This window comes from Aristolochia californica, unplaced genomic scaffold, assembly GCF_029961685.1.
Source record: "Aristolochia californica isolate CCGP_79_NKW_82.1479 unplaced genomic scaffold, dmAriCali1.0.hap1 SCAF_4, whole genome shotgun sequence".
Taxonomy (NCBI): Eukaryota; Viridiplantae; Streptophyta; class Magnoliopsida; order Piperales; family Aristolochiaceae; genus Aristolochia; species Aristolochia californica.
Genome location: NW_027182103.1, coordinates 16677825 through 16749913, shown reverse-complemented (window position 1 = coordinate 16749913; position 72089 = coordinate 16677825).

Below are 72089 nucleotides of genomic sequence, written 5' to 3'. Positions count from 1 at the left end.
GAGCAATTAGGGTCCAACTAGTGGAATTTCCCAAACTTCCATAAAAAAAAATTTGTATTCATTTGTGGTGTGTGAATAAATTTTCTTTACCTACATTTGTTATTGCTTTAAATTCTTTCCATACATAAATTCTAAAATTTTCATTTTTTTGTGATCTATTTGCCTTTTATCTCATTTTTTGTTTACGAGATGAAGGGAAAGTGAAAACCCAAGTTTTGATTTAAGAAAAAATTATAAATCTAAAATGGAAATGCACAATGCACAAATGTAGAGAGAGATAATTCCAAAAAGTGTCTGTAATTTTTAGGGATCGTAAACTCTTTGTAGTTTTTATATATCAAGTTCTGCAATCGTCGGGAAAAGAGGGAGGCGGGGTATTTTTAACTGAGTGTTGACTCCCAATCCATAAGCCATTCTTTACAAAAATATAGCCCGTTATGCATGATAAATCACTTTATAATCATCTATGATCGTTAGGTCAGCTTTTTGTAAATAGGCAAAATAATGGCTTGTTTAACTCGGGTAAATATCCCAACGCACGTTCACTTGGGAATTTAATGTTATTTTCTTTAGCAGGTTTTGATCCATAGGTCTTTTGCATCTTTAACATGTTTCAAGCATGCATATCCATTTTTTAAATCATATGTAGAAAAATCTCTTTCTTCTAAAATTCGGAACAATTAGGGTTGAGCAAGTGGAATTTCCCAAACTTAGATAACAAAATTTTTCTGTTAATTTGTGGTGTGTGAATAAATTTGCTTTACTTACATTCGTTATTGCTTTAAATTCTTTTCATTCATCAACTCTAAAATTTTTATTTTGTTGTGATCTATTTGCCTTTTATCTCTTTTTTTGTTTACGAGATGAAGGGTGAGTGACAACTCTCGTTTTCATTTAAGAAAAAAGTACACATCTAATATGGAAATTTACAATGCACAAATTTAGAGAGAGATAATTCCAAAAATGTTTCTGTAATTTTCTGAGATTTTAAACTCTTTTTAGTTTTTATATATCAAGTTCTGCAATCGTTCGAAAAAGGGGGAGGCGGGGGATTTTTAACTGAGTATTGACTCCCAATTCATCACTCATTACTTAAAAAAATATAGCCCATAATGCATGATAAATTTCTTTACAATCATCTACGATCGTTTGGACAGCTTTTTGTAAAAGGGCAAAATAAACGCTTGTTTGACTCGGGTAAATATCCCACGACACCTTCACTTGGGAATTTAATGTTCTTCTCTTTAAAAGGTTTGGATCCATAGGTCATTTGCATATTTAACATGTTACATGCATGTATATCCATTTTTTACAACATGTGTAGAAAAATCTCTTTCTTATAAAATTCCGATCTATTAGGGTTTAACAAGTGGAATTTTCCAAAACTAGGATAACAAAACTTTATTGTTCATTTGGGGTGTGTAAATAAATTTTCTTTACTTACATTTGTTATTGCTTTAAATTCTTTCCATACATTAACTCTAAAATTTTCATTTTCTCGTGATCGATATGCCTTTTTTTCTCTTTTTTTTTTACGAGATGAAGGGAAACTGAAAACTCAAGTTTTGATTTGAGAAAAAAGTATACATCTAAAATAATGCACAATGCACAAATGTAGAGAGAGATAATTTCAAAAAGTATCTGTAATTTTTAGGGATTGTAAACTATTTTTTGTTTTTATATCACGTTCTGCAATCGTCGGGAAAAGGGGGAGGCGGGGGATTTTTAACTGAGTGTTTACGCCCAATCAATAAGTCATTCCTTAAAAAAATATAGCCCATTATGTATGATAAATCACTTTACAATCATCTATGATCGTTAGGTCAGCTTTTTTTAAATGGGCAAAATAATGGCTTGTCTGACTTGGGTAAATATCCCACCGCTCGTTCACATGGGAATTTAATGTTATTCTCTTCAAAAATTTTGGATCCATACCTCATTTGCATCTTTAACATGTTTCAAGAATGCATATCCATTTTTTAAAACATGTGATGAAATATCTCTTTCTTTTAAAATTCTGAGGTATTAGGGTTGAACTAGTGGAATTTTCCCAAACTTGGATAACAAAACTTTTGTGTTCATTTGTGGTGTGTGAATAAATTTTCTTTACTTTCATTTTTTATTGCTTTAAATTCTTTCCGTAAATAAATTCTAAAATTTTCATTTGGTTGTGATCTATTTGCCTTTTATCTCTTTTTTTGTTTACGAGATGAAGGCAAAGTGAAAACTCAAGTTTTGATTTAAGAAAAAAATATACATCTAAAATTTAAATGCACAATGGACAAATTTAGAGAGAGATAATTCCAAAAAGTGTCTATAATTTTTAGGGATTGTAAACTCTTTCTAGTTTTTATATATCAAGTTCTACAATCGTCTGGAAAAGTGGGAGGCGGGGTATTTTTAACTGAGTATTGACATCCGATCCATAAGTCATTGCTTATATATATCCCATTACGCAAGATAAATCACTTTACAATCATCTATGATCGTTAGGTCAGTTTTTGTAAATGGGCAAAATAATGGCTTGTTTGACTCGAGTAAATATTCCAACGCACATTCACTTGGGAATCTAATGTGATTATCTTTTCAAGGTTTGGATCCATAGGTCATTTGCAACTTTAACATGTTTCAAGCATGCATATCTATTTTTTAAAACATGTGTAGAAAAATCTCTTTCTTATAAAATTTTGAGCTATTAGGGTTGAACTAGTGGAATTTTCCAAACTTGCATAACAAAACTTTTGTGTTCATTTGTGGTGTGTGAATAAATGTTTTTCACTTACATTTGTTTTTTCTTTAAATTCTTTCCATTCATAAACTCTAAAATTTTCATTTTGTTGGGATCTATTTGCCTTTTATCTCTTTTTTTGTTTACGAGATAATGGGAAAGTGAAAACTCAAGTTTTGATCGAAGAAAAAAGTATACATCAAAAACGGAAATGTACAATGCGCAAATATAGAGAGAGAGAATTCCAAAAAGTGTCTCTAATTTTTAGGGATTGTAAAATCTTTTTGGTTTTTATATATCAAGTTCTACAATCGTCAGGAAAAGGGGGAGGCAGAGAATTTTTAACTGAGTGTTGACTCTCAATTCATGAGTCATTCCTTACAAAAATATTGCCCATTACGCATGATAAATGACTTTACAATCATCTATGATCGTTAGGTCAGGTTTTTATAAATGGGCAAAATAATAGCTTGTTTGATTCGGGTAAGTATCCCACTGAACATTCACTTGGGAATTTAATGTTATTATCTTTAAAAGGTTAGGATCCATAGGTCATTTGCATCTTTAACATGTTTCAAGAATGCATATCCATTTTTTAAAACATGTGTAAAAAAATCTCTTTATTATAAAATCCAGAGCTATTAGGGTTAAACTAGTGGAATTTCCCAAACTTGGATAACAAAACTTTTGTGTTTATTTGTAGTATGTAAATAAATTTTCTTTGCCTACATTTTTTATATCTTTAAATTCTTTCCACACATAAACGCTAAAATTTTCATTTGGTTGTGATCTATTTACCTTTGATATCCTTTTTTCTTTACGAGATGAAGTGAAAGTGAAAACTCAAGTTTTGATTTAAGAAAAAAGTATACATCTCAAATGGAAATGCACAATGCATAAATGTTGATAAAGATAATTCCAAAAAGTGTCTATAATTTTTTGGGATTGTAAACTCTTTTTAGTTTTTATATCTTAGGTTCTGCAATTGTCCAGATTAGGGGGTGGCTGGGGATTTTTAACTGAGTGTTGACTCCCAATCCATAAGTCATTCTTTAAAAAAATATAGCCCGTTATGCATTGATAAATCACTTTACAATCATCTATAATCGTTAAGTCAGGTTTTTGAAAATTGCCAATATAATGGCTTGCTTGACTCGGGTAAATATCCCATCAAACATTCACTTGGGAATTTAGTGTTATTATCTATTAAAGGTTTGGATCCGTAGGTCATTTGCATCTTTAACATGTTTCAAGCATGCACATCCATTTTTTAAAACATGTGTAGAAAAATCTCTTTCTTATAAAATTCTGAGCTATTAGGGTTCAACTAGTGGAATTTCTCAAACTTGGATATCAAAACTTTTGTGTTCATTTTTGGTGTGTGAAGAAATTTTATTTACTTACATTTTTTATTGTTTTAAATTCTTTCTATACATAAACTCTAAAATTTTCACTTTGTTGTGATCTATTTGCCTTTTGTCTCTTTTTTTGTTTACGAGATTAAGGTAAAGTGAAAACTTAAGTTTTGATTTAATAAAAAAGTATATATCTAAAATGGAAATGCACAATGCACAAATGTAGAGAGAGATAATTCCAGAAAGTGTCTCCAATTTTTAGGGATTGTAAACTCTTTGTAGTTTTTATATACCAACTTCTGCATTCGTTTGGAAAAGAGGGAGGTACGATATTTTTAACTGAGTGTTGACTCCCAATCCATAAGTTATTCCTTACAGAAATATAGCCCGTTACGCATGACAAATCACTTTAAAATCATCCATGATCGTTAGGTCTGCTTTATGTAAATGGGCAAAATAATGGCTTGTTTGACTCGAGTAAATATCCCACCGCACGTTCACTTGGGAATTTATTTTTATTATCTTTAAGAGGTATGGATCCATAGGTCATTTGCATCTTTAACATGTTTCAAGCATGCATATCCATTTCTTAAAACATGTTTAGTTAAATCTCTTTCTTACAAAATTCTGAGCTATTAGGGTTGAACTAGTGGAATTTCTCAAACTTGCATAACAAAACTTTTGTGTTCATTTGTGGTGTGTGAATAAATTGCCTTTACTTAAATTTGTTATTGCTTTAAATTCTTTCCATACATAAACTCTAAAATTTTCATTTTGTTGTGATCTATTTGCCTTTTATCTCTTTTTTTGTTTACAAGATGAAGGGAAATAGAAAACTCAAGTTTTGATTTAATAAAAAAGTATATATATAAAATGGAAATGCACAATGCACAAATGTAGAGAGGGATAATTGCAAAATGTGTCTGTAATATTTAGGGATTGTAAACTCATTTTAGGGTTTTATATATCAGGTTTTGGAATCGTCGGGAATAGGGGGAGGCATGGGATTTTCAATTGAATGTTGACTCCCAATCCATAAGTCATTCCATACAAAAATATAGCCCGTTACGTATGAAGGCTTTACAATCATCTATGATCGTTGGGTCAAATTTTTGTATAAGGGAAAAATAAAGGCTTGTTTGACTCGTGTAAATATCCCCCCACTCGTTCACATGGGAATTTAATGTTATTCTCTTTAAAAGTTTGGATCCATAGGTCATTTGCATCCTTAAAATGTTTCAAGCATGCATTTCGATTTTTTAAAACATGTGTAGAAAATCTCTTTCTTATAAAATTCCAAGCTATTATGGTTGAACTAGTGGAATTGCCCAAACTTGGATACCAAAAATTTTGTGCTCATTTGTGGTGTGTGAATAAATTTTCTATAATTCCATTTGTTATTGCTTTAAATTCTTTCCATACATAAAATCTAAAAGTTTCATTTTGTTGTGATCTTTTTGCCTTTTGTCTCTTTTTTTGTTTACAAGATGAAGGGAAAGTGAAAACTCAAGTTTTGATTTAAGAAAAAAGTATACGTCAAAAATGGAAATGAACAATTCACAAATGTAGAGAGAGATAATTCCAAAAAGTCTCTATAATTTTTAGTGATTGTAAATTTTTTTTGTTTTATATATATCAGGTTCTGCAATCGTAGGGAAAAGGGGGAGGCGAGGGATTTTTAATTGAGTGTTGACTTCCAATGCATAAGTCATTCCTTACAAAAATATAGCATGTGTTATGCATGATAAATCACTTTACAATCATCTATGATCGTTGGGTCAGCTTTTTGTAAATGGGCAAAATAATGGCTTGTTTGACTCAGGTAAATATCCCACCGCTTGTTCACTTTGGAATTTAATGTTATTCTCTTTAAAGGGTTTGGATCCATAGGTCATTTGCATCTTTAACGTGATTCAAGCATGCATATCCATTTTTTAAAACATGTGTTAGAAAAATATCTTTCTGATAAAATTTCAAACTATTAGGGTTGAACTAGAGGAATTTCCCAAACTTGGATAACAAAACTTTTGTGTTCATTTGTGGTGTGTGATTAATTTTTCTTTACTTACATATATTATTGCTTTAAATTCTTTCCATTCATAAACTCTAAAATTTTCACTTTGTTGTGATCTATTTGCCTTTTGTCTCTTTTTTTGTTTACGAGACTAAGGAAAAGTGAAAACTTAAGTTTTGATTTAAGAAAAAAGTATATATCTAAAATGGAAATGCACAATGCACAAATGTAGAGAGAGATAATTCCACAAAGTGTCTCCAATTTTTAGGGATTGTAAACTCTTTTTAGTTTTTATATACCAAGTTCTGCAATCGTCTGGAAAAGAGGGAGGTAGGGTATTTTTAACTGAGTGTTGACTCCCAATCCATAAGTCATTCCTGACAAAAATATATCCCGTTATGCATGACAAATCACTTTAAAATCATCTATGATCGTTAGGTCTGCTTTATGTAAATGGGCAAAATAATGGCTTGTTTAACTAGAGTAAATATCCCTACGCACGTTCACTTGGGAATTTAATGTTATTATCTTTACAAAGTTTGGATCCATTTGTCATTTGCATCTTTAACATATTTCAATTATGCATATCCATTTTTTAAAACATGTGCAAAAAAATCTATTTCTTATAAAATTCCGAGCTATTAGGGTTGAACAAGTGGAATTTTCGAAACTTGGATAACAAAACTTTTCTGTTTATTTGTGATGTGTGAATAAATTTTCTTTACTTAAATTTGTTATTGCTTTAAATTATTTCCATACATAAACTCTAAAATTTTCATTTTGTTGTGATCTATTTGCCTTTTATATATATTTTTTTTTACGAGATGAAGGGAAAGTGAAAACTCAAGTTTGATTTAAGAAAAAAGTATACAACTAAAATGGAAATGAACAATGCACAAATATATAGAGAGATAATTCTAAAAAGTGTTTGTAATTTTTAGGGATTGTAAACTCTTTTTAGTGTTATATATCAGGTTCTGCAATAGTCAGGAAAAGGGGGAGGTGGGGGATTTTTTACTGGGCATTGATTCCCGATCTATAAGTCCTTCCATTCAAAAATATAGCCCGTTACACATGAAAACGCTCTTTACAATCATGTAAGATCGATAGGTCAGCTTTTTGTAAATGAGCAAAATAATGGCTTGTTTGACTCGGGTAAATATCCCACCGCACGTTCACTTGGGAATTTATTGTTATTATCTTTAAGAGGTATGGATCCATAGGTCATTTGCATCATTAACATGTTTCAAGCATGCATATCCATTTCTTAAAACATGTTTAGTTAAATCTCTTTCTTACAAAATTCTGAGCTATTAGGGTTGAACTAGTGGAATTTCTCAAACTTGCATAACAAAACTTTTCTGTTCATTTGTGTTGTGTGAATAAATTGCCTTTACTTAAATTTTTTATTGCTTTAAATTCTTTCCATACATAAACTCTAAAATTTTCATTTTGTTGTGATCTATTTGCCTTTTATCTCTTTTTTTGTTTACGAGATGAAGGGAAATAGAAAACTCAAGTTTTGATTTAATAAAAAAGTATATATATAAAATAGAAATGCATAATGCACAAATGTAGAGAGGGATAATTCCAAAATGTGTCTGTAATTTTTAGGGGTTGTAAACTCATTTTAGTTTTTTATATATCAGGTTCTGGAATCGTCGGGAATAGGGGAAGGCATGGGATTTTTAATTGAATGTTGACTCCCAATCCATAAGTCATTTCATACAAAAATATAGCCCGTTACGTATGAAGGCTTTACAATCATCTATGATCGTTGGGTCAGATTTTTGTATAAGGGAAAAATAAAGGCTTGTTTGACTCGTGTAAATATCCCCCGCTCGTTCACTTGGGAATTTAATGTTATTCTATTTAAAAGTTTGGATCCATAGGTCATTTGCATCTTTAACATGTTTCAAGCATGCACTTCAATTTTTCAAAACATGTGTAGAAAATCTCTTTCTTATAAAATTCCAAGCTATTATGGTTGAACTAGTGGAATTTCCCAAACTTGGATAACAAAAATTTTGTGCTCATTTGTGGTGTGTGTGAATAAATTTTCTATACTTCCATTTGTTATTGCTTTAAATTCTTTCCATAAATAAAATCTAAAATTTTCATTTTATTGTGATCTATTTTGCCTTTTATCTCTTTTTTTGTTTACAAGACGATGGGAAAGTGAAAACTCAAGTTTTAATTTAAGAAAAATGTATACATCAAAAATGGAAATGAACAATGCACAAATGTAGAGAGAGATAATTCCAAAAAGTCTCTGTAATTTTTAGTGATTGTAAATTTTTTTTGTTTTTTATATATTAGGTTCAGTAATCATAGGGAAAAGGGGGAGGTAAGGAATTTTTAATTGAGTGTTGACTTCCAATGCATAAGTCATTCGTTACAAAAATATAGCCCGTTATGCATGATAAATCACTTTACAATCATCTATGATCGTTGGGTCAACTTTTTGTACATGGGCAAAATAATGGCTTGTTTGACTCCAGTAAATATCCCACCGCATGTTCACTTGGGAATTTAATGTTATTCTCTTTAAAAGGTTTGGATCCATAGCTCATTTGCATCTTTAACATGTTTCAAACATGCATATCCATTTTTTTAAATATGAGTAAAAAAATCATTTTCTTATAAAATTCTGAGCTAATAGGGTTGAACTAGTGGAATTTCACTAACTTGGATAACAAAACTTTTGGGTTCATTTGTGGTGTGTGAATAAATTTTCTTTACATACATTTGTTATTGCTTAAATTCATTCCACACATAAACTCTAAAATTTTCATTTTTTTTGTGATCTATTTACCTTTTTTCTCATTTTTTTGTTTACGAGATGAAGGGAAACTGAAAACTAAGTTTTGATTTAAGAAATAATTATAAATCTAAAATTGAAATGCACAGTGCACAAATGTAGAGTGAGATAATTCCAAAAACTGTCTACAATATTTAGGGATTGTAAACTCTTTTTAGTTTTTATATATCAGGTTCAACAAACATTGGGAAAAGGGGGAGGCGGGGGATTTTTAATTGAGTGTTGACTCCCAATCCATAAGTCATTTCTTACAAAAATATAGCCCGTTATGCATGATAAATCACTTTACAATCATCTATGATCGTTGGGTCAGCTTTTTGTAAATGGGAAAATAATGGCTTGTTTGACTTGGGTAAATATGCCACCGCTCGTTCACTTGGGAATTTAATGTTGTTTTCTTTAAAATATTTGGATCCATAGGTCATTTGCATCTTTAACATGTTTCAAGCATGGATATCCATTTATTAAAACAAGTGTAGAAAGATTTCTTTCTTATAAAATTCTGAGCTATTATGGTTGAACTAGTGGAATTTCCCAAACTTGGATAGCAAAACTTTTGTGTTCATTTGTGGTGTGTGAATAAATTTTGTTTACTTTACATCTATTATTGCTTTAAATTCTTTCAATACATAAACTCTAAAAGTTTCCTTTTGTTGTGATCAATTTGCCTTTTTTCTCTTGTTTTGTCTACGAGATGAAGGGAAAGTAAAACACAATTTTTGATTGAAGAAAAAAATATAAATATAAAATTTAAATTCACAATGAACAAAAGTAGAGAGAGATAATTCCAAAAATTTTCAGTAATTTTTAAGGATTTTAAAATCTTTTTAGTTTTTTATATATCAGGTTCTGCAATCGTCGCGAAAAGGGAGAGGCGGGGAATTTTTAATTGAGTGTTGACTCCTAATCCATAAGTTATTTCTTACAAAAATATAGCCCGTTACGCATGGTAAATCACATCACAATCATCTTTGATCGTTGGGTCAGCTTTTTGTAAATGGGTAAAATAATGGCTTGTTTGATTGGGGTAAATATGCCACCACTCGTTCACTTGGGAATTTAATGTTATTAAAAGATTTGGATCCATAGGTCATTTGCATCTTTAAAATGTTTCAAGCATGCATATCCATTTTTTAAAACATATGTAGAAACATTTCTTTCTTATAAAATTCCGAGCTATTATGGTTGAACTAGTGGAATTTCCCAAACTTGGATAACAAAACTTTTGTGTTCATTTGTGGTGTGTGAATAAATTTTGTTTACTTACATTTGTTATTGCTTTAAATTCTTTCAATACATAAAATCTAAAATTTTCATTTTGTTGTGATCTATTTGCCTTTTATCTCTTGTTTTGTTAACGAGATGAAGGAAAGCGAAAACACAAGGTTTGATTGAAGAAAAAAGTATACGTATAAAATTGAAATTCACAATAAAAAAACGTAGAGAGAGATAATTCCAAAAAGTGTCAGTAATTTTTAGGGATTTTAAAATCTTTTTAGTTTTTTATATATCAGGTTCTACAATCGTTGAGAAAAGGGGGAGGCGGGGGATTTTTAATTGAGTGTTGACTCCCAATCCATAAGTCATTTCTAACAAAAATATAGCCCGTTACACTTGATAAATCACTTTACAATCATCTATGATCGTTTGGTCAAGTTTTTGTAAATGGGCAAAATAATGGCTCGTTTGACTCGGGTAAATATCCCACCCACGTTCAGTTGGAAATTTAACATTATTCTCTTTGAAAGGTTTGGATCCATAGGACATTTACATCTTTAACTTGTTTCAACCATGCATATCCATTTTTTAAAATATGTGTACAAAAATTTCTTTCTTATAAAGTTCTAAACCATTATGGTTGAACTAGTGGAATTTCAAAAATTTTGATAACAAACTTTTGTGTTCATTTGTGGTGTGTGAATAAATGTTGATTACTTACATTTGTTATTGCTTTAAATTCTTTGCTTACATAAACTCTAAAAGTTTCAATTTGTTGTTATCTATTTGCCTTTTATCTCTTATTTTGTTTACGAGATGAAAGGAAAGTGAAAACACATGTTTTGATTGAAGAAAAAAGTGTACATATAAAATTGAAGTACACAATGCAAAAAAGTAGAGAGAGATAATTCCAAAAAGTGTCAGTAATTTTTAGGGATTTTTAAATCTTTTTAGTTTTTTATATATCAGGTTCTGCAATCGTCAGGAAAAGGGGGAGGCGGGGGATTTTTAATTGAGTGTTGACTCCTAATCCATAAGTCATTTCTTAAAAAAATATAGTGCGTAACACATGATAAATTACTTTACAATCATCAATGATCGTTGGGTCAACTTTTGTAAATGGGCAAAATAATGGCTTGTTTGACTTGGGTAAATATGCCACCGCTCGTTCACTTGGGAAATTAATGTTATTCTCTTTAAAATATTTGGATCCATAGGTCATTTGCATCTTTAATATGTTTCAAGCATGCATATCCATTTTTTAAAACATGTGTAGAAAAAAAAATTCTTATAAAATTCCGAGCTATTATGGTTGACTAGTGGAATTTCCCAAACTAGAACAACAAAACTTTTGTTGATTATTTGTGGTGTGTGAATAAATTTTGTTTACTTACATTTGTTATTGCTATAATTTCTTTCAATAAATAAACTCTAAAACTTTCATTTTGTTGTGATCTATTTGCCTTTTATCTCTTGTTTTGTTTATGAGATGAAGGGAAAGTGAAAACACAAGTTTTGATTGAAGAAAAAAGTATACATATAAAATTGAAATGCACAATGAACAAAAGTAGAGAGGGATAATTCGAAAAAGTGTCAATAATTTTTAGGGATTTTAAAATCTTTTTAGTTTTATATATATTAGGTTTTGGAATCGTTGGGAAAAGGGGGAGGCAGGGGATTTTTAATTGAGTGTTGACTCCCAATCCATAAGTCATTTCTAACAAAAATATAGCCCATCACACATGATAAATCACTTTACAATCGTCTAAGATCGTTTGGTCAGCTTTTTGTAAATGTGCAAAATAATGGCTTGTTTTACTCGGGTAAATATCCCACCCACGTTCAGTTGGGAATTTAATGTTACTCTCTTTAAAAGGTTTGGATCTATAGCATATTTTCATCTTTAACTTGTTTCAAGCATGCATATCCATTTTTAAAAATATGTGTAGAAACATTTCTTTCTTATAAAGTTCCGAGCTCTTATGGTTGAACTAGTGGAATTTCCCAAACTTGGATAACAAAACTTTTGTGTTCATTTGTGGTGTGTGAAAAAATTTTGTTTACTTACATTTGTTATTGCTTTAAATTCTTTCCATACATAAACTCTAAAACATTTATTTTGTTGAGATGTATTTGCCTTTTATCTCTTATTTTGTTTACGAGATGAAGGGAAAGTCCAAACACAAGTTTTGATAGAAGAAAATAGTATAATATAAAATTGAAATGCACAATGCAAAAAAGTAGAGAGAGATAATTATAAAAAGTGTCAGTAATTTTTAGGGATTTTAAAATCTTTTTAGTTTTTTATATTTCAGATTCTACAATCGTTGGAAAAAGGGGGAGGCGGGGGATTTTCAATTGAGTGCTAACTCCAAATCCAAAAGTCATTTCTTACAAAAATATAGCCCGTTACGCATGATAAATCACTTCACAATCATCTATAATTGTTGGGTCAACATATTGTAAATGGGCAAAATAATGGCTTGTTTGACTCGGGTAAATATGCCACCGTTCGTTCACTTGGGAATTTAATGTTATTCTCTTTAAAAGATTTGGATCCATAGGTCATTTGAAACTTTAACATGTTTCAAGCATGTATGTCCATTTTTTAAAACATGTGTAAAAACATTTCTTTCTAGAAAAATTCCAAGATATTATTGTTGAACTAGTGGAATTTCTCAAACTTGGATAACAAAACTTTGGTGTTCATATGTGGTGTTTGAATAATTTTTGTTTGCTTACATTTGTTATTGCTTTAAATTCTTTCAATAAATAAACTCTAAAACTTTCATTTTTTTGTGATCTATTTGCCTTTTATCTCTTGTTTTGTTTACGAGATGCAGGGAAAGTGAAAACACAAGTTTTGATTGAAGAAAAAAGTATACATATAAAATTGAAATGCACAATGAACAAAATTAGAGAGAGATAATTCCAAAAAGTGTCAGTAATTTTTAGGGATTTTAAAATCTTTTAAATTATTTATATATCAGGTTCTGCAATCGTTGGGAAAAGGGGAGGCAGGGGATTTTTAATTGAGTGTTGACTCCCAATCCATAACTCATTTCTAAAAAAAATATAGCCCGTTACACTTGATAAATCAATTTACAATCGTCTATGATCGTTTGGTCAACTTTTTGTAAATGGGCAAAATAATGGCTTGTTTGACTCTGGCAAATATCTCACCCACGTTCAGTTGGGAATTTAATGTTATCCTCTTTCAAAGGTTTGGATCCATAGGACATTTACATCTTTAACTTGTTTCAAGCATGCATATCCATTTTTTAAAATATGTGTAGAAAAAATCTTTCTTGTAAAGTTCCGAGCTATTATGGTTGAACTAGTGGAATTTCCCAAACTTGGATAACAAAACCTTTGTGTTCATTTGTGGTGTGTACAAAAATTATTTTTACTTAAATTTTTTAATGCTTTAAATTCTTTCCATACATAAACTCTAAAACTTTCATTTTGTTGTGATATATTTGCCTTTAATCTCTTATTTTGTTTACGAGATGAAGGGAAAATGAAAACAAAAGTTTTGATTGAAGAAAAAAGTATGCATATAAAATTGAAATGCACAATGCAAAAAAGTAGAGAGAGATAATTCCAAAAAGTTCAGTAATTTTTAGGGATTTTAAAATCTTTTTAGCTTTTTATATATCAGGTTCTGCATTCGTTGGGAAAAGGGGGAGGCGGGGGATTTTTAATTGAGTATTGACTTCCAATCCATAAGTCATTTCTAACAAAAATATAACCCGTTACACATGATAAATCACTTTAAAATCATCTATGATCGTTTGGTCAGCTTTTTGTAAATGGGCAAAATAATGGTTTGTTTGACTCGGGTAAATATCCCACCGCACGTTCAATAGGGAACTTAATGTTATTCTCTTTAAGGGGTTTGGATCCATAGAGCATTTCCATCTTTAACTTGTTTCAAGCATGTGTATCCATTTTTTAAAACATGTGTAGAAAAATTTCTTTCTTAAAATGTTCTGAGCTATTTTGGTTGAACTAGTGGAATTTCCCAAACTTGGATAACAAAACTTTTGTGTTCATTTGTGTTGTGTGCTAATATTTTGTTTACTTACATTTTTTATTGCTTTAAATTATTTCCATACATAAAATCTAAAACTTTCATTTTGTTGTGTTCTATTTGCCTTTTATCTCTTATTTTGTTTACGAGATGAAGGCAAAGTCAAAAAACAAGTTTTGATTGAGAAAAAAGTATCCAAATAAAATTGAAATGCACAAGGCAAAAAAGTAAAGGGAGATAATTCCAAAAAGTGTCAGTAATTTTTAAGGATTTAAATTTTTTTTTAGTTTTATATATATAAGGTTCTGCAATCGTCAAGAAAAGGGGGAGGCGGGGGATTTTTAATTGAGTGTTGACTCCTAATCCACATGTCATTTCTTAAAAAATTATAGCCCGTTAGGCATGATAAATCACTTTACAGTCATCTACAATCGTTGGGTCAACTTTTGTAAGTGGGCAAAATAATGGCTTGTTTGACAATATGCCACCGCTCGTTCACATGGGAATTTAATGTTATTCTATTTAAAATATTTGGATCCATAGGTCATTTGCATCTTTAAAAAGTTTCAAGCATGCATATCCATTTTTTAAAACATGCGCAGAAATATTTATTTCTTATAAAATTTCGAGCTATTATGGTTGAACTAGTGGAATTTCCCAAACTTGGATAAGAAAACTTTTGCATTCATTTGTGGTGTGTGAATAAATTTTGTTTACTTAAATTTTTTATTGCTTTAAATTCTTTTAATAAATAAACTCTAAAACTTTCCTTATTTTGTGATCTATTTGCCTTTTATCTCTTGTTTTGTTTAACGAGATGAAGGGAAACTGAAAACATAAGTTTAGATTGAAGAAAAAATTATACATATAAAATTGAAAAGCACAATGAACAAAAGTAGAGAGAGATAATTCGAAAAAGTGTCAGAAATTTTTAGGGATTTTAAAATCTTTTTGGTTTTTTATATATCAGGTTCTGCAATCGTTGGGAAAAGGGGGAGGCGGGGGATTTTTAATTGAGTGTTGACTCCCAATCCATAAGTCATTTCTAAAAAAAATATAGCCCATTACACATGATAAATCTCTTTGAAATCATCTATGATCGTTTGGTCAGCTTTTTGTAAATGGGCAAAATAATGGCTTGTTTTTACTCTGGTAAATATCCCACCGCACGTTCAGTTGGGAATTTAATGTTATTCTCTTTAAAAGGTTTGGATCCATAGGACATTTGCATCTTTAACTTGTTTCATGCATGCATATCCATTTTTTAAAACATGTGTAGAAAAATTTCTTTCTTATAAAGTTCTGAGCTATTTTGGTTGAACTAGTGGAATTTCCCAAACCTGGATAACAAACTTTTGTGTTCATTTGTGGTGTGTGCAAATATTTGGTTTACTTGCATTTGTTATTGCTTTAAATTATTTCCTTACATAAACTCTAAAACTTTCATTTTGTTGTGATCTATTTGCCTTTAATCTCTTATTTTATTTCCAAGATGGTGGGAAAGTCAAAACACAAGTTTTGATTGAAGAACAAAGTATACAAATAAAATTGAAATGCACAATGCAAAAAATTAGAGAGAGATAATTTCAAAATGTGTCAGTAATTTTTAGGGATTTAAATTTTTTTTTAGTTTTTTATATATCAGGTTCTGCTATCGTTGGGAAAAGGGGGAGGCGAGGGATTTTTGATTGAGTGTTGACTCCTAATCCATAAGTCATTTCGCACAAAATTATAGCCCGTTACGCATGATAAATCACTTAACATTCATCTACGATTGTTGGGTCAAGTTTTGTAAGTGGGCAAAATAATGGCTTTTTTGACTCGGGTAAATATGCCACCGCTCGTTCACTTGGGAATTTAATGTTATTCTTATTAAGAGATTTGGATCCATAGGTAATTTGCATCTTTAACATGTTTCAAGCAAGCATATCAATTTTTTAAACCTGAGTAGCAAATTTTATTTCTTATAAAATTTCGAGCTATTATGGTTGAACTAGTGGAATTTCCCAAACTTGGCTAACAAAACTTTTGTGTTCATTTGTGGTGTGTGAATAAATTTTGTTTACTTACATTTGTTATTGCTTTAAATTCTTTCAATAAATAAACTCTAAAACTTTCATTTTGTTGTGATCTATTAGCCTTTTATCTCTTGTTTTGTTTACGAGATGATGGGAAAGTGAAAATACAAGTTTTGATGAAGAAAAAAAGTATACATATAAAATTGAAATGCACAATGAACAAAAGTAGAGAGAGATAATTCAAAAATCTGTTAGTTTTTTTTTTGGATTTTAAAATCTTTTTAGTTTTTTATATATCAGGTTCTGCAATCGTCGGGAAAAGGGGGAGGTGGGGGATTTTTAATTGAGTGTTGACTCCTAATCCATAAGTCATTTCTGACAAAAATATAGCTGTTAAGTATGATAAATCACTTCACAATCATCTATGATCGTTGGGTCAGCTTTTTGTAAATGGGCAAAATAATGGCTTGTTTGACTCAGGTAATTATGCCACCGCACGTTCACTTGGGAATTAATGTTATTCTCTTTAAAAGATTTGGATCCATAGATCATTTGCATCTTTAACATGTTTCAAGCATGCATATCCATTTTTTAAAACATTTGTAAAAAAATTTCTTTCTTGTAAAATTCCTAGCTATTATGGTTGAACTAGTGGAATTTCCAAAACATGGATAACAAGACTTTTGTGTTACTTTGTGGTGTGTGAAAAAATTTTGTTTACTTACATTTTTTATTGCTTTAAATTCTTTCCAGACATAAACTCTAAAACGTTCATTTTGTTGTGATCTATTTGCCTTTTATCTCTTATTTTGTTTACAAGATGAAGGGAAACTGAAAACACAAGTTTTGATTGAAGAAAAAAGTATACATATAAAATTGAAATGCACAATGAACAAAAGTAGAGGGAGATAATTCCAAAAAGTGTCAGTAATTTTAAGGAATTTTAAAATCTTTTTAGTTTTTTATATATGTCTGGTTCTTCAATCGTCGAGGAAATGCGGAGGCGGGGGATATTTAATTGAGTGTTGACTCCCAATCCATAAGTCATTTCTAACAAAAATATATTCAGTTACACTTGATAAATCACTTTACAATCATCTATGATCGTTTGGTCAGCTTTTTATAAATGGGCAAAATAATGGCTTGTTTGACTCGAATAAATATCCCACCCATGTTCAATTCGGAATTTAATGTTATTATTCTAAAAGGGTTTGGATCCATAGGACATTTACATCTTTAACTTGTTTCAAGCATGCATATCCATTTTTTAAAATATGTGTAGAAAATTTTTTTCTTATAAAGTTCCGAGCTATTATGGTTGAACTAGAGGAATTTCCCAAACTTTGATAACAAAACTTTTGTGTTCATTTGTGGTGTGTGAAAAGATTTTGTTTTCTTATATACGTAAACTCTAAAACTTTCATTTTGTTGTGATCAATTTGCCTTTTATTTCTTAATTTTTTTACGAGATAAAGGGAAAGTGGAAACACAAATAATGATTGAAGAAAAAAGAATACCTATACAATTGAAATGTACAATCAACAAAAGAAATTAGAAATAATTCAAAAAAGCGTCAGTAATTTTTAGGGATTTTAAAATCTTCTTAGTTTTTTATATATCAAGTTCAGCAATCGTCGAAAAAAGGGGGAGGTGGGGGATTTTTAATTGAGTGTTGACTTCCAATCCTTAAGTCATTTCTAACAAAAATATAGTCCATTATACACGATAAATCACTTTAAAATCATATATGATCGTTTGGTCAGCTTTTTGTTAATGGGCAAAATAATAGCTTGTTTGACTCGGGTAAAAATCCCACCACACGTTCAATTGCGAATTTGATGTTATTTTGTTTAAAAGGTTTGGATCCATAAGACATTTTCATCTTTAACTTGTTTCATGCATACATATCCATTTTTTAAAACATTTGTAGAAAAATTTCTTTCTTATAAAGTTCCAAGCTAGTATAGTTGAACTAGTGGAATTTCCCAAACTTGGATAACAAAACTTTTGTGTTCATTTGTGGTGTGTGAATAAATTTTGTTTACGTACATTTTTTATTGCTTTAAATTCTTTCAATAAATAAACTCTAAAACTTTCATTTTGTTGTGATTTATTAGCCTTTTATCTCTTGTTTTGTTTACGAGATGATTGAAGAAAAAAGTATACATATAAAATTGAAATGCACAATGAACAAAAGTAGAGAGAGATAATTCATAAAAGTGTCAGTTTTTTTTTTTTGGATTTTAAAATCTGTTTAGTTTTTTATATATCAGGTTCTGCAATCGTCGGGAAAAGGGGGAGGTGGGGGATTTTTAATTGAGTGTTGACTCCTAATCCATAAGTCATTTCTGAAAAAAATATAGCTGTTAAGTATGATAAATCACTTCACAATCATCTATGATCGTTGGGTCAGCTCTTTGTAAATGGGCAAAATAATGGCTTGTTTGACTCAGGTAATTATGCCACCGCACGTTCACATGGGAATTAATGTTATTCTCTTTAAAAGATTTGAATCCATAGATCATTTGCATCTTTAACATGTTTCAAGCATGCATATCCATTTTTTAAAACATGTGTAAAAAAATTTCTTTCTTGTAAAATTCCTAGCTATTATGGTTGAACTAGTGGAATTTCCAAAACATGGATAACAAAACTTTTGTGTTACTTTGTGGAGTGTGCAAAAATTTTGTTTACTTACATTTTTTATTGCTTTAAATTCTTTCCAGACATAAACTCTAAAACGTTCATTTTGTTGTGATCTATTTGCCTTTTATCTCTTATTTTGTTTACAAGATGAAGGGAAACTGAAAACACAAGTTTTGATTGAAGAAAAAAGTATACATATAAAATTGAAATGCACAATGAACAAAAGTAGAGGGAGATAATTCCAAAAAGTGTCAGTAATTTTAAGGAATTTTAAAATCTTTTTAGTTTTTTATATATGTCCGGTTCTGCAATCGTCGGGGAAATGCGGAGGCGGGGGATATTTAATTGAGTGTTGACTCCCAATCAATAAGTCATTTGTAACAAAAATATAGTCCGTTACACTTGATAAATCACTGTACAATCATCTATGATCGTTTGGTCAGCTTTTTATAAATGGGCAAAATAATGGCTTGTTTGACTCGAATAAATATCCCACCCACGTTCAGTTGGGAAGTTAATGTTATTATTATAAAAAGGTTTGTATCCATAGGACATTTACATCTTTAACTTGTTTCAAGCATGCATATCCATTTTTTAAACTATGTGTAGAAAATTTCTTTCTTATAAAGTTCCGAGCTATTATGGTTGAACTAGAGGAATTTCCCAAACTTTGATAACAAAACTTTTGTGTTCATTTGTGGTGTGTGAAAAAATTTTGTTTACTTATATTTGTTATTGCTTTAAATTCTTTCCATACGTAAACTCTAAAACTTTCATTTTGTTGTGATCAATTTGCCTTTTATTTCTTAATTTTTTTACGAGATAAAGGGAAAGTGAAAACACAAATAATGATTGAAGAAAAAAGAATACTTATAAAATTGAAATGTACAATCAACAAAAGAAAAGAGAGATAATTCAAAAAAGTGTCAGTAATTTTTAGGGATTTTAAAATCTTCTTAGTTTTTTATATATCAAGTTCTGCAATCGTCGAAAAAAGGGGGAGGTGGGGGATTTTTAATTGAGTGTTGACTTCCAATCCTTAAGTCATTTCTAGCAAATATATAGTCTGTTATATATGATAAATCACTTTAAAATCATATATGATCGTTTGGTCAGCTTTTTGTTAATGAGCAAAATAATAGCTTGTTTGACTCGGGTAAAAATCCCACCACACGTTCAATTGCGAATTTGATGTTATTTTGTTTAAAAGGTTTGGATCCATAGGACATTTTCATCTTTAACTTGTTTCATGCATACATATCCATTTTTTAAAACATGTGTAGAAAAATTTCTTTCTTATAAAGTTCCAAGCTATTATAGTTGAACTAGTGGAATTTCCCAAACTTGGATAACAAAACTTTTGTGTCCATTTGTGGTGTGTGCAAAAATTTTGTTTACTTACATTTGTTCTTGCTTTAAATTCTTTCCATACATAAACTCTAAAACTTTCATTTTGTTGTGATCTATTTGCCTTTTATCTCTAATTTTGTTTAAGAGATGAAGGGAGAGTAAAAACACAAGTTTTGATTGACGAAAAAAGTATCCAAATAAAATTGAAATGCAAAATACAAAAAAGTAGAGAGTGATAATTCCAAAAAGTGTCAGAAATTTTTTGTGATTTTAAAATATTTTTAGTTTTTTATATATCAGGTTCTGCAATCGTCGGGAAAAGGGAGAGGCGTGGGATTTTAAATTGAGTGGTGACTCCTAATCCATAAGTCATTTCTTACAAAAATATAGCACGCTACCCATGATAAATCACTTCACAATCATCTTTGATCGTTGGGTCAGCTTATTGTAAATGGGCAAAATAATGGCTTGTTTGACTCGGGTTAATATGCCACACTTCATTCATTTGGGCATTTAATGTTATTCTCTTTAAAAGATTTGGATCCATAGGTCATTTGCATTTTTAACATGTTTCAAGCATGTATGTCCATTTTTTAAAATATGTGTAAAAACATTTCTTTCTAGTAAAATTCCGAGATATTATTGTTGAACAAGTGGAATTTCTCAAACTTGGATAACAAAACTTTGGTGTTCATATGTGGTGTTTGAATAAATTTTGTTTGCTTACATTTGTTATTGCTTTAAATTCTTTCAATACATAAACTCTAAAACTTTCATTTTGTTGTGATCTATTTGCCTTTTATCTCTTGTTTTGTTTACGAGATGAAGGGAAAGTGAAAACACAAGTTTTGATTGAAGAAAAAAGTATAAATATAAAATTGAAATGCACAATGAACAAAATTGGAGAGAGATAATTCCAAAAAGAGCCAGTAATTTTTAGGGATTTTAAAATCTTTTGAATTATTTATATATCTGGTTCTGCAATCGTTGGGAAAAGGGGAGGCGGGGGATTTTTAATTGAGTGTTCACTCCCAATCCATAACTCATTTCTAAAAAAAATATAGCCCGTTACACTTGATAAATCAATTTACAATCATCTATGATCGTTTGGTCAACTTTTTGTAAATGGGCAAAATAATGGCTTGTTTGACTTTGGCAAATATCTCACCCACGTTCAGTTGGGAATTTAATGTTATTCTCTTTCAATGGTTTGGATCCATAGGACATTTACATCTTTAACTTGTTTCAAGCATGCATATCCATTTTTAAAAATATGTGTAGAAAAAATTCTTTCTTATAAAGTTCCGAGCTATTATGGTTGAACTAGTGGAATTTCCCAATCTTGGATAACAAAACTTTTGTGTTCATTTGTGGTGTGTGCAAAAAAATTTTTGACTTAAATTTGTTATTGCTTTAAATTATTTCCATACATAAACTCTAAAACTTTCATTTTTTTGTGATATATTTGCCTTTTATCTCTTATTTTGTTTAGGAGAGGAAGGGAAAATGAAAACAAAAGTTTTGATTGAAGAAAAAAGTATACATATAAAATTGAAATGCACAATGCAAAAAAGTAGAGAGAGATAATTCCAAAATGTTCAGTAATTTTTAGGGATTTTAAAATATTTTTAGTTTTTTATATATCAGGTTCTGCATTCATTGGGAAAAGGGGTAGGCGGGGGATTTTTAATTGAGAGTTGACTTCCAATCCGTAAGTCATTTCTAACAAAAATATAGCCCGTTACACATGATAAATCACTTTAAATTCATCTGTGATCGTTTGGTCAACTTTTTGTAAATAGGCAAAATAATGGCTTGTTTGACTCAGGTAAATATCCCACCGCACGTTCAGTTGGGAATTTAATGTTATTCTGTTTAAGGGGTTTGGATCCATAAGGCATTTGCATCTTTAACTTGTTTCAAGCATACATATCCATTTTTTAAAACATGTGTAGAAAATTTTTTTTCTTATAATGTTCTGAGCTATTTTGGTTGAACTAGTGGAATTTTCAAAACTTGGATAACAAAATTTTTGTGTTCATTTGTGTTGTGTGCTAATATTTTGTTTACTTTCATCTGTTATTGCTTTAAATTATTTCCATATATAAACTCTAAAACTTTCATTTTGTTGTGATCTATTTGCCTTTTATCTCTTATTTTGTTTACGAGATGAAGGCAAAGTCAAAACACAAGTTTTGATTGAAGAAAAAAGTATCCAAATAAAAGTTAAATGCACAATGCAAAAAAGTAGAGGGAGATAATTCCAAAAAATGTTAGTAATTTTTAGGGATTTAAATTTTTTATTTGTTTTATATATATAAGGTTCTGCAAACTTTGGGAAAAGGGTGAGGCAGGGGATTTTTAATTGAGTGTTGACTCCTAATCCATTAGTCATTTCTCACAAAATTATAGCCCGTTACGCATGATAAATCACTTTACAGTCATCTACGATCATTGGGTCAAGTTTGGTAAGTGGGCAAAATAATGGCTTGTTTGACTCGGGTAAATATGCCATCGCTCGTTCACTTGGGAATTTAATGTTATTCTCATTAAAAGATTTGGATCCATAGGTAATTTGCATCTTTAACATGTTTCAAGCATGCATATCAATTCTTTAAACATGAGTAGAAAATTTTATTTCTAATAAAATTCCGAGCTATTATGGTTGAACTAGTGGAATTTCCAAAACATAGATAACAAAACTTTTGTGTTAATTTGTGGTGTGTGAATAAATTTTGTTTACTTACATTTGTTATTTCTTTAAATTCATTCAATAAATAAACTCTAAAACTTTCATTTTGTTGTGATCTATTAGCCTTTTATCTCTTGCTTTGTTTACGAGATGATGGGAAACTGAAAACACAAGTTTTGATTGAAGAAAAAAGTATACATATAAAATTGAAATGCACAATGAAAAAAAGTAGAGAGTGATAATTCAAAAAACAGTCAGTTTTTTTTTGGGATTTTAAAATCGTTTTAGTTTTTTATATATCAGGTTCTGCAATCGTCTGGAAAAGGGGGAGGTGGGGGATTTTTAATTGAGTGTTGACTCCTGATCCATAATTTATTTCTTACAAAAATATAGCCTCTTACACTTGATAAATGACTTTACAATCATCTATGATCGTTTGGGCAGCTTTTTGTAAATGGGCAAAATAATTGCTTGTTTGACTCGGATAAATATCCCACCGATGTTCAGTTGGGAATTTAATGTTATTCTCTTTATAAGGTTTGGATCCATAGGACATTTACATCTTTAACTTGTTTCAAGCATGCATATCCATTTTTTAAAATATGTGTAGAAAATTTCATTCTTATTAAGTTCCGAGCTTCTAGGGCAGAAATAGTGGAATTTCCCAAACTTGGATCACAAAACTTTTGTGTTCATTTGTGGTGTGTGCATAAATTTTCTTTCCATACGTAAACTCTAAAACTTTCATTTTGTTGTGATCTATTTGGCTTTTATCTCTTATTATGTTTACGAGATAAAGGGAAAGTGAAAACACAACTTTTGTTGAAGAAAAAAGTATACATAAAAAATTGAAATGCACAATGAACAAAAGTAGAGATAGATAATTCTGAAAAGTATCAGTAATTTTTAAGGATTTTAAAATCGTTTTGGTTTTTTTATATATCAGGTTCTGCAATCGTCGGGAAAAGGGGGAGGCGTGGGATTTTTAATTGAACGTTGACTTCCAATCCATAAGTCATTTCTATAAAAAATTTAGCCCGTTAAACGTGATAAATCACTTTAAAATCATCTATGATCGTTTGGTCAGCTTTTTGTAAATGGGCAAAATAATGGCTTGTTTGACTCGGGTAAATATCCCACCGCACGTTCAATTGGGAATTTAAAGTTATTCTCTTTAAAAGGTTTGGATCCATAGGACATTTGCATCTTTAACTTGTTTCATGCATGCATATCCATTTTTTAAAACATGTGTAGAAATATTTATTTCTTATAAATTCTGAGCTATTATGGTTGAACTAGTGGAATTTCCCAAACCTGGATAGCAAAACTTTTGTGTTGATTTGTGGGGTGTGAATAAATTTTGTGTACTTACATTTGTTATTCTTTCCATACATAAACTTTAAAACTTTCATTTTGTTTTGATCTATTTGGTTTTTATCTCTTATTTTGCTTACGAGATGAAGGGAAAGTCAAAACACAAGTCTTGATTGAAGAAAAAAGTATACATATAAAATTAAAATGCACAATATAAAAAAGTAGAGAGAGATAATTCCAAAAAGTGTCAGTAATTTTTAGGGATTTTAAAATCTTTTGATTTTTTTATATATCAGGTTCTGTAATTGTCGGGAAAATGGGGAGGCGGGGATTTTTAATTGAGTATTGACACCTAATCCATAAGTTATTTCTTACGAAAATATAGCCCATTACGCATGATAAATCACTTCACAATCAGCTATGATCGTAGGGTCAGCTTTTTGTAAATGGGCAAAATAATGGCTTATTTGACTCGGGTAAATATGCCACTGCTCGTTCACTTGGTAATTTAATGTTATTATCTTTAAAATATTTGGAGCCATAGGTCATTTGAATCTTTAACATGTTTCAAGCATGCATATCAATTTTTTAAAACATGTGTAGAAAAATTTATTTCTGATAAAATTCCGAGCTATTATGGTTGAACTAGTGGAATTTTCCAAACTTGGATAACAAAACTTTTGTGTTCATTTGTGGTATGTGAATAAATTTTGTTTACTTACATTTGTTATTGCTTTAAATTCTTTCAATAAATAAACTCTAAAACTTTCATTTTTTTGTGATCTATTAGCCTTTCATCTCTTGTTTTTTAACGAGATGATTAGAAAGTGAAAACACAAGTTTTGATTGAAGAAAAAAGTATATATATAAAATTTAAATGCACAATGAACAAAAGTAGAGAGAGATAATTCAAAAAAGTGTCAGTATTTTTTATGGATTTTAAAATATTTTTAGTTTTTTACATATCATGTTCTACATTCTTTGGGAAAGTGGGAGGTGGAGGATTTTTAATTGAGTGTTGACTCCCAATCCATAAGTCATTTCTAACAAAAATATAGTCCGTTACACAAGATAAATCACTTTACAATCATCTATGATCGTTTGGTCAGCTTTTTGTAAATGGGCAAAATAATGGCTTGTTTGACTCGAGTAAATATCCCACCGTCGTTCAATTGGGAATTTAATGTTATTCTCTTGAAAAAGTTTGGATCCATAGGACTTTTTCATCTTTAACTTGTTCCAAGCATGCATATCCATTTTTTAAAATATGTGTAAAAAATTTTCTTTTTTGTAAAGTTTCGAGCTATTATGGTTGAACTAGTGGAATTTCCCAAAGTTGGATAAAAAAACTTTTGTCTTCATTTGTGGTGTGCGCAAAAAATTTGTTTACTTACGTTTGTTATTTCTTTAAATTCTTTCCATACATAAACTCTAAAACTTTCATTTTGTTCTGATCTATTTGGCTTTTATCTTTTATTTTGTTTACAAGATGAAGGGAAAGTCAAAACACAAGTTTTGATTGAACAAAAAAGTATACATATAAAATTGAAATGCACAATGTAAAAAATTGGAGAGATATAATTCCAAAAAGTGTCAGTAATTTTTAGGGATTTTAAAATCTTTTTTTTATATATCGAGTTCTACAATCATCGGGAAAAGGGGGAGGCAGGGGATTTTTAATTGAATGTTGACTCCTAATCCATAAGTCATTTATTACAAAAATAGAGCCCGTTACGCATGATAAATCACTTCACAATCATCTATGATCGTTGGCAAATGGGCAAAATAATGGCTTGTTTGACTCGGGTAAATATGCCACCGCTCGTTCACATGGGAATTTAATGTTATTATCTTTAAAAGATTTGGATCCATAAGTCATTTGTATCTTTAACATGTTTCAAGCATGCATATCCATTTTTTAAAACATGTGTAAAAAATTTCTTTCTCATTAAATTCCGAGCTATTATGGTCGAACTAGTGGAATTTCCCAAACTTGGATAACAAAACTTTTGTGTTCATTTGTGGTGTGTGCAAAAAAATTTTTTACTTACATTTTTTATTGCTTTAAATTCTTTCCAGACATAAACTCTAAAACTTTCATTTTGTTGGGATCTATTTGCCTTTTATCTCTTATTTTGTTTACGAGATGAAGGGAAACTGAAAACACAAGTTTTGATAGAATAAAAAAGTATGCATATCAAATTGAAATGCACAACGAACAAAAGTAGAGAGTGATAATTCAAAAAAGTGTCAATAATTTTAAGGGACTTTAAAATCTTTTTAGAATTTTATTTATATCAGGTTCTGCAATCGTCGGGAAAAAGGGGAGGTGTGGGATTTTTAATTGAGTCTTGACTCCCAATCCATAAGTCATTTCTAACAAAAATATATCCTCTTACACTTGATAAATGACTTTACAATCATCTATGATCGTTTGGGCAGCTTTTTGTAAATGGGCAAAATAATGGCTTGTTTGACTCGGATAAATATCCCACTGATGTTCAGTTGGGAATTTAATGTTATTCTCTTTATAAGGTTTGGATCCATAGGACATTTACATCTTTAACTTGTTTCAAGCATGCATATCCATTTTTTAAAATATGTGTAGAAAATTTCATTCTTATTAAGTTCCGAGCTTCTAGGGCTGAAATAGTGGAATTTCCCAAACTTGGATCACAAAACTTTTGTGTTCATTTGTGGTGTGTGCAAAATTTTTTTTTACTTAAATTTGGTATAGCTTTAAATTATTTCCATACATAAACTCTAAAACTTTCATTTTGTTGTGATCTATTTGTCTTTTATCTCTTATTTTGTTTACGAGATGAAGGGAAAGTGAAAACACAAGTTTTGATTGAAGAAAAAAGTATACATATAAAATATAAATGGACAATGAACAAATGTAAAGAGAGAGAATTCAAAAAAGTGTCAATAATTTTTAGGGATTTTAAAATCTTTTTAGTTTTTTATATATCAGGTTCTGCAATCGTCGAAAAAAGGGGGAGGCAGGGGATTTTTAATTGAGTGTTGAGTTCCAATCCATAAGTCATTTCTAACAAAAAAAAAGCCCGTCACACATGATAAATCACTTTAAAATCATCTATGATCGTTTAGTCAGCTTTTTGTTAATGGACAAAGTAATAGCTTGTTTGACTCGGGTAAATATCCCACCGCACGTTCAGTTGGGTATTTAATGTTATTATCTTTAAAAGGTTTGGATCCATAGGACATTTCCATCTTTAACATGTTTCATGCATGCATATCCATTTTTTGAAACATGTGTAGAAAAATTTCTTTCTTATAATGTTCCAAACTATTATAGTTGAACTAGTGGAATTTTGCCAACTTGGATAACGAAACTTTTGTGTTCATTTTTGGTGTGTGCAAAAATTTTGTTTACTTACATTTGTTATTTCTTTAAATTCTTTCCATACATAAACTCTAAAACTTTCATTTTGTTGTGATCTATTTGCCTTTTATCTCTTATTTTTTTTAAGAGATGAAGGGAAAGTAAAAACACAAGTTTTGATTGAAGAAAAGAGTATAAAAATAAAATTGAAATGCACAATGCAAAAAAGTAGAGAGATAATTCCAAAAAGTGTCAGTAATTTTTAGGGATTTTAAAATCTTTTTGTTTTTTATATATCAAGTTCTGCAATCGTTGGGAAAAGGGGGAGGTGGGGGATTTTTAATGATGTGGTGACTGCTAATCCATAAGTCATTTCTTACAAAAATATGGCCCGCTACGCATGATAAATCAATTCACAATCATCTATGATCGTTGGGTCAGCTTTTTGTAAATGGGCAAAATAATGGCTTGTTTAACTCGGGAAAATATGCCACCGCTCGTTCACTTGGGAATTTAATGATATTCTCTTTAAAATATTTCGATCCACAGGTCATTTACATCTTTAACTTGTTTCAAGCATGCATATCTATTTTTTAAAACATGTCTAAAAAAATTTCTTTCTTTTATAATTCGGAGCTATTATGGGTGAACAAGTGGAATTTTCCAAATTCGGATAACAAAACTTTGGTGTTCATTTTTGTTCTTTGAATAAATTTTGTTTACTTATATTTGTTATTGCTTTAAATTCTTCCAATACATAAACTCTAAAACTTTCATTTTGTTGTGATCTAATTGCGTTTTATCTCTTGTTTTGTTTACCAGATGATGGGAAAGTGAAACAAAAGTTTTGATTGAATAACAAAGTATACATATAAAATTGAAATGCACAATGAACAAAAGTAGAGAGATATAATTCCAAAAATTGACTGTAATTTTTAAGGATTTTTAGTTTTTTATATATCAGGTTCTGCAATCGTGGTGAAAAGTGGGAGGCAGGGGGATTTATAATTGAGTGTTGACTCCCAATCCATAACTCATTTCTAACAAAAATATAGCCAATTACACTTGATAAATAACTTTACAATCATCTATGATCGTTTGGTCAGCTTTTTGTAAATGGGCAAAATAATGGCTTGTTTGACTTGGGTAAATATCCCACCCACGTTCAGTTGGGAATTTAATGTTATTCTCTTTAAAAGGTTTGGATCCATAGGATATTTACTTCTTTAACTTTTTCAAGCATGCATATCCATTTTTTAAAATATGTGTAGAAAATTTCTTTCTTATAAACTTCTGAGCTATTCTTGTTGAACTAGTGGAATTTCCCAAATTTGGATAACAAAATTTTTGTATTCATTTTTGGTGTGTGCAAAAATTTTGTTTACTTACATTTGTTATTGATTAAAATTCTTTACATACATAAACTCTAAAACTTTAATTTTGTTGTGATCTTTTTGGTTTTTATCTCTTCTTTTGTTTACAAGATAAAGGGAAAGTGAAAACAACAGTTTTGGCTGAAGAAAAAAGTATACATATAAAATTGAAATGCACAATGAACAAAAGTAGAGATAGATAATTCCAAAAAGTGTCAGTAATTTTTAAGGATTTTAAAATCTTTTTATTTTTTTATATATCAGGTTCTGTAATCGTCGGGAAAAGGGGGAGGCAGGGGATTTTTAATTGAGTGTTGACTTCCAATCCATAAGTCATTTCTAATTAAAATATAGCCTGTTACACATGATAAATCACTTTAAAATCATCTATGATCGCTTGGTCAACTTTTTGTTAATGGGCAAGAAAATGGCTTGTTTGACTCGGGTAAATATCCCACCGCACATTCAGTTGGGAATTTAATGTTATTCTCTTTAAAAGGTTTGGATCTATAGGAAATTTGCATCTTTAACTTGTTTCATGCATGCATATCCATTTTTTAAAACATGTGTGGAAAGATTTCTACCTTATAAAGTTTTGAGCTATTATGGTTGAACTAGTGGAATTTCCCAAATTTGGATAACAAAACTTTTGTGTTCATTTTTGGTGTGAGCAAAAATTTTGTTTACTTGCATTTGTTATTACTTTAAATTCTTTCTATACACAAACTCTAAAACTTTCATTTTGTTGTGATATATTTGCCTTTTATCTCTTATGTTGTTTACGAGATGAAGGGAAAGTCAAAACACAAATTTTGATCGAAGAAAAAGGCATACATATAAAATTGAAATGCACTATGCAAAAAAGTAGAGAGAGATAATTCCAAAAAGTGTTGGTAATTTTTAGGTATTTAAAAATCTTTAAAAATCTTTTAAGTTTTTTATATATCAGGTTCTGCAATCGTCAGGAAAAGGGGGAGGCGGGGGATTTTTAATTGAGGGTTGACTCCTAATCCATAAGTCATTTCTTACAAAAATATAGCATGTTACGTATGACAAATCACTTTACAATCATCTATGATCGTTGGGTCAACTTTCTAAAGGGGCAAAATAATGGCTTGTTTGACTCGGGTAAATATGCCACCGCTCGTTCACTTGGGAATTTAATGTCATTCTTTTTAAAAGATTTGGATCCATAGTTCATTTGCATCTTTAACATGTTTCAAGCATGCATATCCATTTTTTAAAACAATTGTAGAAATATGTATTTCTTATAAAATTCCGAGCTATTATGGTTGAACTAGTGGAATTTCCCAAACTTTGATAACAAAACTTTTGTGTCCATTTGTGCTGTGTTACTAAATTTTGTTTACTTACATTTGTTATTGCTTTAAATTCTTTCAATAAATAAACTCTAAAACTTCCATTTTGTTGTGATCTGTTTACCTTTTATCTCTTCTTTTGTTGAACGAGATGCAGGGAAACTAAAAACACAAGTTTAGATTGAAGAAAAAAGTATACATATAAAATTGAAAAGCACAATGAACAAAAGTAGAGAGAGATAATTCGAAAAAGTGTCAGAAATTTTTAGGGATTTTAAAATCTTTTTGGTTTTTTATATATCAGGTTTTGCAATCGTTGGGAAAAGGGGGAGGCGGGGGATTTTTAATTGAGTGTTGACTCCCAATCCATAAGTCATTTCTAACAAAAATATAGCCCGTTACACATGATAAATCACTTTAAAATCATCTATGATCGTTTGGTCAGCTTTTTGTAAATGGGCAAAATAATGGCTTGTTTGACTCTGGTAAATATCCCACCGCACGTTCAGTTGGGAATTTAATGTTATTCTCTTTAAAAGGTTTGGATCCAAAGGACATTTGCATCTTTAACTTGTTTCATGCTTGCATATCCATTTTTTAAAACATGTGTAGAAAAATTTCTTTCTTATAAAGTTCTGAGCTATTTTGGTTGAACTAGTGGAATTTCCCAAACTTGGATAACAAAACTTTTGTGTTCATTTGTGTTGTGTGCAAATAATTTGTTTACTTACATTTGTTATTGCTTTAAATTCTTTCCTTACATAAACTCTAAAACTTTCATTTTGTTGTGATCTATTTACCTTTAATCTCTTATTTTATTTACAAGATGGTGGGAAAGTCAAAACACAAGTTTTGATTGAAGAACAAAGTATACAAATAATATTGAAATGCACAATGAAAAAAAATAGAGAGAGATAATTCCAAAATGTGTCAGTAATTTTTAGGGATTGAAATTTTTTTTAGTTTTTTATTTATCAGGTTCTGCAATTGTTGGGAAAAGGGGGAGGCAGGGGATTTTTAATTGAGTGTTGACTCCTAATCCATAAGTCATTTCTCACAAAATTATAGCCTGTTACGCATGATAAATCACTTTACAGTCATCTACGATCGTTGGGTCAAGTTTTGTAAGTGGGCAAAATAATGGCTTGTTTGACTCGGGTAAATATGCCACCACTCGTTCACTTGGGAATTTAATGTTATTCTCTTTAAAATATTTGGATCCATAGGTAATTTGCGTCTTTAACATGTTTCAAGCATGCATATCAATTTTTTAAACATGAGTAGAAAATTTTATTTCTTATAAAATTCCGAGCTATTATGGTTGAACTAGTGGAATTTACCAAACTTGGATAACAAAACTTTTGTGTTCATTTGTGGTGTGTGAATAAATTTTGTTTACTTACATTTGTTATTGCTTTAAATTCTTTCAATAAATAAACTCTAAAACTTTCATTTTGTTGTGATCTATTAGCCTTTTATCTCTTTTTTTGTTTACGAGATGATGGGAAACTGAAAACATAAGTTTTGATTGAAGAAAAAAGTATACATATAAAATTGAAATGCACAATGAACAAAAGTAGAAAGAGATAATTCAAAAAAGTGACAGTATTTTTCGGGGATTTTAAAATATTTTTGTTTTTTATATTTCAGGTTCTGTAATCGTTGGGAAAGGGTGAGGCAGGGGATTTTTAATTGAGTGTTGACTCCCAAACCATAAGTCATTTCTAACAAACATATAGCCCGTTACACAAGATAAATCACTTTACAATCATCTACAATCGGTTGGTCAACTTTTTGTAAATGGGCAAAATAATGGCTTGTTTGACTCGGGCAAATATCCCACCCTCATTCACTTGGGAATTTAATGTTATTCTCTTTAAAAGGTTTGGATCCGTAGGACTTTTGGATTTTTAACTTGTTTCAAGCATGCATATCCATTTTTTAAAATATGTGTAGAAAGATTTCTTTCTTATAAAGTTCCAAGCTATTATAGTTGAACTAGTGAAATTTCCCAAACTTGGATAACAAAACTTTTGTGTTCATTTGTGGTGTGTGCAAAAATTTTGTTTACTTACATTTGTTACTGCTTTAAATTCTTTCAATACTTGAACTCTAAAACTTTCATTTTGTTGTGATCTATTTGCCTTTTATCTCTTATTTAGTTTAAGATATAAAGGGAAAGTAAAAACACAAGTTTTGATGGAAGAAAAAAACATACAAATAAAATTGAAATGCACAAAGCAAAAAAGCAGAGAGAGATAATTCCAAAAAGTGTCAGTAATTTTTAGGGATTTTAAAATCTTTTTAGTTTTTTATATATCTGGTTCTACAATCGTCGGGAAAACGGGGAGGCGGGGAATTTTTAATTGAGTGGTGACTCCTAATCCATAAGTCATTTCTCACAAAAATATATATCCTGCTACGCATGATAAATCACTTTACAATCATCTATGATCGTTGGGTCAACTTTTTGTAAATCGGCAAAATAATGGCTTGTTTAACTAGGGAAAATATGCCACCGCTTGTTCACTTGGGAATTTATTGTTATTCTCTTTAAAAGATTTGGATCCTCAGATCATTTGTATCTTTAACATATTTCAAGCATGCATATCCATTTTTTAAAACATGTGTAAAAAAATTTCTTTCTTGTATAATCCGAGCTATTATGGTTGAACTAGTGGAATTTCCCAAACTTGGATAGCAAAACGTGTTCATTTGTGGTGTTTGAATAAATTTTATTTACTTACATTTGTTATTGCTTTAAATTCTTCCAGTACATAAACTCTAAAACTTTCATTTTGTTGTGATCTATTTGCATTTTATCTCTTTTTTTGTTTACCAGATGAAGGGAAAGTGAAAACACAAGTTTTGATTGAAGAAAAAAGTATACATATAAAATTGAAATGCACAATGAACAAAAGTAGAGAGAGATAATTGCAAAAATTGTCAGTAAATTTTAGGGATTTTAAAATCTTTTTAGATTTTTATATATCAGGTTCTGCAATCGTCGGGAAAAGAAGGAAGCGGGGGATTTTTAATTGAGTGTTGACTCCCAATCCATAAGTTATTTCTAACAAAAATATAGCCCGTTACACTTGTTAAATCACTTTACTATCATCTATGATCGTTTGGTCAGCTTTTTGTAAATGGGTAAAATAATGGCTTGTTTGACTTGGGTAAATATCCCACCCACGTTCAGTTGGAAATTTAATGTTATTCTCTTTAAAAATGTTTGGATCCATAGGACATTTACATCTTTAACTTGTTTCAAGCATGAATTTCTATTTTTTAAAATATGTGTAGAAAAATTTCTTTCTTATAAAGTTCCGAGCCATTCTGGTTGAACTAGTGCAATTTCCCAAATTTGGATAACAAAACTTTTGTGTTCATTTGTGGTGTGTACAAAAATTTTGTTTACTTACATTTGTTATTGCTTTAAATTCTTTCCATACATAAACTCTAAAACTTTCATTTTCTTGTGATCTATTTGGCTTTTATCTCTTATTTTGTTTACGAGATAAAGGGAAAGTGAAAACACAAGTTTTGATTGAAGAAAAAAGTATACATTAAAAATATAAATGCACAATGAACAAAAGTAGCGATAGATAATTCCAAAAAGTGTCCGTAATTTTTAAGGATTTTAAAATCTTTTTAGTTTTTTATATATCAGGTTCTGCAATCGTCGGGAAAAGGGGGAGGCAGGGGATTTCTAATTTAGTGTTGACTTCCAATCCAAATGTCATTTCTAATAAAAATATAGCTCGTTGCACAAGATAAATCACTGTAAATCATCTATGATCGTTTGGTTAGCCTTTTGTAAATGGGCAAAATAATGGCTTGTTTGACTCGGGTAAATATCCCACCACACGTTCAGTTGGGAATTTAATGTTATTCTATTTAAAAGGTTTGGATCCATAGGACATTTGCATCTTTAACTTGTTTCATGCATGCATATCCATTTTTCAAAACATGTGTAGAAAAATTTCTTTCTTATAAAGTTCTGAGCTATTATGGTTGAACTAGTGGTATTTCCCAAACTTGGATGACAAAACTTTTGTGTTCATTTGTGGTGTGAGAAAAAATTTTGCTCACTTACATTTGTTATTCCTTTAAATTCTTTCCATATGTAAACTCTAACACTTTCATTTTGTTGTGATATATTTGCCTTTTATCTCTTATTTTGTTTAAGAGATGAAGGGAAAGTCAAAACACAAGTTTTGATTGAAGAAAAAAACATACATATAAAATTGAAATGCACAATGCAAAAATGTAGAGAGAGATAATTCCAAAAAGTTTCAGTAATATTTAGTGATTTAAAAATCTTTTAAGTTTTTTATATATCAGGTTCTGCAATCGTCGAGAAAAGGGGGAGCCGGGGGATTTTTAATTGAGTGTTGACACCTAATCCATAAGTCATTTCTTACAAAATTATAGCCAGTTATGCATGATAAATCACTTTATAATCATCTCTGATCGTTGGGTCAGCTTTTGTAAATGGGCAAAATAATGGCTTATTTGACTCGGGTAAATATGCTACCGCTCGTTCACTTGGGAATTTAATGTCATTCTCTTTAAAAGATTTGGATCCATAGGTCATTTGCATCTTTAACATGTTTCAAGCATGCATATCCATTTTTTAAAACAATTGTAGAAAAAATTATTTCTTATAAAATTCTGAGCTATTATGGTTGAACTAGTGGAATTTCCCAAACTTGGATAACATTGTGTTCATTTGTGGTGTGTGAATAAATTTTGTTTACTTACATTTGTTATTGCTTTAAATTCTTTCCATACATAAACTCTAAAACTTTCATTTTGTTGTGATATATTTGCCTTTTATCTCTTATTTTGTTTAGGAGATGAAGGGAAAGTCAAAACACAAGTTTTGATTGAAGAAAAAAGTATACATATAAAATTGAAATGCACAATGAACAAAAGTAGAGGGACAATTCGAAAAAAGTGTCAGTAATTTTTAGGGATTTCAAAATCTTTTTGGTTTTTATATATAAGGTTCTGCAATTGTTGGGAAAAGGGGGAGGCGGGGGATTTTTAATTGAGTGTTGACTCCCAATCCATAAGTCATTTCTAACAAAAATATAGCCTGTTACACATGATAAATCACTTTACAATCATCTATGATTGTTTGGTAGGCTTTTTGTGAATGGGCAAAATAATGGCTTGTTTGACTCGGGTAAATATCCCACCTCACGTTCAGTTGGGAATTTAATGTTATTCTTTTTAAAATGTTTGGATCCAAAGGACATTTGCATCTTTAACTTGTTTCATGCATGCATATCCATTTTTTAAAACATGTGTAGCAAATTTTATTTCTTATAAAGTTCCGAGCTATTACGGTTGAACTAGTGGAATTTCCCAAACTTGGATAACAAAACTTTTGTGTTCATTTGTGGTCTGTGAATAAATTTTGTTTACTTACATTTGTTATTGCTTTAAATTATTTCCATACATAAACTCTAAAACTTTCATTTTATTGTGATCTATTTTCCTTTTATCTCTTATTTTGTTTACGAGATGAAGGGAAAGTCAAAACACAAGTTTTGATTGAAGAAAAAAGTATACATATAAAATTGAAATGCATAGTGCCCCAAAAGAAGAGAGAGATAATTCCAAAAAGTGTCTGTAATTTTTAGATATTTAAAAATCTTTTTAGTTTTTTATATATCAGTTTCTGCAATCATCGGGAAAAGGGGGAGGCGGGGGATTTTTAATTGAGTGTTGACTCCTAAACCATAAGTCAATTATTACAAATATACTGACCGTTACGCATGATAAAGCACTTTACAATCATCTATGATCGTTTGGTCAGCTTTTTGTAAATGGGAAAAATAAAGGCTTGTTTGACTTGGGTAAATATCCCACTGCACGTTCTGTTGGGAATTTAATGTTATTCTCTTTAAAAGGTTAGGACCCTTAGGACATTTGCATCTTTAACATGTTTCAAGCATGCATATCCATTTTTTAAAACATGCGTAGAAAAATATCTTTCTTATAAAATTCCGAACAATTAGGGTTGAACTAGTGAAATTTCCCAAACTTGCATAACATAACTTTTGTGTTCATTTGTGGTGTGTGGCTAAATTATCTTTACTTAAATTTGTTTTTGCATAAATACATTCCATACATAAACTCTAAAATTTTCATTTTGTTGTGATCTATTTGCCTTTTATCTCATTTTTTTGTTTACAAGATGAAAGGAAACTGAAAACTCAAGTTATGATTTAAGAAAAAATTATACATCTAAAATTGAAATGCACAATGCATAAATGTAGAGTGAGATAATTCCAAAGAGTATCTGTAATTTTTTGGGATTGTAAACTCTTTTTAGTTTTTATATATCAGGTTCAGTAATCATTGGGAAAAAGGGGGAGGCGGGGGGTTTTTAATTGAGTGTTGACTCCCAATAGATAGGTTATTCCTTACAAAAATATTGCCCGTTATGCATGGTAAATCACTTATAATCATGTATGATCGTTGGGTCAGCTTTTTGTAAATGGGAAAAATAATGGTTTGTTTGACTCTGGTAAATATGCCACCGCTCGTTCACTTGGGAATTTAATGTTATTCTCTTTAAAAGGTTTGGATCCATAGGTCATTTGCCTCTTTATGGATTTTAAAATCTTTTTAGTTTTTTATATTTCAGCTTTTGCAATTAGTAAGAAAAGGGGGAGGAGGGGGATTTTTAATTGAGTATTGACTCCCAATCCTTAAGTCTTTCCTTAAAAAAATATTGCCCGTTACGCATGATCGTTGGGTTAGATTTTTGTAAATGGCCAAAATAATGGCTTGGTTAACTCGGGTAAATATCCCACCGCTCGTTCACTTGAGAATTTAATGTTATTCTCTTTTAAAGGTTTGGATCCATAGGTCATTTGCATCTTTAACATGTTTTTGCATATGCATTTTTTAAAACTTGTGTACAAAAATCTCTTTCTTATAAAATTCCGAGCTCTAGGGTCTGAACTAGTGGAATTTCCCAAACTTGGATAACAAAACTTTTGTGTTCATTTGTGGTGTGTGAATAAATTTTCTTTACTTACATTTTTTATTGCTTTAAATTCTTTCCATACATAAAGTCTAAAATTTTCTTTTTATTGTGATTTGTTTGCCTTTCATCTCTTTTTTGTTTTACGAAATAAAGGGAAAGTGAAAACTCATGTTTTGATTTAACCAAAAAGTATACATATAAAATGGAAATGAACAATGCACAAATTTAGAGAGAGATAATTCCTAAAAGTGTCTGTAATTTTTAGGCTTTCTAAACTCTTTTTAATTTTTATATCATGTTCTGCAATCGTTGGGACAAGGGGGAGGCGGCGGATTTTTAACTGAGTGTTGACTCCCAATCCATAAGTCATTCCATAAAAAAATGTAGCCCGTTATGCATGATAAATCACTTTACAATCATCTATGATCGTTAGGTCATTTTTTTGGTAAATGGGCAAAATAATGGCTTGTTTGACTCGGGTAAATATCCCACGGCACGTTCACTTGGGAATTTATTGTTATTCTCTTTAAAAGGTTTGAATCCATAAGTCATTTGCATCTTTAACATGTTTCAATTAGGCATATCCATTTTTTAAAACATGTGTAGAAAAATCTTTCTTATAAAATTTCGAGCTATTACGATTGAACTAGTGGAATATCCCAAACTAGGATAACAAAACTTTTGTGTTCATTTGTGGTGTGTGAATAAATTTTTTTTTACTTAAATTTTTATTTGCTTTAAATTATTTCCATACATAAATTCTAAATTTTTTATTTTGTTGTGTTGTATTTTTCTTTTATCGCTGTTTTTGTTTACTAGTTGAAGGGAAAGTGAAAACTCAAGTTTTGATTTAATAAAAAAGTATAAAAATAAAATGGAAATGCACAATGCACAAATCTAGAGAGAGATAATTCCAAAAAGTGTCTATAATTTTTAGGGATTGTAAAATCTTTTTAGTTTTTTATATATAAGGTTCTGCAATCGTCGGAAGAAAGGGAGGCGGGAGATTTTTAATTGAGTGTTGACTCCCAATCCATAAGTCATTCCTTAAAAAAATATAGTCCATTAAGCATGATAAATTACATTACAATCATCTATGATCATTAGGTCAGCTTTTTGTAAATGTGCAAAATAATGGCTTGTTTGACTCAGGTAAATAACCCACAGCACGTTCACTTGGTAATTTAATGTTATTCTCTTTAAAAGGTTTGTATAGATAGGTCATTTGCATCTTTAACATGTTGTGAGCATGCATATCTATTTTTTAAAACATGTGCAAAAAAATCTCTTTCTTATAAAATTCCGAGCTATTAGGTTTCAACTTGTGAAATTTCACAAACTTGGATAACAAAAAAATTGTGTTGATTTGTGGTGTCTGAATAAATTTTCTTTACTTACATTTTAAAGCATTAAATTATTTTCGTACATAAACTCTAAAATTTTCATAATTTGGTGATCTATTTGCCATTTATCTCTTTTTTTGTTTACAAGATGAAGGGAAAGTGAAAAATCAAGTTTTGATTTAAGAAAAAAGTATACATCTAAAATGGAAATGCACAATGCACAAATGTAGAGAGAGAGATAATACCAAAATGTGTCTTTAATTTTTCAGAATTGTTAACTCTTTTTCATTTTTATATATCAGGTCCTGCAATCGTCGGGGAGAGGGGGAGGCAAGGGATTTTTAACTGAGTATTGACTCCCAATTCATAAGTAATTCCTTACAAAATTATAGCCCATTACGCATGATAAATCACTTTACAATCATCAATGATTGTTAGGTCAACTTTTTGTAAATGGGCAAAATAAAGGCTAGTTTGACTCGAGTAAATATTCCACTACACATTCACTTGGGAATTTAATGTTATTCTCTTTAAAAGGTTTGGATCCATAGGTCATTTGCATCTTTAACATGTTTCAAGAATGCTTATCCATTTTTTAAAACATGTGTAGAAAAATCTCTTTCTTATAAAATTCTGAGATATTAGGGTTGAACTAGTGGAATTTCCCAAACTTGGATAATAAAACTTTTGTGTTCATTTGTGGTGTGTAAATAATTTTTCTTTACTGGCAATTGTTATTGCTTTAAATTATTTCCATACATAAAGTCTAAAATTTTCTTTTTTGTTGTGATCTGTTAGCCTTTTATATCTGTTTTTGTTTACGAAATGAAGGGAAAGTGAAAACTCAAGTTTTGATTTAAGAAAAAGTATACATCTAAAATGGAAATGAACAATGCAAAAATGAAGAGAGAGATAATTCAAAAAAGTGTCTGTAACTTTTAGGGATTGTATACTCTTTTTAATTTTTTAAATTTCAAGTTTTGCAATCATCGGGAAAAGCGGGAGGCAGGGGGATTTTTAACTGAGTGTTGACTCCCAATCCATAAGTCATTCCATACAAAAATATAGGCCGTTACGCATGATAAATCACTTTACAATCATCTATGATTGTTAGGTCAACTTTTTGTAAATAGGCAAAATATAAGCTTATTTGACTCGAGTAAATATCCCACTGCACGTTCACTTGGAAATTTAATGTTATTCTCTGTAAAAGGTTTGGATCCATAGGTCATTTGCATCTTTAACATGTTTCAAGAATGTATATCCATTTTTTAAAACATGTGTAGAAAAATTTATTTCTTATAAAATTCCGAGCTATTAGGGTTGAACTAGTTGAATTTCCCAAACTTGGATAACAAAACTTTTGTGTTCTTTTGTGGAGTGGGAATAAATTTTCTTTACTGACATTTGTTATTGCTTTAAATCCTTTCCATAAATAAACTCTAAAATTATCATTTTGTTGTGATCTATTTGCCTTTTATCTCTTTTTTTGTTTAGGAGATGAAGGGAAAATGAAAACTCATGTTTTGATTTAAAAAAAAAGTATACATCTAAAATGTAAATGCTCAATGCACAAATGTAGAGAGAGATAATTTAAAAAATTGTCTGCAATTTTTAGGGATTGTAAAGTCTTTTTAGTTTTTTATATATCAGGTTCAGCAATCGTCAAGAAAAGGGGGAGGGGGTATTTTTAATTGTGTGTTGGCTCCCAATCCATAAGTCATTCCTTTGAAAAATATAGCCCGTTACACATGATAAATCACTTTATCATTGGGTCAGCTTTTTGTAAATGGGAATAATAATGGCTTGTTTGACTCGTGTAAATATCCCACCGCTCGTTCACTTGGGAATTTAATGTTATTCTCTTTAAAAGGTTTGGATCCATAGGTCATTTGCATCTTTAACATGTTTCAAGCATCTATATCCATTTTTAAATACCTTTGTAGAAAAATCTCTTTCTTATAAAATTTCGAGCTATTAGGGTTGAACTAGTGGAATTTTTGAAACTTTCATAAAAAAACTTTTGTGTTCATTTGTAGTGTGTGAATAAATTTTCTTTACTTACATTTGTTATTGCTCTAAATTCTTTTCATTAATAAATTCTAAAAGTTTCATTTTGTTGTGATCTATTTGCCATTTATCTCATTTTTGTTTACGAGATGAAGGGAAAGTGAAGACTCAAGTTTTGATTTAAGAGAAAAGTATACACCTAAAATGGAAATGAACAATGCGCAAATGTAGAGAGACATAATTCCAAAAAGTGTCTGTAATTTTTAGGCATTGTAAACTCTTTTTAGTTTTTATATGTCAACTTCAGCAATCATCGGGAAAAGGGTGAGGCAAGGGATTTTTTACTGAGTGTTGACTCCCAATCCATAAGTCATTCCTTAAAAAAATATAGCCCATTATGCACTTTACAATCATCTATGATCGTTAGGTCAGCTTTTTGTAAATGGGCAAAATAATGGCTTGTTTGGCACAGGTAAATGTCCCACCGCACATTCACTAGGGAATTTAATGTTATTCTCTTTAAAAGGTTTGGATACATAGGTCATTTGCATCTTTAACATGTTTCAAGCATGCATATCCCTTTTTTAAAACATGTGCAGAAAAATCTATTTCTTATAAAATTCCGAGCTATTATGGTTGAACTTGTGGAATTTCCAAAACTTCGAAAACAAAACTTTTGTGTTCATTTGCGGTATGTGAATTAATTTTCTTTACTGAAATTTTTTATTGATTTAAATTCTTTCCATAGATTAACTCTAAAATTTTCATTTTGTTGTGATCTATATCCGTTTTATCTCTTTTTTTATTTAGGAGATGAAGGGAAAGGGAAAACACATGTTTTGATTTAAGAAAAAAGTATATATCTAAAATGGAAATCCACAATGCACAAATGTAGAGAGAGATAATTCAAAAAAGTAGCTATAATTTTTAGGGATTGTAAATTCTTTTTAGTTTTTTATATATCAAGTTTAGTAATCGTCGGGAAAAGGGGTAGGCGGTGGATTTTTAATTGAGTGTTGGTTCCCAATCCACAAGTCATTCCTTTCAAAAATATTGTCCATTACGCATGATAAAACACTTTACAATCATCGACGATCGTTGGGTCAACTTTTTTGTAAATGGGCAAAATAATGGCTTGTTTGACTCAGGTAAATATCCCACCGCTCATTCACTTAGGAATTTAATGTTATTCTCTTTAAAAGGTTTGGATCCATCAGTCATTTGCATTTTTAACATGTTTCAAGCATGCATATCCATTTTTAAAAACCTTTGTAGAAAAATCTCTTTCTTATAAAATTCTGAGCTATTAGGGTTGAACTAGTGGAATTTCCCAAACTTGCATAATAAAAATTTTGTGTTCATTTGTGGTGTGTGAATAAATTTTCGTTACTTACATTTGTTATTGCTTTAAAATCTTTCCATTAGTAAACTCTAAAATTTTCATTTTGTTGTGATCTATTTGTCTTTTATCTTTTTTTTTTGTTTACCAGATGAAGGGAAAGTGAAGACTCATGTTTTGATTTAAGAAAAAAGTAAACATCAAAATTGAAATGCACAATACACAAATGTAGAGAGAGATAATTCCAAAAAGTGTCTATAATTTTTAGGCATTTTAAACTCTTTTTAGTTTTTATATATCACGTTATGCAATAGTCGGGAAAAGAGGGAGGCGGAGGATTTTTAATTGTGTGTTGACTCCCAATCCATAAGTCATTCCTTAAAAAAATATAGCCTGTTACGCAAGATAAATCACTTTATAATCATCTATAATCGTTAGGTCAGCTTTTTGTAAATGGGCAAAATAATGGCTTGTTTGACTCGAGTAAATATCGCAACGCATGTTCACTAGGTAATTTAATGTTATTCTCTTTAAAAGGTTTGGATACATAGGTCATTTGCATCTTTAACATGTTTCTAGCATGCATAACCCTTTTTTAAAACATGGGCATAAAAATCTCTTTCTTACAAAAGTTCGAGCTATTAGGGTTGAACTAGTGGAATTTCCCAAACTTGGATAACAAAACTTTTGTGTTCATTTGTGGTGTGTGAATAAAATTTCTTTACTTAAATTTGTTATTGCTTTAAATTATTTCCATACATAAACTCTAAAATTTTCATTTTGTTGTGATCTATTTCCCTTTTATCTCTTGTTTTGTTTATGAGATGATGGGAAAGTGAAAACTTAGTTTTTGATTTAAGAAAAAAGTATACATCTAAAATGGAAATGCACAATGCACAAATGTAGAGAGAGATAATTCAGAAAATTTTCTGTAAGTTTTAGGGAATGAAAACTCTGCAATCCTCGGGAAAAGGGGGGGGGGGGGGGGATTTTTAATTGAGTGTTGGCTCTCAATCCATAAGACAAGACATTCCTTAACAAAATATAGCCCATTACGCATGAAAAATCACTTTACAATCATCTATGATCGTTGGGTCAGAATTTTGAAAATGGGCAAAATAATGGCTTGTTTGACTCTAGTGAATATCCCACCGCTCATTCACTTGGGAATTTACTGTTATTCTCTTTAAAACGTTTGGATCCGTAGGTCATTTGCTTCTTTAACATGTTTCAAGCATGCATATCCATTTTCTAAAACATGTGTAGAAAAATCTCTTACTTATAAAATTCCGAGCTATTAGGGTCGAACTAGTGGAATTTCCCAAACTTGCATAACAAAACTTTTGTGATCATTTGTGGTGTGTAAATAAATTTTCTTTACTTACATTTGTTAATGCTTTAAATTATTTCCATTAATAAACTCTAAATTTTTTTTTGTTGTGAACGAGATGAAGGGAAAGTGAAAAGTCATGTTTTTATTTAACAAAAAAGTATACATCTAAAATGTAAATACACAATGCACAAATTAAGAGAGAGATAATTCATAAAAGTTTCTGTAATTTTTAGGGATTGTAAACTCTTTATAGTTTTATATATTAGGTTCTGGAATCGTCATGAAAAGGGAGAGGCGGGGGATTTTTAACTGAGTGTTGACTCCCAATCCTTATGTCATTCCTTAAAAAAATATAGCCCGTTATGCTTGATAAATCATTTTAAAATCATCTTTGATCATTAGGTCAACTTTTTTTAAATGGGCAAAATAATAGCTTGTTTGACTTGGGTAAATATCCCACCGCATATTCACTTAGTAATTTAATGTTATTCTCTTTAAATGGTTTGGATACAAAGGTCATTTGTATCTTTTACATGTTTCAAGCATGAATATCCATTTTTTTAAACACGTGCTGAAAAATCTCTTTCTTATAAAATTCTGAGTTATTAGGGTGGGATTTCCCAAACTTTGATAACAAAACTTTTGTGTTCAATTGTGGTGTGTGAATAAATTTTCTTTACTAACATTTGTTATTGCTTTAAATTCTTTCCATACTTAAACTCTAAAATTTTCACTTTGTTGTGATCTATTTGTTTTTTATCTCTTTTTTTTGTTTACGAAATGAAGGGAAAGTGAAAACTCAAGTTTTAATTTATGAAAAAAGTATACATCTAAAATGGAAATGCACAATGCAAAAATGTAGAGAGAGATAATTCCAAAAAGTGTCTGTAGTTTTTAGGATTGTAAAGTCATTTTAGTTTTTATATATCAAGTTTTGTAATCGTCGGGAAAAAGGTGATGCGGGGGATTTTTAACTGAGTGTTGACTCCCAATCCATAAGTCATTCCTTATAAAAATATAGCCCGTTACGCATGATAAATCACTTTACAATCATCTATGATCGTTAGGTCAACTTTTTGAAAATGGACAAAATAAATGCTTGTTTGACTCGGGTAAATATCCCACCGCACGTTCATTTCGGATTTTAATGTTATTCTCTTTAAAAGGTTTGGATCCGTAGGTCATTTTCATCTTTAACATGTTTCAAACATGCATATCCAATTTTTAAAACATGTGTAGAAAAATCACTTTCTTATTAAATTCCCAGTTATTAAGGTTAAACTAGTGGAATTTCCCAAACTATGTTAACAAAACTTTTGTGTTCATTTGTGGTGAGTAAATAAATTTTCTTTACTTACATTTGTTATTGCTTTAAATTCTTTCCATACATAAACTCTAAAATTTTCAATTTATTGTGATCTATTTGCATTTTATCTCTTTTTTTGTTTACGAGATGAATGGAAAGTGAAAACTCACGTTTTAATTTAAGAAAAAAATATACATCTAAAATGGAAATTCACAATGTACAAATGTAGAGAGAGGTAATTCCAAAAAGTGTCTGTAATTTTTAGGGATTGTAAACTCTTTTTAGTTTTTTATATATCAGGTTCTGCAAACGTTGGGAAAAGGGGGAGGCGGGAGATTTTTAACTGAGTGTTTCTCCCAATCCATAAGTCATTCCTTACAAAAGTATAGCCTGTTATGCTTCATAAATCAATTTAAAATCATCTATGATCGTTAGGTCTGCTTTTTGTGAGTGGGCAAAATAATGGCTTGTTTGACTCGGGTAAATATCCCTCCGCATGTTCACTTGGGAATTTAAAGATATTCTCTTTAAAATGTTTGGATCCATACGGCATTTGCATATTTAACAAGTTTCCATCATGCACATCCATTTTTTAAACAAGTGTAGAAATGTCATTTTCTTATAAAATTCCGAGCGATTAGAGTTGAACTAGTGGAATTTCCTAAACTTGGGTAACAAAATTTTGGTGTTCATTTGTGGTGTGTGAATAAATTTTCTTTACATACATTTGTTATTTCTTTAAATTCTTTCCATACATGAACTGTAAATTTTTCATTTTGTTGTGATCTATTTGCCTTTTATTAATGTTTTTGTTTACGAGATGTAGGGAAAGTGAAAACTTAAGTTTTGATTTAAGAAAAAAGAATACATCTAAAATGGAAATACACAATGCACAAATGTAGAGAGAGATAATTCCAAAAAGTGTCTGTAATTTTTAAGGATTGTAAACTCTTTTTTGTTTTTTATATATCAGGTTCTGCGATTGTTGGGAAAAGGGGGAGGTGGGGGATTTTTTAGTGAGTGTTGACTCCTAATGCTTAAATCATTCCTTACAAAAATATAGATTGTTAGACATGCTAAATCACTTTACAATCATCTATGATTGTTGGGTCAGCTTTTTGTAAATGGGCAAAATAATGGCTTGTGTGACTGAGGTAAATATCCCACCGCACGTTCACTTGGGAATTAAATGTTATTCTATTTAAAAGGATTGGAACCATAGGTCATTTGCATCTTTAACATGTTTCAAGCATGCATATCTATTTTTTAAAACATGTGTAGAAAAATCTCTTTCTTATAAAATTCCGAGCAATTAGGGTTGAACTAGTGGAATTTCCCAAACTTGGATAACAAAACTTTTGTGTTCATTTTTGGTGTGTCAATAAATTTTCTTTACTTACATTTGTTATTCCTTTAAATTCTTGCCATAAATAAACTCTAAAATTTTCATTTTGTTGTGACCAATTTCCCTTTTATCACATTTTTTTGTTTACGAGATGAAGGGAAAGGGAAAACTCAAGTTTTTATTTAAGAAAAAACAATACATCTAAAACGAAAATGCACAGTGCACAAATTTAGAGAGAGATAATTCCAAAAAGTGTCTGTAGTTTTTAGGGATTGTAAACTATTTTTAGTTTTTTGAATATCAGGTTTTGCAATCGTCGAGAAAAGGGGGAGACGGAGGATTTTTACTTGTGTGTTGACTCCCAATCCATAAGTCATTCCTTATAAAAATATAGCCCGTTATGCATGATAAATCACTTTACAATCATCAATGATCGTTAGGTCAGCTTTTCCCAAATGGGCAAAATAATGGCTTGTTGGACTCAGGTAAATATCCCACTCCACGTTCACATGGGAATTTAATGTTATTCTCTTTAAAGGTTTGGATCCGTAGGTTATGTGCATCTGTAACATGTTTCAAGCATGCATATCCATTTTTTAAAATATACGTAGAAAAATCTCTTTCTCATAAAATTCCGAGCTATTAGGGTTGAACTAGTAGAATTTCCAAAATTTGGATAAAAAAACTTTTGTGTTCATTTTTGGTGTGTGAATAAATTTTCTTTTCATACAAAATTTATTGCTTTAAATCCATTCCATACATAAACTCTAAAATTTTCATTTTGTTGTGATCTATTTGCCTTTTAACTCACCTTTTTTTAATGATATGAAGGAAAGAGAAAACTCAAGTTTTGATTTAAGAAAAAAGTGTACATCTAAAATGGAAATGCACAATGCACAAATGTAGAGAGAGATAATTCCAAAAAGTGTCTGTAATTTATAGGGATTGTAAACTCTTTTTAGTTTTTTATATACCAGGTTCTAAAATCTTCGGGAAAAGGGGGAGGTGGGAGATTTTCAATTGAATGTTGACTCCCAATCCATAAGTCATTCCTTAAAAAAATATAGCCCGTTATGTATGATAAATCACTTTACAATCATCTATGATCATTAGGTCAGCTTTCTGTAAATGGGCAAATAATGGCTTGTTTGACTCAGGAAAATATGCCACCGCACGTTCATTTGGGAATTTAATGTTATTCTCTTTAAAAGGTTTGGATCCGTAGCTCATTTGCATCTTTAACATGTTTTAAGAATGTATATCCATTTTTTAAAACATGTGTAGAAATATCTCTTTCTTATAAAATTCCGAGTTATTAGTGTTGAACTAGTGGAATTTCCCAAATCAGGATTAGAAAGCTTTTTTTTTTCATTTGTGGTGTGTGAATAAACTTTATTTATTTACATTAGTTATTGCTTTGAATTCTTTCCATAAATAAACTCTAAAATTATCATTTTCTTGTGATCTATTAGCCTTTTATCTCCTTTTTTGTTTACGAGATGAAAGGAAAGTGAAAACTCAAGTTTTGATTGAAGAAAAAAGTATACATCTAAAGTGGAAATGCACAATGCACAAATGTAGAGAGAGATAATTCCAAAAAGTGTCAGTAATTTTTAGGGATTGGAAATTCTTTTTAGTTTTAATATATCAGGTTCTGCAATCGTCGGGAAAAGGGGGAGGCGTAGGACTTTTAACTGATTGTTGACTCCCAATCCATAAGTCATTCCATACATCAATATAGCCCGTTACGCATGGTAAATCACTTTACAGTCATCTATGATCGTTAGGTCAGATTTTTTAAAAAGGGCAAAATAATGGCTTGTATGACTCGGGTAAATATCCCACTACACGTTCACTCGGGAATTTGATGTTATTCTCTTTAAAAGCAATCGAACCTAGGTCATTTGCATCTTTAGCATGTTCCAATCATGCATATCCATTTTTTAAAACATGTGTAGAAAAATCTCTTTCTTAAAAAATTCAGAGCTATTAGGGGTTAAGTAGTGGAATTTCCCAAACTTGGATAACAAAACTTTTGTGTTCATTTGTGGTGTGTGAATAAATTTTCTTTACTTACATTTTTTATTGGTTTAAATTATTTCCTTACATAATCTCTAAAATTTTTATTTTGTTGTGATCTATTTCCCTTTTATCTCATTTTTTGTTTACAAGATGAAGAAGAAGTGAAAGCTCAAATTTTGAATTAAGAAAAAAATATACATCTAAAATGGAAATGCACAATGCACAAATGTAGAGAGAGATAATTCCAAAAAGTGTATGCAAATTTTAGTGATTGTAAACTCTTTTTAGTTTTTTAAATATAAGGTTCTGCAATCGTCGGGAAAAGGTGGAGTCGGGGGAATTTTAACTGACTGTTGGCTCCCAATCCATAAATCATTCCTTACAAAATATATCCCGTTACGCATGATAAATCACATTAAAATTATCTCTGATCTTTAGGCCTGCTTTTTGTAAATGGAAAAATAATGGCTTGTTTGACTCAAGTAAATATCCCACCACACGTTCACTTAGAAATTTAATGTTATTCTCTTTAAACGGTTTGGATCCATAGGTCATTTGAATTTTTAACATGTTTCAAGCATGCATATCCATTTTTTAAAACATGTGTGGAAAAATCTCTTTCTTATAAAATTCCGAGCTACTAGGGTTGAACTAGTGGAATTTCCCAAACTTAGATAACAAAACTTTCGTTCATTTGGGGTGTGTGAATAAATTTTCTTTACTTACATTTTTTATTGCTTTAAATTCTTTCCATACAAAAACTCTAAAATTTTCGTTTTGTTCTGATCTATTTGCCTTTTATCTCTTTTTTTGTTTATGTGATGGAAGGAAAGTGAAAACTCATGTTTTTATTTAAGAAAAAAGTATACATCTAAAACAGAAATTCACATTGCACAAATGTAGAGAGAGATAATTCCAAAAAGTTCCTTTAATTTTTGGGGATTGTAAACTCTTTTTAGTTTTTATATATCAAGTTTTGCAATCGTCGGGAAAAGGGGGAGGCGGGGGATTTCTAACTGAGTGTTGACACCCAATCCATAAGTCATTCCTTACAACAATATAGTCCGTTACTCATGCTAAATCACTTTACAGTCATCTATGATCGTTAGGTCCGTTTTTGTAAATGGGCAAAATAATGGCTTGTTAGACTTGGGTAAATGTCCCACCGTATGTTTACTTGGTAATTTAATGTTATTCTCTTTAAAAGGATTGGATCCATAGGTTATTTGCATCTTTAACATGTTTCAAACATGCATATCCATTTATTAAAACATGTGTAGAAAAACTCTCTTGCTTATAAAATTACGTGCTATAAGGGTTTAACAAGCGGAATTTCTCAAACTCTGATAACAAAACTTTCGTGTTCTTTTGTGGGGTGTGAATAAATTTTCCTAACTTACATTTGTTACTGCTTTAAATAATTTCCATATATAAACTCTAAAATTTTCATTTTGTTGTGATCTATTAGCCTTTTATCTCTTCTTTTGTTTACGAGATGAAGGGCAACTGAAAACTCAGGTTTTGATTTAAGAAAAAACTATACATCTAAAATGGAAATGTACAATGCATAAATTTAGAGAGATATATTTCCAAAAAGTTTTTTTAATTTTTAGGGTTTGTAAACTCTTTTTAATTTTTATATATCAGGTACTGCAATCGTCGGGAAAAGGTGGAGGCGGAGGATTTTTAACAGAGTGTTGAATCTCAATCCATAAGTCATTCCTTAAAAAAATGTAGCCCGTTACGCAAGATAAATCACTTTACAATCATCTATGATCGTGAGGTCAGCTTTATGTAAATGGGCAAAATAATGGCTTGTTTTACTCGGGTAAATATCCCACCGCACGTTCACTTTGGAATTTAATGTTATTATTTTTAAAATGTTTGGATCCATAGGTGATTTGCATCTTTAACATGTTTCAAACATGCATATCCATTTTTTAAAATATACCTTGAAAAATCTCTTTCTTATAAAATTCCGAGCTATTTGGTTTGAACTAGTGGAATTTCAAAAACTTGGATAAAAAAACTTTTGTGTTCATTTTTGGTGTGTGAATAAATTTTCTTTTCTTACAAAAGTTATTGCTTTAAATTCTTTCCATACATAAACTCTTAAATTTTCATTTTGTTGCGATCTATTTGTGTTTTATCTCTTTTTTTATTTACGAGAAGAACGGAAAGTGCAAACTCAAGTTTTGATTTTAGAAAAAATTAATCATGTAAAATTGAAATTCACAATGCACAAATATTGAGATAGATAATTCCGAAAAGTCTCTGTAATTTTTGGGATTGTAAACTTTTTTTAATTTTTATATATCATGTTTTGCAACCGTCGGTAAAAAGGGGAGGCATGGGATTTTTAACTGAGTGTTGACTCCCAATCCATAAGTCATTTCTTACAAAAATATAGCCTGTTACGCATGATAAATCACTATACAGTCACCTATGATCGTTTTGTCAGTTTTTTGTAAATGCGCAAACTAATGGCTTGTTTGACTCAGGTAAATATTCCAACACACGTTCACTTGGGAATTTAATGTTATTCTCTTTAAAAGGTTTGGATCCATAGGTCCTTTGCGTCTTTAACATGTTTCAAGCATGCATATCTATTTTTTAAAACATGTGAAGAAAAATCTCATTCTTATAAAATTCCGAGCTATTAGGGTTGAACTAGTGGAATATCCCAAACTTGGATAACAAAACTTTTGTGTTCATATGTGGTGTGTGAATAAATTTTATTTACTTAAATTTGTTATTGGTTTAAATTCTTTGCATACTAAACTCTTAAATTTTCATTTTGGTGTGATCTATTTGCCATTTATCTCTTTTTTTGTTTACGAGATAAAGGGTAAGTGAAAACTCAAGCTCTGATTTAAGAAAAAAGTATACATCTAAAATTGAAATGCGCAATGCACAAATGTAGAGAGAGATAATTCACAAAAGTTTATGTAATTTTTAGGGATTGTAAAGTCTATTTAGTTTTTATATATCAGGTTCTGCAATTGTCGGGAAAAGGGGGAGACGGAGGATTTTTAACTGAGTGTTGACTCCAATCCATAAGTCATTCCTTAAAAAAATATAACTCGTTATGCCTTATAAATCACTTTACAATCATCTATGATCGTTAGGTCAGCTTTTTGTAAATGGGCAAAATAATGGCTTGTTTCACTCGGGTAAATATCCCTCCGAACGTTCACTTGGAAATTTAATTTTATTATCTGTAAAAGGTTTGGATCCATAGGTCATTTACATCTTGAACATTTTTCAAGCATGGATATCCATTTTTTAAAACATGTGTAGAAAAATCTCTTTCTTATAAATTTCCGAGCTATTAGGGTTGAACTAGTGGAATTTCCCAAACTTGGATAACAAAACTTTTGTGTTCATTTGTGGTGTGTGTTTAAATTTACTTTACTTACAATTTTTATTTCTTTAAATTCTTTCCATATATAAACTCTAAAATTTTCATTTTGTTGTGATCTATTTGCCTTTTATCTCTTTTTTTGTTTATGAGTTGAACGGAAAGTGAATACTCAAGTTTTTATTTAAGAAAAAAGTATACATCTAATGTGGAATTGCACAATGCACAAATGTAGAGAGAGATAATTCCAAAAAGTGTCTCCAATTTTTAGGGATTGTAAACTCTTTTAAGTTTTTAATGTATCAGGTTCTGCAATCGTCAGGAAAAGGGGGAGGCGAGTGATTTTTAAGTGACTATTGACTCCCAATCCATAAGTCGTTCCTTACAAAAATGTAGCTTGTTATGCATGATAAATCACTTTACAATCATCTATGATTGTTAGGTCAACTTTTTGTAAAACGACAAAATAATGGCTTGTTTTACTCAAGTAAATATTCCATCGCACGTTCACATGGGAATTTAACGTTATTCTCTATAAAAAGTTTGGATCCATAGGTCATTTTCATCTTTAACAGGTTTCAAGCATGCATATCCATTTTTTAAAACAAGTGTAGAAAAATCTCTTTCTTATAAAATTTCAAGCTATTAGAGTTGAACTAATAGAATTTCCCAAACTTGGATAACAAAACTTTTGTGTTCATTGGGGGTGTGTGAATAAATTTATTTTACTTACATTGGTTATTTCTTTAAATAATTTCCATACATAAACTCAAAAATTTTCATTTTGTTGTGATCTATTTCCCTTTTATCTCTTTTTTTATTTACGAGATGAAGAGGAAGTGAAAACTCAAGTTTTTATTTAAGAAAAAAGTATACACCTAAAATGGAAATGCACACTTCACAAATGTAGAGAGTGATAATTCCAAGAAGTTTATGTAGTTTTTAGGGATTGTAAACTCTTTTTAGTTTTTTATAGTTTTTTATATATCAAGTTCTGCAATCGTCAGGAAAAAGGGGAGGCGGGGGATTTTTAACAAAGTGTTGGCTCCCGATCCATAAGTCATTCCTTACAAAAATATATCCCGTTACGCATGATAAATCACTTTACAATCATCTATTATCTTTAGGTAAGCTTTTTGTAAATGGGCAAAATAATGGCTTGTTTGACTCAGGTAAATTTCCCACCGCACTTTCACTTGGGAGTTTAATGTTATTCTCTTTAAAAGGTTTGGATCCTTTAGGTCATTTTCATGTTTAACATGTTTCAAGCATGCATATCAGTTTTTTAAAATATGTGTAGAAAAAATCTTTCTTATAAAATTCCGAGCTATTAGGGCTGAACTACTGGAATTTTCCAAACGGGGATAACAAAACTATTGTGTTCATTTGTGATGTGTGAATAAATTTTCTATACTTCATTTGTTATTTCTGTAAATTCTTTCCATACATAAACTCTTAAATTTTCATTTTGTTGTAATCTATTTGCCTTTTATCTCTTTTTTTTGTTTACGAGATGAAGGGAATGTGAAAACTCAAGTTTTGACTTAAGAAAGTAGTACACATCTAAATTGTAAATGCACAATTCTCAAATGTAGCTGGAGATAATTCCAAAAAGTATCTATTTTTTTAGGTGCTGGAAGCTCTTTTTAGTCTTTATATATTAGGTTCTGCAATTGTCGGGAAAAGGGGGAGGCGAGGGATTTTTAACTGAGAGTTGACACCCAATCCATAAGTCATTCCTTAAAAAAATATAGCCCATTATGCATGATAATTCACTTTACAATCATCTATGATCGTTAGGTCAGCTTTTTGTAAATGGGCAAAATAATGGCTTGTTTCACTTGGGTAAATTCGTACCGTACGTTCACTTGGGAATTTAATGTTATTCACTTTAAAAGGTTTTTATCCCTAGGTCATTTGCATATTTAACATGTTTCAAGCTTGCAAATTCATTTTTTAAAACATGTGTAGAAAAATCTCTTTCTTATAAAATTCTGAGCTATTAGGGTTGAACTAGTGGAATTTCCCAAACAAGGATTAAAAAACTTTTGTGTTCATTTGTGGTGTGTGAATAAATTTTCTTCCCTCACATTTGTTATTGATTTAAATTCCTTCCATACATAAACTCTAAAAGTTTCATTTTATTGTGTCTATTTGCCAATTATCACTTTTTTTGTTCACGAGCTGAAGGGAAAGTGAATACTCAAGTTTTGATTTAAGAAAAAAGTATACATAAAAAATGGAAATGCACAATGCACAAATGTAGAGAGAGATAATTCCAAAAAGTGTTAGTAATTTTTAGGGATTGTAAACTCTTTTTAGTTTTTATATACAGTGATATGAAATCGTCGGGAAAAGGGGGAGGCGGGGGGGAATTTTAACTTAGTATTGTCTCCCAATCCATAAGTCATTCCTTAAAAAAATATAGCGCATTATGCATGATAAATCACTTTACAATCATCTATGATCGCTAGGTCAGCTTTTTGTAAATGGGCAAAATAATTGCTTGTTTGACTCGGGTAAATATCCCACCGCACATTCACTTGGGAATTTAATATTATTCTCTTTAAAATGTTTGGATCCATTGGTCATTTTAATCTTTATCATGTTTCAAGCATCCATATTCATTTTTTTAAAACATGTGTAGAAAAATCTCTTTCTTATAAAATTCCTAGTTATTTGGGTATAACTAGTAGAATCTCCCAAACTTAGATAACAAAACTTTTGTGTTCATTTGTGGTGTGTGAATAAATTTTATTTACTTATATTTTTTATTGCTTTAAATTCTTTCCATACATAAACTCTAAAATTTTCATTTTGTTGTGATCTATTTGCCTTTTATCTCTTTTTTTGTTTACGAGAAGAAGGGAAATTGAAAACTCAAGTTTTGATTTAAGAAAAAATTATATATCTAAAATGTAAATGCACAATGCAAAAATGTAGAGAGAGATAATTCCAAAAAGTCTCTGTAATTTTTAGGGATTGTAAACTCTTTTTAGTTTTTTATATATATCAAGTTATGCAATCGTCGGGAAAAGAGGGAAGCGGGGGGTTTTTAACTGATTTTTGGCTCCCTATCCATAATTCCTTCCTTAAAAAAAATATAGCCCGTTATGCATGATAAACCACATTACAATCATCTATGATCGTTAGGTCAAATTGTTTTGTAAATGGGCAAAATAATGGCTTGTTTCACTTGGGTAAATATCCCACCGCACGTTCACTTGGGAATTTAATGTTATTCTTTTTAAAAGGTTTGGATCCATAAGTCATTTGAATCTTTAAAAAGTTTCAAGCATGCATATCCATTTTTTAAAACATGTGTAGAAAAATCTCTTTCTTATAAAATTCCGAGCAATTAGGGTTGAACTAGTGGAGTTTCCCAAACTTGTATAACAAAACTTTTGTGTTCATTTGTGGTGTGTGAATAAATTTTCTTTACTTACATTTTTTATTGCTTTATATTCTTTCCATACATAAACTCAAAAAATTTTATTTTGTTGTGATCTATTTGCCTTTTATCTGTTTTTTTTTGTTTACGAGATGAAGGGAAATTAAAATCTCAAGTTTTGATTTAAGAAAAAAATACAAATCTAAAATGGAAATGCACACTGCACAAATGTAGAGAGAGATAATTCAGAAAAGTCTCTATAATTTTTAGGGATTGTAAACTCTTTTTAGTTTTTTATATATATCAGGTTATGCAATCGTCGGGAAAAGGGGGAAGCGGGGGATTTTTAACTGAGTGTTGGCTCCCAAACCATAATTCCTTCATTAAAAAAATTATAGCCTGTTATGCATGATAAACCACATTACAATCATCTGTGATCGTTAGGTCAACTTTTTGTAAATGGACAAAATAATGGCTTGTTTGACTTGGGTAAATATCCCGCCGTACGTTCACTTGGGAATTTAATGTTATTCTTTTTAAAAGGTTTGGATCCATAAGTCATTTGAATCTTTAAAAAGTTTCAAGCATGCATATCCATTTTTTAAAACATGTGTAGAAAAATCTCTTTCTTATAAAATTCCGAGCAATTAGGGTTGAACTAGTGGAGTTTCCCAAACTTGTATAACAAAACTTTTGTGTTCATTTGTGGTGTGTGAATAAATTTTCTTTACTTACATTTTTTATTGCTTTATATTCTTTCCATACATAAACTCAAAAAATTTTATTTTGTTGTGATCTATTTGCCTTTTATCTGTTTTTTTTTGTTTACGAGATGAAGGGAAATTAAAATCTCAAGTTTTGATTTAAGAAAAAAATACATATCTAAAATGGAAATGCACACTGCACAAATGTAGAGAGAGATAATTCAGAAAAGTCTCTATAATTTTTAGGGATTGTAAACTCTTTTTAGTTTTTTATATATATCAGGTTATGCAATCGTCGGGAAAAGGGGGAAGCGGGGGATTTTTAACTGAGTGTTGGCTCCCAAACCATAATTCCTTCATTAAAAAAATTATAGCCTGTTATGCATGATAAACCACATTACAATCATCTGTGATCGTTAGGTCAACTTTTTGTAAATGGACAAAATAATGGCTTGTTTGACTTGGGTAAATATCCCGCCGTACGTTCACTTGGCAATTTAATGTTATTCTTTTTAAAAGGTTTGGATCCATAAGTCATTTGAATCTTTAACATGTTTCAAGCATGCATATCCATTTTTTAAAACATGTGTAAAAAAATCTCTTTCTTATAAAATTACGAGCAATTAGGGTTGAACTAATGGAATTTCCCAAACTTGAATAACAAAACTTTTGTGTTCATTTGTGATGTGTGAATAAATTTTCTTTACTTAAATTTTTTATTGCTTTAAATTATTTCCATACATAAACTCTAAAATTTTCATTTTGTTGTGATCTATTTGCCTTTTATCACTTTTTTTGTTTACGAGATGAAGGGAAATTGAAAACTCAAGCTTTGATTTAAGAAAAAAGTATATATATTAAATGGAAATGCACAATGCACAAATGTAGAGAGAGATAATTCCAAAAAGTCTCTGTAATTTTTAGGGATTGTAAACTCTTTTTAGTTTTTTATATATATCAGGTTATGCAATCGTCGGGAAAAGGGGGAAGTGGGGGATTTTTAACTGATTGTTGGCTCCCTATCCATAATTCTTTCCTTAAAAAAAATATAGCCCATTATGCATGATAAACCACATTACAATTATCTATGATTGTTAGGTCAACTTTTTTGTAAATGGGCAAAATAATGGCTTGTTTGACTTGGGTAAATATCCCACCGCACGTTCACTTGGGAATTTATTGTTATTCTTTTTAAAAGGTTTGGATCCATAAGTCATTTGAATCTTTAACATGTTTCGAGCATGCATATCCATTTTTTAAAACATGTGTAGAAAAATCTCTTTCTTATAAAATTCCGAGAAATTAGGGTTGAACTAGTGGAATTTCCCAAACTTGAATAACAAAACTTTTGTTTTCATTTGTGGTGTGTAAATAAATTTTCTTTACTTACATTTGTTATTGCTTTAAATTATTTCCATACATAAACTCTAAAATTTTTATTTTGTTGTGATCTATTTGCCTTTTATCTCTTTTTTTGTTTACGAGATGAAGGGAAATTGAAAACTCAAGTTTTAATTTAAGAAAAAAGTATATATCTAAAATTGAAATGCACAATGCACTAATGTAGAGAGAGATAATTCCAAAAATTCTATGTAATTTTTAGGGATTGTAAACTCTTTTTAGTTATATATATATATATATATATATATATATATATATATCTAGTTATGCAATCATCGGGAAAAGGGGGAAGCGGGGGATTTATAACTGAGTGTTGGCTCCCAATCCATAATTCCTTCCTTAAAAAAAATATAGCCCGTTATGCATGATAAACCACATTACAATCATCTATGATCGTTAGGTGAACTTTTTGTAAATAGGCAAAATAATGGCTTGTTTGACTTGGGTAAATATCCCACTGCACGTTCACTTGGGAATTTAATGTTATTCTTTTTAAAAGGTTTTGATCCATAAATCATTTGAATCTTTAAAATTTTTCAAGCATGCATATCCATTTTTTAAAACATGTGTAGAAAAATCTCTTTCTTATAAAATTCCGAGCAATTAGGGTTGAACTAGTGGAATTTCCCAAACTTGAATAACAAAACTTTTGTGTACATTTGTGGTGTGTGAATAAATTTTCTTTACTTACATTTTTTATTGCTTTAAATTCTTTCCATACATAAACTCTAAAATTTTCATTTTGTTGTGATCTATTTGCCTTTTGTCTCTTTTTTTGTTTACGAGATGAAGGGAAATTGAAAACTCAAGCTTTGATTTAAGAAAAAAGTATAGATCTAAAATGGAAATGCACAATGCACAAATGTAGAGAGATAATTTCAAAAAGTCTCTGTAATTTTTAGGGATTGTAAGCACTTTTTAGTTTTTTTTATATATCCGGTTATGCAATCGTCGGGAAAAGGGGGAAGCGGGGGATTTTTAACTGAGTGTTCGCTCCCAATCCATAATTCCTTCCTTGAAAAAAATATAGCCCATTATGCATGATAAACCATTACAATCATCTATGATCATTCGGTGAACTTTTTGTAAATGGGTAAAATATTGGCTTGTTTGACTTGGGTAAATATCCCACCGCACGTTCACTTGGGAATTTAATGTTATTCTTTTTAAAAGGTTTGGATCCATAAGTCATTTGAATCTTTAACAAGTTTCAATCATGCATATCCATTTTTTAAAACATGTGTAGAAAAATCTCTTTCTGATAAAATTCTGAGCAATTAGGGTTGAACTTGTGGAATTTCCCAAACTTGAATAACAAAACTTTTGTGTTCATTTGTGGTGTGTGAATAAATTTTCTTTACTTAAATTTGTGACTGCTTTAATTTCTTTCCATACATAAACTCTAAAATTTTCATTTTGTCTGATCTATTTGCGTTTTATCTCTTTTTTTGTTTCTAAGATGAAGGGAAAGTGAATACTCAAGTTTTTATTTGAGAAAAAAATATATATCTAAATTGGAAATGCACAATGCACAAATGTAGAGAAAGATAATTGGGAAAAGTGTCTGTAATGTTTAGGGATTTAAAACTCATTTTAGTTTTTTATATATCAGCTTTTGCAATAGTTGAGAAATGGGGGAGGCCGGGGATTTTTAAGTAACTGTTGACTCCCAATCCATAAGACATTCCTTAAAAAAATATAGCCAGTTATGCATGATAAATCACTTTACCATCATCTATGATCGTTAGGTCAACTTTTTGAAAATGGGCAAAACAATGGCTTGTTTGACTCGGGTAAATTTCCCACCACATTTTGACTATGGAATTTAATGTTAATCTCTTTAAAATGTTAGGATCCATAGGTCATTTGCATCTTTAACATGTTTCAAACATGCATATCCATTTTTTAAAACATGTGTAGAAAAATCTCTTTCTTATAAAATTCCGTGATATAACGGATGAACTAGTTGAATTTCCTAAACTTGCATAACAAAACTTTTGTGTTCATTTCTGGTCTGTGAATAAATTTTATTTACTTAAATTTGTTATTGCTTTAAATTCTTTCCATACATAAATTCTTAAATTTTCATTTTTTTGTGATCAAATGTCCTTTTATCTCGTTTTTTTTGTTTACAAGATGAAGGGTAAGTGAAAACCAAAGTTTCTATTTGAGAAAAAATCATACATCTAAAATGTAAATGCACAATGCACAAATGTAGAGAGAGATAATTCCAAAAAGTGTCTATAATTTTTAGGGATTGTAAACTCTTTTTAGTTTTTTATATATTAGGTTCTGCAATTGTCGGGAAAAGGGGAGGGGGGGATTTTAACTAATGGTTGACTCCCAATCCATAAGCCATTCCTTAAAAAAATATAACCCGTTTCGCTTGAGAAATTTCTTTACAATCATCTATGATCGTTAGGTCTGCTTTCTATAAATGGGAAAAATAATGGCTTGTTTGACTGGGGTAAATATCCCACTGCACGTTCACTTGGGAATTTGATGTTATTCTCTTCAAAATATTTGGATCCATAGGTCATTTGCATCTTTAACATGTTTCAAGCATGCATATACATTTTTTGAAACATGTGTAGAAAAATCTCTTTCTTATAAAATTCCAAGCTATTAGGGTTGAACTTGTGGAATTTTCCCAAATTAGGATAACTAAACTTTTGTGTTCATTTGTGGTGTGTGAATAAATTTTCTTTACTTGTATTTGTTATTCCTTTCAATTCATTCCACACATAAACTCTAAAATTTTCATTTTGAAGTGATCTATTTGCCTTTTTTCTCTTTTTTTGTTTACGAGTTGAAGAGAAATTGAAAACTCAAGTTTTGATTTAAGAAAAAATTATACATCTAAAATGGAAATATACAATACACAAATGTAGAGAAAGATAATTCCAAAAAGCATCTTTAATTTTTAGGGATTGTAATATCTTTTTAGTTTTTTATATATCAAGTTCTCCAAACATCGGGAAAAGGGGGAGGCGGTGGATTTTTAACTAAATCTTGACTCCCAATCCATACGTCATTTCTTACAAAAATATAGCCCCTTACGCATGATAATTCACTTCACAATCATCTATGATCATTGGGTCAGCTTTTTGTAAATGGGCAAATTAATGCTTTGATTGACTCGGGTAGATATTCCACTGCACGTTCACTTGGGAATTTAATGTTATTATATTTAAAAGGTTTGGATCCCTAGGTCATTTGCATCTGTTCCATGTTTCAAGCATGCATATCCATTTTTTTAAAATATGTGTAGAAAATTCGCTTTCTTATAAAATTTCGAGCTATTAGGGTTGAACTAGTGGAATTTCCCAAACTAGGATAAGAAAACTCTTGTGTTCATTTGTGGTGTGTGAATAAATTTTCTTTACTTACATTTGTTATTGCTTTAAATTCTTTCCATACATAAACTCCAAGAGTTTCATTTTGTTGTGATCTATTTGCCTTTTATCTCTTTTTTTGTTTACATGCTCAAAGGAAAGTCAGAAGTCAAGTTTTGATTTAAGAAAAAAGTATACATCTAAAATAGAAATGCACAATGCAAAAATGTAGAGAGAGATAATTCCAAAAAGTGTCTGTAATTTTTAGGGATTGCAAACTCTTTTTAGTTTTTTATATATCAAATTATGCAATCGTCGGGAAAAGTGGGAGGCTGGGGATTTTTAATTGAGCGTTGACTCCCAATCCATAAGTCATTCCTTACAAAAATATAACCCATTACGCATGATAAATCACTTTACAATCATCTATGATCGTTAGGTCAGCTTTTTGTAAATGGGAAAAATAATGGCTTGTTTGACTCTGGTAAATATCCCACCGCACGTTCATTTGGGAATTCAATCTTAATCTCTTTAAAAGGTTTTGATCCATAGGTCATTAGCATCTTTAACATGTTTCAAGCTTGCATATTCGTTTTTTAAACATGTGTAGAAAAATCTCTTTCTTATTCCGAGCTATATGGGTTGAACTAGTGGAATCTCCAAAACTTGGATAACAAAACTTTTGTGTTCATTTGTGGTGTGTGAATAAATATTTTTTACTTACATTTGTTATTGTTTGAAATTCTTTCCATACATAAACTCTAAAATTTTCTTTTTGTTGTGATCTATTTGCCTTTTATCTCATTTTTTTTACGAGATGAAGGGAAAGTGAAAACTCAAGTTTTGATTTGAGAGAAAATAATGTATCTAAAATGGAAATCCAGAATGCAAAAATTTAGAGAGAGATAATTCCAAAAAATCTCTATAATATTTAGGGATTGTAAACTCTTTTTAGTTTTTTATATATATCAGGTTATGCAATCGTCGGGAAAAGGGGGAAGCGAGGGATTTATAACTGAGTGTTGGCTCCCAATCCATCTGTCATTCCTTAAAAAATATAGCCCGTTATGCATGATAAATCACATTACAATCATCTATGATAGTTAGGTCAACTTTTTTTAAATGGTCAAAATAATGGCTTATTTGACTCGGGTAAATAGCCCACCGCACGTTCACTTGGGAATTTAATGTTATTCTCTTTAAAAGTTTTGGATCCATAGGTCATTTGCATCTTTAACATGTTTCAAGCATGCATATCCATTTTTTAAAACATGTGTAGAAAAATCTCTTTCTTATAAAATTTTGAGCTATTAGGGTTGAACTAGTTGAATTTCTCAAACTAGGATAACAAAACTTTCGTGTTCATTTGTGGTGTGTGAATGAATTTTCTTTACTTATATTTGTTATTGCTTTTAAATTCTTTCCATGCATAAACTCTAAAATTTTCATTTTGTTGTGATCTATTTTACTTTAATCTCTTTTTTTGTTTACGAGACGAAGGAAAAGTGAAAACTCAAGTTTTGATTTAAGAAAAAATTTTACATCTAAAGTGAAAATGCGCAGTGAACAAAAGTAGAGAGAAATAATTCCAGAGTGTTTGTGTAATTTTTAGGGATTGCAAACTCTTTTTAGTTTTTACATATCAGGTTCAGCAATTGTTGGGAATAGTGGGAGGCGGGGGATTTTTAACTGAGTGTTGACTCCCAATCCATAAGTCATTCCATACAAAAAAATAGCCCGTTAAGCATGATAAATTACTTTACATTTATCTATTATCGTTAGGTCAGTATTTTGTAAATGCGTAAAGTAATTGCTTGTTTGACTCGGGTAAATATCCCATCGTACGTTCACTTGGGAATTTAATGTTATTCTCTTTAAAAGGTTTGGATCCATAGGTCATTTGAATCTTTAACATGTTTCAAGAATGCATATCCATTTTTTAAAACATGTGTAGAAAAATCTCTTTTTTTTTATTAAATTCTAAGCTATTAGGGTTCAACCAGTGGAATTTCCCAAACTTGTATAACAAAACTTTTGTGTTCATTTGTGGTGTGTGAATTAATTTTCTGCACTTACATTTCTTATAACTTTACATTCATTCTAATCATAAACCTTAAAAATTTTATTTGGTTGTGATCTAATTGCCTTTTATCTCTTTTTTTTAGGAGATGAAGGGAAAGTGAAAACTTTAGTTTTGATTTAAGAAATAAGGATACATCTAAAATGGAAATGCACAATGCACAAATGTAGAGAGAGATAATTCCAAAAAGTGTCTATAATTTTTAGGGATTGTAAACTCTTTTTAATTTTTTATATATCATGTTCCACAATTGTTAGGAAAAGGGGAATGCAGGGGATTTTTAAATGAGTGTTGTCTCCCAATCCATAAGTCATTCCTTACAAAAATATAGCCCGTTACGCATGATAAATAACTTTACAATCATCTATGATGGTTAGGTCAACTTTTTGTAAATGGGCAAAATAATGGCTTGTCTGACTCAGGTAAATATCCCACCGCTCGTTCACTAGGGAATTTAATGTTAATACCTTTAAAAGGTTTGGATCCATAGGTCATTTGCATCTTTAACATGTTTCAAGCATGCATATCCATTTTTTAAAACATGTGTAGAAAAATCTCTTTCTTATAAAATTCCAAGTTATTAGGGTTGAACTAGTGGAATTTCCCAAACTTGTATGACAAAAATTTTGTGTTCATTTGTGGTGTGTGAATATATTTTCTTTACTTACATTGGTTATTTCTTTAAATTCATTCCATATATAAACTCTAAAATTTTCATTTTGTTGTGATCTTTTTTTGCCTTTTATCTCCTTTTTTTTTTACGAGATGAAGGGCAAGTGAAAACTCAAGTTTTGATTTAAGAAAAAAATATACATCTAAAATGGAAATGCACAATGCACAAATGTAGAGAGAGATAATTCCAAAAAGTGTCTGTAATTTTTAGGGATTCTAAACTCTTTTTATTTTTTTATATATCATGTTCTACAATCATCGGGAAAAGGCGGAAGTAGGGCATTTTTAACTGAGTGTTGACTCCCAATCTATAAGTGATTAGTTACAAAAATATAGCCTGTTACGCACGATAAATCACTTTACGATCATCTATGATCGTTACGTCAGCTTTTTGTGAATGGGCAAAATAATAGCTTCTTTGAGTCAGGTAAATATCCCACTGAAGGTTCACTTGGGAATTTAATATTATTATCTTTAAAATGTTTGGATCCATAGGTCATTTGCATCTTTAACATTTTTCAAGCATGCATTTCCAATTTTTAAAACAGGTGTTGAAAAATCTCTTTCTTATAAAATTTTGAGCAATTATGGTTGAACTAGTGGAATTTTCCCAAACTTGGATAACTAAGATTTTGTGTTCATTTGTGATGAGTGAATAAATTTTCTTTACTTAACTCTGTTTTTGCTTTAAATTATTTCCGTAGATAAACTCTAAAATTTCATTTTGTTGTGAACTATTTCTCTTTTATCTCTTTTTTTGTTTACGAGATGAGGGAAGGTGAAAACTCAACTTTTCATTTAAGAAAAAAGTATACTTCTAAAATGGAAATGCACAATGCAAAAATTTAGAGAGAGATAATTCCAAAATGTGTTTATAATTTATAGAGATTTTAAACTTTTTTTAGTTTTTATATATCAGGTTCTACAATCGTCAGGAAAAGGGGAAGGCGGGGGATTTATAATTGAGTGTTGACTCCCAATCCATAAGTCATTCCTTACAAAAGTATTACCCGTTACCCATGATAAATCACTTTGCAATCATCTATGATTGTTAGTTCAACTTTTTGTAAATGGGAAAAATAATGACTTGTTTGACTCGGGAAAATATCCCACCGCATGTTCATTTGGGAATTTAAACTTATTCTCTTTAAAAGGTTTGGATCGATAGGTCATTTGAATCTTTAACATCTTTTCAGCATGCATATCCATTTTTTAAAACATGTGTATAAAAATCTCTTTCTTATAAAATTCCATGCAATTAGGGTTGACCTAGTAGAATTTCCCAAACTTGGTTAACAAAACTATTGTGTTCATTTGTGGTGTGTGAATAAATTTTCTTTACTTAAATTTGTTATTGCTTTAAATTCTTTCCATACATGAACTCTAAAATTTTCGTGTTGTTGTGTTCTATTTGCCTTTTATCTCTTTTTTTGTTTACGAGATGAAGTGAAGTGAAAACTCAATTTTTTATTTAAGAAAAAATTATTCACCTAAATTGGAAATGCACAATGCACAAATGTAGAGAGAGACAATTCCAAAAAGTCTCTGTAATTTTTAGGGATTGTATACTCTTTTTAGGTTTTTATATATCATGTTCTGCAATCGTCGGGAAAAGGGGGATGCGGGAGATTTTTAACAGAGTGATTACTCCCAATCCATATGTCATTTCTTACAAAAATATAGCCCGTTACACATGATAAATTACTTTACAATCAACTATGATTGTTAGGTCAGATTTTTGTAAATGGGCAAAATAATGGCTTGTCTGGCTCGGGTAAATATCCTACCGCACGTTCACTTGGGAATTTATTGTTATTCTCTTTATAAGGTTTGGATCCATAGGTCATTTACATCTTTAACATGTTTCAAGCAGGCATATCCATTTTTTAAAACATGTGTAGAAAAATCTCTTTTTTATAAATTTCTGAGCAATTAGGGTTGAACTAGTGGAATTTTCCCAAACTTGGATAGTAAAACTTTTGTGTTCATTTGTGGATTGTAAATACATTTTTTGGGGGTAATATTTTTTTTTCTTTAAATTCTTTTCATACATAAACTCCTAAATTTTCATTTTGTCATGATCTATTTGCCTTTTTTCTATTTTTTTGTTTACAAGATGAAGGGAAAGTGAAAAATCAAGTTTTGATTTAAGAAAAAAGTATACATCTTAAATGGAAATGGACAATGCACAAATTTTGAGAGGGATAATTCCAAAAAATGTTTGTAATTTTTAGGGATTGTAAACTCTTTTTAGTTTTTATATATCTGGTTCTGCAATAGTTGGGAAATGGTGGAGGCGGGGGAATTTTCACTTTGTGTTGACTCCCACTCCATATGTGATACCTTAAAAAATATAGCCCGTTATGCATGTAAATCACTTTACAATTACCTATGATCGTAGGTCAGCTTTTTGTGAATGGGCAAAATAATGGCTTATTTGACTTAGGTAAATATCCCACTGAAAGTTCACTAGGGAATTTAATGTTATTATCTTTAAAGGTTTGGATCCATAGGTTATTTGCTTCTTTAACATCTTTCAAGCATGCATATCTATTTTTTAAAACATGTGTAGAAAAGTCTCTTTATTATCAAATTTCGAGCTATTAGTGTTGAACTTGTGGAATTTCCAAAACATGGATAACAAAACTTTAGTGTTCATTTTAGGTGTGTGAATAAAATTTGTTTACTAACATTTGTTATTGCTTTAAATTCTTTCCATACATAAACTCTAAAATTTTCATTTTCTTGTGATCTATTTGCCTTTTTTCTCTTTTTTATTTTATGAGATGAAGGGAAAGTGAAAAATCAAGTTTTGATTTAAGAAAAAAGTGTACATCTCAAATGGAATTGCACAATGCACAAATTTAGAGAGATATAATTCAAAAATGTGTTAGTAATTTTTAGGGATTTTCACTCTTTTTAGTTTTTATATATCAGGTTCTGCAATCGTAGGGAAAAGGGGGAGGCGGGGGAACTTAGTGTTGACTCCAAATCCATAAGTCGTTCCTTACAAAAATATTGCCCGTTACGCATGATAAATCTCTTTACAATCATCAATGATCGTTAGGTCAGATTTTTGTAAATGGGCAAAATAATGGCTTGTTTGACTCGGGTAAATATCCCACCGAAAGTTCACTTAAGAATTTAATGTTATTATCTTTAAATGATTTGGATCCATAGATCATTTGCATCTTCAACATGTTTGAAGCATGCATCTCCATTTTCTAAAACATGTGTAGAAAAATATCTTTCTTATAAAATTCCGAGCTATTAGGGTTGAACTTGTGGAATTTCCCAAACTTGGATAACAAAACTTTTGTATTCATTTGTGGTGTGTAAATAAATTTTATTTGCTTACATTTGTTATTTCTTTATATTATTTCCTTATATAAACTTTAAAATTTTCATTTTGTTGTGATCTATTTGCTTTATATCTGTTTTTTTGTTTACATGTTGAAGGGAAAGTGAAAACTCAAGTTTTGGTTTAAGAAAAGAGTATACATCTAAAATGGAAATGCGCAACGTACAAATGTAGAGACAGATAATTCCAAAAAGTGTCTGTAATTTTTAGGGATTGTGAACTCTTTTTTGTTTTTATATATCAAGTTTTGAAATCGTCGGGAAAAGGGGGATGTTGGGGATTTTTAACTAAGTGTTGACTCCCAATCCTTAAGTCATCCCTTAAAAAAAATTTGCCCGTTACACATGATAAATCACTTTACAATCATCTATGGTCGTTAGGTCAACTTTTTGTAAATGGGCAAAATAATGGCTTGTTTGACTCGGGTAAATATGCCACTGCATGTTCACTTGGGGATTTAATGTTATTATCTTTAAAATGTTTTGATCTATAGGTCATTTTCATCTTTAACATGCATGCATATCCATGTTTTAGAACATGTGTAGAAAAATCTCTTTCTTATAGAATTCCGAGCTATTAGGGTTGAACTAGTGGAATTTTCCCAAACTTGAATAAATATACTTTTGTGTTCATTTGTGGTGTGTGAATAAATTTTCTTTACTTACATTTGTTATTGCTTTTAAATTCTTTCCATACATAAACTCTAAAATTTTCATTTTGTTGTGATCTATTTGCCTTTTATCTCTTTTTTTGTTTACGAGATGAAGGCAAAGTGAAAACTCAAGTTTTGATTTAAGAAAAAAGTATACATCAAAATTGAAATGCACAATGCAAAAATGTAGAGAGAGATAATTCTAAAAAGTGTCTGTAATTTTAAGGGATTGTAAACTCTTTTTAGTTTTTATATATCAGGTTTTGCACTCGTCGGGAAAAGGGGGAGGTGGGGGGGACGTTTAACTGAGTGTTGAATCTCAATCCATAAGTCATTCCTTACAAAAATATAGTACTTTACACATGATAAATCACTTAACAATCATCTATGATCATTAAATGGGCAAAATAATGGGTTATTTAACTTAGGTAAATATCCCACCGCACGTTCACTTGGGAATTTAAAGTTATTCTCTTTTAAAGGTTTAGATCCATAGGTCATTTGAATATTAAACTTCCTTTGAAGCCTGCATATCTCCATTTTTTAAAATAGGTGTAGGAAAATCTCTTTCTTATCAAATTCCGAGCTATTAGGGTTGAACTTGTGGAATTTCCCAAACTTGGTTAACAAAACTTTTATGTTCAATTGTGGTCTGTGAATAAATGTTTTTACTTACATTTGTTATTGCTTTAAATTCTTTCCACACATGAACTCTAAAATTTTCATTTTGTTGTCATCTATTTGCCTTTTATCTCTCTTTTTGTTTACGAGTTGACGTGAAAGTGAAAACTCAAGTTTTGATTTAAGAAAAAAGTATACACCTAAAATTGAAATGCGCAATGCACAAATGTAGAGAGAGATAATTCAAAAAAGTGTCTATAATTTTTAGGGACTGTAAACTCTTTTTAGTTTTTTATATATCATGTTCTTCAATCATCGGTTAAAAGGGGGATGCGTGGGATTTTTAACTGAGTGTTGACCCCCAATCCATGAGTCATTCTATACAAAAATATAGCCCGTTATGCATGATAAATCACTTTACAATCATCTATGATCGTTAGGTCAGCTTTTTGTAAAAGGGCAAAATAATGGCTAGTCTTACTCGGGTAAATATCCCACCGCACGTTCACTTGGGAATTTAAACTTATTCTCTTTAAAAGGTTTGGATCCATATGTAATTTGAATCTTTAACATCTTTTAAGCATGCATATCCATTTTTTAAAACATGTGTAGAAAAATCTCTTTCTTATAAAATTTCGAGCAATTAGGGTTGAACTAGTGGAATTTCCCAAACTTGGTTAACAAAACTTTTGTGTTCATTTGGTGTGTGTGAATAAATTTTCTTTACTTACATTTGTTATTGCTTTAAATTCTTTCCATACATAAACTCTAAAATTTTCATTTTGTTGTGATCTATTTGCCTTTTGTCTCTTTCTTTTTTTTTTACGAGATGAACTGAAAGTGAAAACTCAAGTTTTGATTTAAGAAAAAAGTATACTCCTAAATTTGAAATGCACAATGCACAAATGTAGAGAGAGATAATTCCAAAAAGTTTATATAATTTTTGGGGATTGTAAACTCTTTTTAGTTTTTTATATTTCATGTCTACAATCGTCGGGAAAAGGGAAATGCTGGACATTTTTAATAGAGTGTTGACTCCCAATCCATAAGTCATTCCTTACAAAAATATAGCCCGTTACGCATGATAAATCACTTTACAATCAACTATGATTGTTAAGTCAGCTTTTTGTAAATGGGCAAAATAATGGCTTGTCTGACTCGGGTAAATATCTCACCGCACTTGGGAATATAATGTTATTCTCCTTATAAGGTTTGGATCCATAGGTTATTTGCATCTTTAACATCTTTCAAGCATGCATATCCATTTTTTAAAACATGTGAAGAAAAATCTCTTTCTTATAAATTTTTGAGCTATTGGGTTTAACTAGTGAAATTTTCCCAAACTTGGATAACAAAACTTTTGTGTTCATTTGTGGTGTGTGAATACATTTTCTATACTAATATTTTGTTTGCTTTAAATTCTTTCCATACATAAACTCGAAAATTTTCATTTTGTAGTGATCTATTTACCTTTTTTCTATTTTTTAGTTTACAAGAAGAAGGGAAAATGAAAAATCATGTTTTTATTTAAGAAAATAGTATACATCTAAAATGGAAATGCACAGTGCACAAATGTAGAGAGAGATAATTCCAAAAACTTTTTGTAATTTTTATGGATTGTAAACTCTATTTAGTTTTTATATAACAGGTTCTGCAATCGACGATAAAAGGGGGGGGGGGGGACTTTTAACGAAGTGTTGACACCCAATCCATAAGTGATTCCTTACAAAAATATAGCCCGTTCCGCATGATTAATCACTTTACAATTATCTATGATCGTAGGTCAGCTTTTTGTGAATGAGCAAAATAATGGCTTGTTTGACTTGGGTAAATATCCCACCGAATGTTCACTTGGGAATTTAAAGTTATTATCTTTAAAAGGTTTGGATCCATAGGTCATTTGGATCTTTAAGATGTTTCAAGCATGCATATCCATTTTTTAAAATATGTGTAGAAAAATCTCTTTCTTATAAAATTCCAAGCTATTAGGTTTGAACAAGTGGAGTTTCCTTAACTTTGAAAACAAAACTTTTCTGTTCATTTGTGGTGTAAGAATAAATTTTCTTTAGTTACATTTATTATTGCTTTAAATTCTTTCCATACATAAACTGTAAAATTTTCTTTTTGTTGTGATCTATTTGCCTTTTATCGCTTTTGTTTTTTTAGATGAAGGGAAATTGAAAACTCAAGTTTTGATTTAAGAAAATAGTATACATCTAAAATGGAAATGCACAATGCACAAATGTAGAGAGAGATAATTTTAAAAAGTTTCTGTAAATTTTATAGATTTTAAACTCTATTTAATTTTTATATATCAAGTTCTGCAATCGATATGAAAATAGGGAAGCAGGGGACTTTTAAGTGAGTGTCGACTTCCAATCCATAAGTGATTCCTTAAAAAAATATAGCCCATTACGCATGATTAATCACTTTACAATTATCTATGATTGTAGGTTAGGTTTTTGTGAATGAGCAAAATAATGACTTGTTTGACTTGGGTAAATATCCCACCGAATGTTCACTTGGGAATTTAATGTTATTATCTTTAAAAGGTTTGGATCCATAGGACATTTGCATCTTTAGCATCTTTCAAGCATGCATATCTATTTTTTAAAACATGTGTAGAAAAGCCTCTTTCTTATAAAATTTCGAGTTATTAGGGTTGAACTAGTGAATTTCCCAAACTTGGAGAACAAAACTTTAGTGTTCATTTGTGGTCTATGAATAAATTTTGTTCACTAACATTTTTTATTGCTTTAAATTCTTTCCATACATAAACTCTGAAATTTTCATTTTGTTGTGATCTATTTGCCTTTTTTCTCTTTTTTTGTTTACGAGATGAAGGGAAAGTGAAAACTCAAGTTTAGATTTAAGAAAAAAGTATACATCTCAAATGGAAATACAAAATGCAAAAATTTAGAGAGATATAATTCAAAAAAGTTTTAGTAATTCTTAGGGATTTTACAGTCTTTTTAGTTTTTATATATCATGTTATGCAATCGTCGGGAAAAAGGGGGAGGCGGGGGATTTTTAACTTAGTGGTTACTCCCAATCCATAAGTCGTTCCTTAAAAAATAGCTCGTTACACATGATAAATCTTTTTGCAATCATCAATGATCGTTAGGTCTCCTTTTTGTAATTGGGCAAAATAATGGCTTGTTTTACTCAGGTAAATATCCCATCGAACGTTCATTTGGGAATTCAATGTTATTATCTTTAAATGATTTGGATCCATATGTCATTTGCATCTTCAACATGTTTGAAGCATGCATCTCCATTTTTTTAAAACATGTGTAGAAAAATCTCTTTCTTATAAAATTCCAAGCTATTAGGGTTGAACTTGTGGAATTTCCCGAACTTAGATAACAAAACTTTTGTGTTCATTTGTGGTGTGTGAATAAATTTTCTTTGCTTAAATTTTTTATTGCTTTATATTATTTCCATACATAAACTCTATAATTTTCATTTTGTTGTGAATTATTTGCCTTTTATCTCTTTTTTTGTTTACGAGTTAAAGGGAAAGTGAAAAATCAAGTTTTGATTTGAGAAAAAAGTATACATTTAAAATGGAAATGCACAATGCACAAATGTAGTGACAGATAATTCCAAAAAGTGTCTGTATTTTTTAGGGATTGTAAACTCTTTTTAGTTTTTATATATCAAGTTTTGCAATCGTCAGGAAAAGGGAGACGCATAGGATTTTTAACAGAGTGTTAACACCCAATCCATCGTTCATTCCTCACAAAAATATAGCCTGTTATGCATGATAAATCACTTTACAATCATCTATGATCGTCAGGTCAACTTTTGGTAAATGGGCAAAATAATGGCTTGTTTGACTGGGGTAAATATCCCACCGAACGTTCACTTGGGAATTTTGTGTTATTATCTTTAAAATGTTTGGATCCATAGGTCATTTGCATCTTTAACATGTTTCAAGCATGCATATCCATTTTTTAAAACATGTGTAGAAAAATCTCTTTCTTATAAATTTCGAGCAATTAGGGTTGAACTAGTGGAATTTCCCAAACTTGGTTAACAAAACTTTTGTGTTCATTTGTTTTGTGAGAATAAATTTTCTTCACTTACATTTGTTATTGCTTTAAATTATTTCCATACATAAACTCTAAAATTTTCATTTTGTTGTGATCTATTTGCCTTTTGTCTCTTTTTTTTTACGAGATGAAATGAAAGTGAAAACTGAAGTTTTGACTTAAGAAAAAAGTATACGCCTAAATTTTAAATGCATAATGCACAAATGTAGAGAGAGATAATTCCAAAAACTGTATATAATTTTTGGGGATTGTAAACTCTTTTTATTTTTTTATATTTCATGTCTGCAATCGTCGGGAAAAGGGAAATGCTGGAGATTTTTAATAGTGTTGACTCCCAATCCATAAGTCATTCCTTACAAAAATATAGCCCGTTACGCATGATAAATTACTTTACAATTAACTATGATTGTTAGGTCAGCTTTTTGTAAATGGGCAAAATAATGGCTTGTCTGACTTGGGTAAATATCTCACGTCACGTTCACTTGGGAATATAATGTTATTCTCTTTATAAGGTTTGGATCCATA